This window comes from Arvicanthis niloticus, chromosome X (genome assembly GCF_011762505.2).
Source record: "Arvicanthis niloticus isolate mArvNil1 chromosome X, mArvNil1.pat.X, whole genome shotgun sequence".
In the NCBI taxonomy this organism is placed as follows: domain Eukaryota; kingdom Metazoa; phylum Chordata; class Mammalia; order Rodentia; family Muridae; genus Arvicanthis; species Arvicanthis niloticus.
Window position 1 is genome coordinate 107,332,503 of NC_047679.1, and position 72,089 is coordinate 107,404,591.

The 72,089-nt window shown below is 37.7% G+C and overlaps 1 pseudogene; it reads right to left on the reverse strand.

The window, feature by feature from the left end:
- Positions 1 to 22,140: 22,140 nt before the first annotated feature.
- On the reverse strand, positions 22,141 to 27,934 carry LOC117695119 (uncharacterized; annotated as a pseudogene).
- Between the last annotated feature and the right edge of the window lie 44,155 nt (positions 27,935 to 72,089).

The following is a 72,089-nucleotide window of genomic DNA, read 5'->3' on the forward strand; positions in this document are numbered from 1 at the left end:
AGTGACTTTGGCGTGCTTTTTGCCTTTTGCACCTGCGCAGTCAGTTGTTTACTAGTGGGAGGACAGGATGCCCGAGCCATCTTGTAATGGCGAATGTTGACACGCTCACTGCGGCTCCCAACAGGCTTTCTCTTTCATGCCTTCCTGCCCTGGGAATATGTTGAGGCTATTTTGAGCCATGTGGGAATGTATGTAACAAGATAAGCTGTGTTTTTAGAAAGAACAAAGTTGTAATGGTGAGACAATTGCTATATAATGAAAGATTTATAACACTAATATATTTTGTTACTATTTTATTTGTTACTTTAAAATCTCTCCATTAGTTTCCATTTCAAATATGGAACCAAAAGGTATGTATTCCTCTTAATATACATAGTATGGCCTATCTATTTTTCTTTCCTTATTTTCTTTTTAGTTTTCAACTTTGAAATCTTGATGTCCTCTCAAATTCTTCACTTTTTGATCCATGTTATACTAGCATGTACACTTGTAATAGTACACTCATCTTGGTCATATCAAGACCCTTATTCCCTTTACTTTCTGTATCGGGACAGAAACCTCTGCTCACACCAGTCTATCATTATCATTTGCTTTTCCTGCTTTATTTTATATCAACTAGCTCTTCACTAGTACCACAAGTAGAAATGAGCAAGTACACTGCAAGTGCTCCATAACTTTTGAGGAAGAAAAGGGGTATGGCAGTGATAGCATGAGACCAAAAGATTGGGAGCTGAAGGGATTGCAACCCCATAAGAAGAACAACTGTATCACTTAACCAGACACCTCAGAACTCCCAGGGACTAAATCACCAACCAAAGAGCATACATAGGCTGGTCCATGGCTCCTGCTACATATATAGCAGAAGACTGTCTCATCTGGCATCATTGGGAGGGGAAGCTCTTGGTCCTATGGAGGCTTGATGCCTCAGAGGAGGATGCTAGAGGGATATAATGGTTTGTGTATGCTTGGCCCAGGGAGTGGCATGGTTGGAAGGTGTGGCCTTGTTAGAGTAGGTGTGGTCTTGTGGGTGTGGGTTTTAATATATTTTGTCCTAGCTGCCTGGGAACCAGTGTTCTGCAAGCAGCCTCAAGATGAAGATGTAGAACTCTCAGCTCCTCCCGTACCATGCCTGCCTGGATGCTGCCATGTTCCTGCCTTGATGATACTAGACTGAACCTCTGAACCTGTAAGCCAGCCCCAATTAAATGTTGTTCTTTATAAGACTTGTGTTGGTCATGGTGTCAGTTCACAGCAGTAAAACCCTAAGACAAGGGATGAGGCAGGAGTGGGTAAGTGGGTGGGGGAGTACCCTCTTAGAGGCAAAAAGGAGGGAAGGTATGTGTGATTCATGGAGGGGAGACTGGGAAGAGGGATAAAATTTGAAATGTAAATAAATAAAATGATTAATAAGTTAAAAAAAAGAATTGGGTATACTATGACCAGATTAACCTTCTGTAGCACCATGCTCATCATGTTGGCCCACTGCACAAGAATTAAAACAGCCACTTTCTTTTTTGTAATTAGTTATTTTATTTATTTACGTTTCAAATGTTATTTCCCTTCCCAGTATCCACTCCACAAACTCCCTATCCCCTCTGCCTCCCCATCCTCTGCTTCTTTATTGTTGTTGTTTTCTTTTCTTTCCTTTATTTATATTTCTAATGTTATCCCCCCTTCCCAGTTTCCCCTTCAACCCCCCCATTCCACCCCCTCCCCCTGCCTCCACAAGGGTGCTCTCCTACCCATCCTAACATTTCCCTACACTGAGGCATCAAGCTTTCATGGGACCAAGGGCCTCCCTTCCTAATGATGCCAGACAAGGACATCCTCTGGTATATGTGCAGCTAGAGCCATGGGTCCCTCCAGGTGTACTCTTTGGTTGGTGGTTTAGTCTCTGGGAGCTCTGGGGATCAAGTTGGTTGATACTACTGTTCTTCCTATGGGGTTGCAAACCCCTTAAGCTCCTTCAGCTCCTTTCAACATGCTACATAAAGCCTATTTTTGTTCAGAAAAGGAAAATGAGGTTGTTTTGTTTGATGGGGTGATGGGAGAGGTACTGCTGTTTCTTAGAATTGAAACTGCTGAGAACAAAGGTAGACTTGAGAGTAAAGGGAGGGCTTTAGAGTTGATTTTTGTTAGATACGGGCCAATATATGATAATGAACATGTTGTAAATCCTTCCTGTAAAGGATGTACTAATATGGCTGTGTGTAGCATTAAGAAATATAGAGTAGCCTTCTATTGTAGTTTGATTCATATAATTAACTTGTACTACAGAATGATTTCAGAAGTTTAGGGGAAAGAAATACATGTATTTACAAATGTTTTAAGAGTATAAGTATTCATCTGTCTTGGTCTAGGTAGCATCTATTAGATCAGCTTACATTGATAAAGAGGAAATTTTAGACTTTTCATCAAGATCTTTGATTAAAGGAAAATATAATGATTCTGTGTAACCATGGGCTGAACCATTAACCCTCTGGATACACTAAGCAACTACTTATAGTATAATAGTCATTTCAGCACATAACCTCAAAGGAGAACTCAAGGTTTTCTCTCTATCTTCTCTCTGCTAAGCCTAGGACACAAAGGCTGAAAGTCAAAATGACCTTGAATAATCCAATCAATCTTGTTGGAAGATACAAGTCCTGATGGAATAAAAGGTGTGTCTGTGAAACTGGTCTTTCTACTGAGTCCTATTTAGAAAGTACCTATTCCTATCCAAGTGTCCAATTGGAGGAGCCTTGGTACCTAGAATGCAACAGGATTTTAGTAGGTCATGTGACAAAGAAGCCTAACAAGGATAATTGTGGCCATTCCTACTCTAGATTGCATGAGGAATGCTGTGTTTTCACTGAATTTTGTCTTTCTGTGTTGAATCTTTCCAGATTAGTGAAGGCTTTCAAGGTCAAAAACAGCACTGAGTCCCAGGCAGGGAAAATCAAGAAGATAGAGTTTTGTATAGACTATAAAGATGGCCAAAGGAGTCTTCTCAAAAGAATGTTGTTTGGCTTGACAAATTAGAGGAATGTCTGAGACAAGGATCAAAAGGACCTAAAAGTAATAATTTAAACCAACAGACAATAGCTTCATGGTTCACATACATTTTAGAGCCAGACTACCTCTGTTCACCAAACACCTTTGTTTATTCCAAGTGATTTGGCCTTTAGCAACTTTGTTGGCATCTCTGAGACTCTGTTTTCTCATTCAGAAGCTGAGGAGACTAGCAGCTCAGGTGGCAAGCCTGTTTGGGTACAAAATGAAGAAAATTTTCCTAGATGTTGTAGAACTATGTTGTTGCAGATGCTAACTTGTATTACAGAACATGTCTGCCCTGCTAAAAATTTTCCACAGTCAATAGAGCAGGAAAGGCTGTGTTCACAAGGTTTGAAGCGTTAATTACATAAAGACTGGAAAAGCAACCAGCAGATGTTTCCTCCTCATTTTCTTAATTCCATCCTTTGCAATGTTGCACTGCAACCTATAACACCTACGTTCCCTCACATGCAACAATCCAGCTATATCAATACCTATCTCCCAAGATGCTAGAGTACTTGCAGTTGATGTCATGCAATTTAACATTTAATTGTTTCTTAATCCTCTCACAATATCTAAATCATTTCGAAGAATTACAACACTAAATGTTACTGCTAAAATTAAAATATCATCTGGTTTACAGGAGGTGCTCAATATATCTATATGGCAAATTAAATCACGGGATTGATATTTTGGAAAAAAACGGTTAGAAAAGTATGTAAACTTTGATGTAAACGATGATGAGTCATTAAAACATACAGTTGTCACTGAAATTTAGTCATTTGTAGAATGTGGGTTCCATGGTGAACCATCCTGGATTTAAATATCTGCTCTGTCTGATTCTGGATATCCATGTGGTAAAAAGAGAGAACTGACTATTGCTGACCTCTAAATGCATGCCTTAGCAACACATGCCCACATACATACACACACAAATAAAGACAGACAAATAAATGTAGAAAATAATTATTTTATATTTCCTGCCCAATAGAACTATGGTCTTAGACAACTCACTTAACTTTCCTGAGCATTGGTGTTTTTCACCTCTATAATGAATACGAAAACTATCAATTTCACAAAATGATTAATAATACTAAATAATTTGGCAAAATGCTGGTCGATTTGGCTTATATCTTACAAGCATCACTCCTAGTAGTAATAGAAATTTTTTTGTATCAGATCAACTGAACATTTCCCAAAATGGAAATAAAGCACATACTCTGATAAAAGGAATCCCTAGGAAAGGAACAAAAGTAACAAAATGCATGGGAAAGGGAAAGACAAGGGAGAAGGTATCTGGAGGATGTGTAGTGGTTTTACCACAATCTATATAATGAAAGGACAGACACTTTACACTAGGATCATTCAAAACAAATGTCTCCAGCTTTGAAGATTTGTCTTTGGCTGCTTCCTCCACTGCCTGGAGTACCCTCAGATTCATATAAGTTGTACTCTTAAGAAGGAGAAGTGCTAACTTTGCACTTCTGAAGGATTCCTATTTGGTTTATTAAGTAATTAAGCTCCTGATCCACAAAGGACAAGGCACTCAGGGGCACGCTGAAGCCAGTTAAAGCCCGAATGGCTGGCCTCTAGCTATGAATGTGTACATAGGAACAAGTCTTTCCTTTTTGAGGCTACCTTCTCAACAATCTACTAATTAGACTTGGAAGGAAAAAAAAGTAGATGGTGGAGAAGGCAGGAAATGCCAACCTGAAACTAGGGTAAAAGGTCTGGGAAGCAATGGAAAATCCGATAAAGCTTAGGCTGCCCTTCAGTGACTGTTAATGAGGCGCCAGGCAAGAACAAAGCACTATACATAACCCCCTGCACAAGCCACAAGCCAATTTGTAATGTTCTATAATATGGGTTATCCACAGTCAATTTCTAACCTTAGGATGGCCTATCCTTAGAATGATTCTTACAGACGCAGATTATTGATACTCACAAACGAATCATTCTAACGTGAAGATTCATCAAATTTAACACATAAGACAAGGCCCTCAAAAATAAATCAGTTGTACTTATAATAAAGCAAATAATTTTAGGTTCTTTTCCATGTTATTTAAAACAGTATTTTAGGAAATACTGATCTTTGCCAACAAGGTGAAAGCTCCTCACTCGTTTCTCTACTTCCCACTAGTGCCAAAAATGGTGCCTGCAAAAATTAAGTATTAAATACCTGTTGATTGAATTGCACCTCCAAAATGGCTAAGGACAAGAGAAGAACCACTCTGAACCTCAGTTTGCATTTGAAAAATAAAAAATGCTAATAGACCCAATATCATAGAACTTTGACTTCTAATCAAGTTAACACTTAATTCATAGAGAGACATGCCATTATTAAGTGATTACCAAATTTTATGACTTTTTTCTATGGTGTTTGATTGAAATTAAATGAGATACAGCATATAGATCATGGGTCACAGCTAGTATCTAATTAAAATTCAAACATACTTAGATATGCCTGGAAGAATCCATGAAGGAACCAAAATTATCCCATTTCTATGTGTTCTGAGAGGGTTCCTGGGAGACAATCATGGTAAAGAAAGATAAAAGGTTCTTTGACTTTGATAAGGTACTGCAAAGAGTGGAACAACATAATCTCAGGGATACTACTAAGCACATTTATGTATTTGTCACTTGAATTTGATTCTTAAGCCAGTCCTCCAGGCTTTATTCTTGAATAGGAAGGACTGGAATAGTCAAAGACATTAAAAATATTACAACATAATGTAAAGATGCTGATTTAAGTAACCTTAGAGCTAAATTAAGACAATAAATTTAAAGGTGAACAGAGCTATGTAAACACACCAAAAGCAATTTGAAAATATGTCTTACAACAGGAGGATGCATGTATAGAAAGACTAGCATGACTAACATGTATTTTGTCCAGTTTTATTTGTATTGAGGGTTACTGATATGCAGAGAGACTAGAATGATCTGTGTGATGAGATAGATATGTTTGAACTGCTGTTCCTGTCAATATAACTTGTCCAACAAAATGTGGAAAACTGTGACAACAAATAGACCATAACTATTTGTTTATAGTGTAAGAGCTGGACAAGATGGCAGACCATCAAATTTTCTCCTTCAGCTGAAAATGAGTGCCTCTCTGTACCTGGATGCAAATGAAGCAGAAAGTTCCCAGTGTCAGAGCTGATTTGCTGACTCTGTATTTTAGATATGGCTTCAATGAGTCTCTCTAAATGCTCATATGTTAGAAGGTTGGTCCACAGAGTGGTAGAATTAAGGGGACAGGTGGTAGAGTTCATGAAAAGTAGACAGAACTTAGTATAAGGCATTTAGATCCCTGACAGTATAGTTTCTCAGAAGGGCTGTTTTTATAGAAGAACAAGAGGAACTTTGCCTTGCCCATTGGCCTCCTGTCTGGTTATGTGACTTCTCCCTTCACCACGAGCACCTGTCACAAAACCATCTGATATGGTACTCCCATCAAAGCCAAACAGAAACTTATTTCATCTTCCTGGACTTCAAACATCTATAAGCCAAATAAAACTACCTGTTATTAATTACTCAGCCACAGGCACTTTCTTGGAGCATTAGAAAATACACTTAAAAAAGGATTTACAAATAACTTTGATAAAGTTGCCAAATTTATAATGCTAAATCCATTAGTAATAAGGACCACCTATACTTGAGTATTACACACTTTTTAAAACAGACATTCAAGGGCCTACAACTGATGATTGAATAAATAGTGAATAAGAAACACATCTCTTATGCAGATGATTTCAAATAAATTATGTTAGATACTAAACCCTTAAGATAGTCTCCATTCCTTAAGCATGAGCTGTGCATAATGATTTCTTGCCCAAGAAAACCCAGTTTTCAACTTGTAATTTTACATGAAGAAATTACATTTCTGTTATGATGGTGGAGAGACATCATCATCATCTCATCCAGGTGGTCAACTTCAATCTCAATTTATCAGTGATAAGTGATACCTACACCAATATGAACTGTCGATACTATGTGATGAGAATGATTTTTACATTCATAGTCTTCTCTATTGAAATCCGGGTCAGCCAATGAGAAAAATGCTGGACATTCCCAGCCAAAGGGCCATCTACCAAATGTCTGACTAATATTTCTCAGAACTATAAAGGTCATAAAAATGATGATGAAAATTCTTAGAAATAGTCACAACTGTGAGCAAGTTAAGAAAACATGTCCATTAATTGTGATATGGTATGTTAGATGAGGTCCTTAAACAAAAAGAACATTGAGAAAAATTGGAAATTTGAGTATTTAATGTAATTTAGTTCAAATGCCTTAACACTAATTCACTGTTTATGAAAAACAGTGGATGAGGAGATGGTTCCATAATTAAAAGCATGGGTTCACTTTCTAGCACCTACATGCTGGCTCACAATGATCTGCTGACTTCTGCAGACACTGCACACATGTGGTACACATGCACAGGCAAAATATTCATATGTATAAAATACAATATATAAACAAAACATGACTAATGAACTGTAATATTTTAAGATATAAACAGGGGAATCTGAGTATGAGATTTATATAAAAATCTCAACTAATAAGCACAGCTAAAAAGATCACTTAATATGAAGTCAAAAGACCATTAGAATGCTAGAAATTTATCAGCTGTCTTCATTGTAATTACAGATAAAAGAGAAATAGTGTTTTTTACTTTGATACAGATTACCAAATGTTCTTGTGCCTTGAGAAAGCCCTTGCTTTGTTGTCACTCCTCAGCAAAGTAGAATAAGCATGGGTAGGAGACATTAGAGGGTGGGGGAAGCATCCAAAGATAAATAATGTGTAAATAAAAGACAAGAGTCTCAGGTGAACATGTAGTCAATGTTCAACACAACATCAAAAGCAAGCAATCTTGTTCATGATGGTATAGTAGAAATCTACGTTGGGGAGGTGGATCAACAGGTAAAAGTGATTGCAACAAATACCTGAAAACCTGAATTTAATCCCTAAGACACACAACCCACAGTGAAAGGAGATAACCAAATTCTGAGCACTATCCTCTGACCTGCACACATAACAGGTGCCCACACTTACACATACACATGAAAATACAAACACAAATTTAAAAAACAAGATAGCAGAGACCTACTAAAAGTTTTCTAAACTATTTGAGAAATAGAGTAGGAGATGGAGATTCTCTAAGAGACAAGTAAAGAAAGAAACAGTTACAGTGGTTTGTGTATTATTTCTTGAGAGTTTAGGATCTTGAGAATTATATATACAGTGTGAAGTCTGTCATAGGTCCTTTAAAAGTTTGGTTTATTTCCAGTGTGCTGAAAGTTAATGCATTCCACTTCACAAGAGCCAACTGCTTTGTGGGCCATTTGTTAAATATAGAAAACCATTGTTAAAACTTGAATTATATATGCTTATAATTGAATTATATTAAAATGAAAGGTAATATAGCATATGCATCTCTTTCTAACCCTTGCACTATATTTTACTCTCTGCCCTTGAAATAAATTTATAGTATCTATATAGTTGAGATCTCACATAGCAGAGAGCTCTTATAAAGCTCTTCAAACTCTTCCTTTCCTGACATTACAACTATAGCATGATATCAGCCAAAGGTGGAATATTTATAACATGAAGATTAGAAACCACTAAAACTCAAATTATTTTATTGATCGTCTAGACATTGAAAGATAATGGATCAAGTAATGCTGATAAATTTAAAACTGTTATATCTATAATCATTACTTCTATATATGCATAAAACATAAATGACTTGTTTTACCATTAAAAACTATCATCTGATTTTTAAAAAGCTCACATTACTAATAAACTAATAAAGTTCTAATATGGATCTTCATTATTTATTATTATTATTATATTATTATAATATGGATCTTTCAGTACTCCTTTAATATAACTGGAAATGTCTATCACATTTGTGTTATTATGAAATTCAATATATATATGCATATGTACATGTATATGTATATATACACATATACATACATACATACATACATATATAATACCCATTTTAAAATAAGTATGATGCAGATATATACTCACAGACGTATACACTGTTCTCTTATTCTGAAGAATTAGCTGTTCAGTTTTTTACTAGCACACCACAGGCAATTTGTCCCTATGGTTTCAGGAATTCCATGAATATATCAGAAGTTAGTAGAGTTCTAGTTCATTGCTTAGGTTTTTCTAAGCTTCTGCGAGTGATGTTTTTTGAACTCCAGCCTGAGAGACAAAGATAAGAAAGTGGAGACTGTGTGAAGCAGCTGGGTAGGGGCTGAGGCATAAGCATGAGACATCTAGGAAAATGGAAGGAATGAAGACAAAACCTCATACATGTTAAGTAGTTTTAGCCAAATAGTTCCTCTATCTGTCTCCCTGCTTCCCCCAACTGGACCAATTGCAAGTATAGCTCTATTCATCCATCCTTGTCTTCTAAAGTAGGGCAATTGCATTCAATTTGAAGAAATTTCTGTTGGCAGCAAAAAAATTAGTATCTGAAATGGAAGGAACTCTTAAAACAGCATGTAAGTACAAGAAAAATACAAAGATAAATAATATATTGAGATACACACACACACACACACACACACAATATGCTCCCTTTTGGCTCTACAACAAATAATGAATAGAGGTCTTTGTCTATCATAAGAAGTATCTTAGAGAATCTACTACTCTATAATAACCAAATATCTTCTTTCAGAAAGGCACTTGTCAAATCAGAGACAGAACCATATAAAAATAGTCTTTCCTGAAGCTCCTGTCTTAATTGCTACAAAACAGTAACTATCAACACAACCCTGTCTGTGTGTATGAAAGTAAAACCTATAGAAACCCTTTGACCTTTTGTGATTTATTTTTAGAATTAAGGAGCAGCTTTCTCTTTAACTTTGATATTTTTACCTGTTATATGTGTGTTGTGATAGAAGAGAAAAGAAACAGGGTCAAAACTAAAAGTTGTAAAGTGACAAAGCTCAAGACAGTAGGATTCTGTAACCAACACAAAATGGTAAACACGATTACACTGCTCCCATCTCTTCCCAGCAATATATTCAGTAACCTCCAGCTGATAGCTTTAAGTTAGCTTTCACATAAGAATTTTTACAATGTAACAGCCCAAAATAGATGAGAACACACTACCACTCAACAGCAAATGAGTTTTTAGTGAGTAAAGGGTGTACACAGATATTTCTTTAAAGACAAAAATGTATATGTGCATGAAATGATGTTCAATGTCACCAGTTATTTAGGAAATAAAAGTCAAAACTACAATAAGATGTTGTATCAATACTGTTAGGATGGTCTGAAAAGTAACTTTATTCACCTAATGTAATTGTAGTTTCAGAAGCTTACTGCCTTTATCTGCTAACCCAGGTCTAGTTCTGGAAGCTTCTAGACTCCATACAATCTAATCTGGGTCTAGAATGTATTCAGCCTCTGAGACGTATTGCTGAAAAAGCTCACCCTTTCTATTTCTTCCTGAGCTCTGGCTGGCTGGTTCAACTCAGCAGCTCTGGCCCAACTCCTCTCCAAGCTGACTGATTCAGTATGGCTTCTTTCAACTTCTCACTGACTTGCTCTGCTTGACTTCAATCTAACTCTGGCAATCTGTTCTCCTGTTCTGACTTCCCCCACCCCTCTGGCTTTGTCTGTCTTCACCTGTATTTTGTTTGTTCTCTCTGCAACCTGTCTCTATAGAACTGTCCCTGTAAAAACTGCTGTTGAACTCCTCAATCTGAACTGCCATGAACGTTAACTCCACCAGACTGCCTCTCAACTCACGGATTCAAAAGAACTGACTCAATTGCACTCAACTGACTGAACAGAACTGACTAGAACTCAGAGATCTACATACCTGTCTCTGGAGTGTTGGGACTAAAGGCATATACCATCACACCTAGACCTGAAACTTGCTGTATATCAGGCTAGACTTGAACTCAGAGATCTGTTTGCCTCTGTCCCTTGGGATTAAAGGCGGGTCTATATTCTAGCCAGATCACACAGGCATAGAAGATCTTTGGATATGTTTTGCTGGATTAACATTCTTCTACAGTGGTCACTGCCAAAAAGAAAAGTTAATTGTTGTAAAGGAGACTAGACTTTTCATTGTTGTGACAAAACACTAGACAGAGCGCTTTCAAAAGAGGACAGATTTGTTTCTGCTTAAAGTTTCTAAGACTTCTATCTGTTGATGTGCATCAGGGTGAGGCAGAGCAGTAGAGTAGAGATGTCACTGAAGAGTAGAGTTTGTTCCCTCATTTTTCCAAGAAGAAGAGCTCAAGTCAAACCGTGTTTCAGAGAAGTGTAGTTCCCAGAGGTATACCTCAGGGGTTTAGACAGCACCTCCTCAAACTTCCAGTAACTTTTGAAAGTAAAACTAGGAAATGGAAACAAAATCCTCAGTATATGAGGCTGTGAGATATATTTAATATATTTAATATATTTAATATATTTAATATATTTAATGGCAAGGTTCTAGACAAATTGGAATCCTAAGATACTATTAATAGGAATATAAATTGGAGAATCTATTATTTAAGAAAAACAAAATAGAGTTCTCCTCAAACACCTAGAACTGGAAATTTCTATATGACCCAGCAAATACATTTCTGAGTGTACAGCAGAAGGAGACAGGGATCCCAAAGAGAGATCCTGCAATTTTTGGTTCATTGAAGCATTATTCCCAACAACCAAAAATCTGCAAAAAACTTAACTACCCATCTAGAGATGAATGGGAATAGACAATTTAGTCTATACATAAAATGGAATACTATTCAACCTTGAAAAGAGACAAAGTTTATTATTTGAGGCAACATGGACCCACTTGAACAACATTATGCTGAGATAGACCAGTTATAGAGGAACAACTACCACATACTCCCAACTTTATGTGAAATTAAAAGAATCAGATTCATAGAAGCAAAGAATAGAATGTCGGTCATCAGAGACTGAAACAAGGGGAGTTAGAGGTTGTTGTTTCATAGGTATAGCTTCAAGTGTGTAAGTGAATAATTCCTAACATTGCCTCTGTATTTCAAATAAGGTAAAAATAAGGTTCTGAGAAAGTAATAATTACAATTACTTCAATTTTAAAAACTAGTAGAAGAATCACTGGTAAGACTCAGCTGCTACCTTTGTTTTACAACACAAGAATCAAATTTCAGTTCCCATCAATTGCATTACCCAATATTTTACTGCATAACGTTCCCTCAAGAATGTTTGTGTTCTTGTTCCCATAAACCATGAGAAATAAACAAAGCACTAGCCTATTAAAGAATAAAGATCTGATGAGAGAAGGTGAAGAGTAGGCTTAGTGCTTAAGACCATTTGCTACTCTTGCAGAGGATATAAGCTTAGATCCTACATAGTGGCTCAAAACCATCTGTAACTGCAACTCCAGGGGATCCTATGCCTTCTTTGGGGATTATATATTGTCTTGCCTCTGTGAGCACCAGGCATGTGTGTAGTGTACATGCATATATGCAAGCAAAACACTTACATATATAAAATAATAATGTCTTTTGCCAAATTATAAAAAGAAATGATCTATTGAGAATTGACTTGAATTACCAATCAAATCTATATTAGAATTTGGATTTCAGCTCGAGTTCAGATATTGAAGGCCAACTATTGAAGGCCAACTGAGTAGCGTTCAGAAACATGGTGTCTCACTTTCTTTTCTCTGCTGCCATAATAAAATACACAGACAAATTTAAGTTAAAGGATAAAGAGTTTATGTTGGCTCACAGCTCCACATCATTGTGGAAACTGTATATTACAGTCCATAACTGTGACGAAGACACAGCAGCTGGAACAAAAGCTAGCCGGCCACACTGAATTCACGGTCAAGAAGCAGAAACCTTCAGAACACTTGTGCTCAGCTTTCTCTCTTCTTTTCATTCAGTCTAATACTCTGCCCATGGGATGGAGCCACCTACAGTGGATGAGTCTTTCCACTTCAATTAATATAAAGAAAATTCTCTAAAGACATGTACAGAGGCCCATCTTCTAGAGAATTCTAGATCTGACCATGTTTACAATTATCAATAACATATCAAGACCCAGAAGCTTCCTGTGATGCCTGGTCCTGGTAGTTAACTTGACCAGATTAAGAGTCATCTAGGGTAAAACACACCATGTGTTTATGGAAGTATTTTTAGAGGTGACTCACATCTATGACAGTGTCTGGAAAGGAAAGACCTAAATATTAGCAATGCCTTCAACAGGATGCCAGTTTGAAAAAGAAGCAATGTAGGGGGAAACCAGCTTGGGCATAGGCCTTCCTTCTTTATCATGAGCCAGTTTCTCTCAGTGTCAAATCAATAACAGTTTTTAATGCAGCTTTTAGGCTTTGAGCACTATGTTGGGATGGCTAAGATGATCAAGTACTTGGACTCAGGAGTTACCAGGTTCCCTACCTTTCCTATATGCAGATGGTCATTGTTTCACTATCCCTTCACCATTATTTAAACCTATTTACCAAAGTCACATTTTATAATATGTAGATATGACAGCTTAGGTATATTCTCGTGGCCATTACCTCTAAAGAAACCAAATAGACTACCCTTCATGGAAACCTTTCTATTTCAGCCTTAACATTTGAGACCATAAAGGAATCAGCAAAAAGAAGCTGGATTTTAAGAGTAGTATGCAGATGCTTCCAGGTAGACTAGAATTTATTGCAATATTTCCAAACAATACATTGATTCTCGACTCCTCACTTTTACCTGGAGAAGTGTTTTTATTATTCTTATTTTTGTAGCATGTAGCATTGGCTGGCTTAGAACTCATTATAGAGACTAGACTGGCCTTGAATTTGAGCAGTCCTTATATTTTGATATGTTATATTCAAGTATTCTTGTTTCTTCATTATTGGATCATGATATTAATAAAAATATAGACAGCCTTGTTTCTATGTGCTTTACTTTCCTAAGGTTATCCTGAAACACATCCTATTTTATTATCCAATTATTTTTAAGTAAATAATATAATAAAAATATATAAGTGGGGCTTAAGCTATAGATGATACCAAGCTACATCAAGGTTTGAACAAAGAGTAGTCTAACATGTACAACTAAACCACATGATAATGCAAATGCAATCAGATTAAAATAAAAAGAAAGGTAGAACATAGGACATCTTTTGTTGTAGTTGGGCTGGAGTTCTCTTGATTGATACTGTTGTGATAAGCCAAGAAATGCAGGATGCTACGAAAGGACTGTACTGTGTAACAAGATGGCAGAGGAGACGCACATTATGAGAAAAGGAAAAAAATGTAATTTAAGTCATAAATCATTGAATGACAGCTCTTTCTTTGGCAAAATGTAAGAAATAGATGACTCATCAGGTAAAGGCTCTTGCCACAAAACCTAAGAGCTAATCACATATGGTGGAAGGAGAAAAATTGCTCTGGCAAGTTGTCCTCTTCCACACACAAGCACACAAACATACACACACACACACACACACACACACACACACACACGGGGAGAGACAGAGAGACAGAGAGGCAGAGAAACTGAGATGTGGGGGGAAAGAAGAAATAAAATATAAGAAAAGAAATCTCACTGTATTTTAAAAATATACAAAATTGTTTTTATAAAGTATGTACCTGATAAAGAATTATAATCCAAAATAAAGAAATTATTTAAAACAAATATAAAAATAATCCAATTTAAAGCAGCCTTGTAACAGAAACTTTAATTAAAAAGGCATACAAATGACATATAGATGAAAATTGGTGCCTATCAGGAAAATGCAAACTAAAACAACACTGGACTATTATACCATACCTATTAGGATGGCTAACCTCCAGATTACTGGCAAGAGCAAATGCCGGCAGGGATATGAAACAGTAGGAACTCTCGTTCATTGCTTATTGCAACAGTTTTCAACCTATGGACCCCAATCCCACTGGGGGCCAAATGACCCTTTCACAGGGGTCACATATCAGATATCCTGCATATCCGATAATTTACATTATAATTCATAACACTAGCAAAATTACAGTTAGAAGTAGCAATAAAAATTTTACGGTTGGGGTCACAACATGAGGAACTATATTAAAGGGTCTCAGCATTAGGAAGGTTGAGAACCATTGGCTTATTAGAATGAAAAATGATAGAGCCACATTATACCAGTTTATTATACAAACTAATCATACCATTACCCTAAAAAAAATCTAGCCATCATATTCTTTGATACTTACTCAAATGTTCTGAAAACTTATGTCCTGAACAACACCTGTGCATGGATGCTTATAGCAGATTTATTTATAATTGTCAAAACATAGAAGCAACCAAGATGTCCTTTAGTAAGTAAATGGATAAATAATGGCACATCAAGATGTGGAAAATTATTCCATGCTAAAAATAAATGAGCATCAAGCCCTGAGAGATGTGAAGGAAACTTAAATAGCTGAGTGAAGTAAGGAAGTCTGTGATGTGGTTTCAATTATCTGACATATTGGAGACAGCACTGTGGGGAGGTTTAAAAATCAAAAAAAAAAAAAAAAAAAAAAAAAAAAGAAAAACCAGTCGCTTCCAATAGCAAGGGACATAAACACGCAAGGCTCAGAGGACATAATTTTTAGTTTTACAGAAGTATACTCTACATTCCCCATATTCTGATCCATATCCCACATACCCTTTCTCTACCACTCACCTTTCCACAAGTCTCCTCTACCCCTATAGACAGTTTCATGTTATAGATACACATAGGATTTTCTGTACCTATATAAAATCTCGGAGTCTTAAATGAGAAAAAATATATGATATTTGTCCTTTATGAGAATGGCTTCATTTATTTAAGATTATTATCCCTAGTTGTATGCATTTTTTTGCAAACAAACTAACTTTCTTTTCGTTATCCATTTTCTGTTGTTGAATGTTTAGGTTGGTTCCATAAATTAGCTATTAGAACTAACACTGAAGTAATTGTTAATGTGCAGATATCTATAATATGTTAACTTAAGGCCCTTCTGGCAAATACCTAGAAGTAGTTTTTTTGGGTCAGACTAACATCTAGTTACATTTTTAATGCCCATACTGACCAACAAAGTATTTTGATTAGTTTATATTCCCACCAGGAACAAATAAAAGATTCTCATTTCTCCACATCCTTGACAGCATTTGTTGTTTTGTTTTTCTTTTTTTCTTTTTTATGGTCCTCTTTTTGTTTATTTTTCTCACATATATTACATTCGACCACAGTTTCCCCTCCTTCCTTGTCCCCCAGACTTTCCTCCTATTGCCTGTCTCCCCCACATTCTCCTTCCTGCCTTCCTTCAAAAAAGAGTAAGCCTCCCAGGGACATCAACCAAACACTGATCAACAAGCTACAATAAGACCAGGCATGAACCATCACATCAAGGCTGGACAAGGCAGCCCTGTAGTAGGAAAAGGGTCTTACAAGTAGGCAAAAGAGTCAGAACAACCCCCTCTCCCACTGTTGGATTCCCACAAGAACACCAAGCTACTCAGCCATAACATATATCTAGAGGACCTAAGTCAGGCCCCTCCCTACAGGCTCCTACATCTCTCAAATTCTTGTGGTAAAAGAGATGGGACCTTAGTGAAGTTTTGATTTCTATGTCTATGATGACTGGTGAAGTTACTCATATATTTATTACATAGTTGTCTTTCATCTTTTGATAACTATTTGTTCATTTCTTTGGCCTCAGGAGAGTCTTAATAGCAATAGAACAGGTATTTTGATATCAGATAATGCCAGTAACATTTATCAAAATACATAGACTGTACATTAGCAAAACCTAGTATAAATTATGGGCTTTGGATACTAAAAGGGTCATCATTTCTAACAAGCATACTGTTCTTGTAGGGAATGTTGACAATGAAGAGGCTTGTACATGCTCAGTGGCAGAAAGTATATGAGAAATCTCTGAAGGCTTCTCTCAATTTTGCTGTGAAGTCAAAACTTTTCTAAAAAGTCAAGTTCATTAAAAGTTTCCCAGTTATGTTAAGAATGGCACACAGCGCTGAGAGCAGTGACTGGGTGAAAATTACTGTCACTAAGTTGTTTCAGTTGGCTATAAAGTTTCAGAATATATTTTTTCTTTTTTTCCTTTTTATTTATTCTTCTTTCATAATATTACATTCTGGCTGCAGTTTCCCCTCCCTCCCCCAGTCTCTGCCTCACCTCTCCTGATCCACCCCCCTCAAAAAAGAGCAGGCTTTCCAGGGAAATCCGAATATATTTTTAAATAAAATTTATTTTTGCCATACAAACTAAGAAGCTCGAGTTATATTTACTAAGGTGACAATAAGAAAAACTAGGTAGAATGCATTGGAGGTTTGACTGTTTATACTGGAATCTAAGAGGAAATGAAAAACAGAGAGAGAGGTGGGAGAGAGGAAAGAAGCCAACATTATATACTGGGGCTTTTATACTTTGGAGAGCACACCAGCGTATGAAACGCAGCTTAGTTTACATCCATTATAACCCCTCAGAGAATACCAAAAGTACTACAGTGATAGTGCCATTGGGACAATAGTATCTGGGGAAAGAAAGAAGCAAAAGGTGTAAGTTTCTGAGGGAAACTTTGGCATCTCTCCACCCCTGGTTATTATTCCCTTTCTAGGTGTGTAGAAATGAGAAGTTCACAAAAATACCTCAAGAAATGAATAGTCATTCATAGAACTAAACCCATCCAACAGCAAATGTATAGAGTTTTTTCTGACTTTCATTTGTTTCTTTCTTTTATAAAATTGTTCTTGGAGACAGGGTTTTCTCTGTGTAGCCTTGACTGTCCTGGAACTCACTATGTAGAACAGGCTGGCCTCACACTCACAGAGAGCTGCCTGCCTCTGCCACTTGAGTACTGAGAGTAAAGACATGTGCCATCACCACCAGGTTTCTGCCTTTAATTTCCATTCCCAGAAGAACTATAAGAAAGGTGGGTCATAAATACTCACATAGTCTCTAGAAGAGCAAAAATGTGCAGCTCTGCACAATGAGCGCTGCTCACTTAGTAACTACAAATTATTTACATATTATTGTTTACAAATTGCTAGGCTAGACAAAATGGCAGTTTCTAAGAAATAGAGCCACATCCACTTATTTAGTTCCTCTCCTTTTTCCAGGATCACTCCAAAGCCCTGTCAGCAATAGCTTACCCAGCACTCAGAAAACCTCCCCTCTGACCATACATCTGTCTTTGGTCGATAGTTTCTAAAACTACTCCAGAAAGAAGCTGTTTATGCTACACACCAAATGGTTAACAGTCATGGCAAGCACTGCCTTGGCTAATCAGGCCCAGCTCTGCATGTTACTTCTAGCTCTTTTCAGGAAGGCTTTTCAATGACAGATATTTAGAGTGCCTACTATGTACCTGTGGAATAAATACATTTTTCTATAGAGATACATGGATAAGACAAGAAGCTTGCATTCAAAAGGTTTTTTATATCTAAACAAAGAAGATACATAAGTGATACTATCCCATAGGATGGTTATGACTGGACTACAAAATGTCACCCACAGGCTCATGCATTGGAGACTTAGTCTCAAGCATTCACATATTTATTATCTAGTTGTCATCCATCCTTTGACAACTATTTGTTGATTTCTCCGGACACAGAAGAGTTTTAAGAGCAACAAAAATTTCCTGTATGGTGATGTTGGATAATGTTATTATACATGTATCAAAATCCTACTATTTTGGGAGGTTTTAGGAATGTTTGGGAGATAGCTAATGGATAGGGGAGTTATAACACTAGAGGGATGTCTTTAAGAACCCAGTCTCCCATGAAGAAAATTAAGCTCCCTGACATATGTTTCTGCTACCATGATGTTCTGTCCAAATGCATGGATCCAACCAAACATGGAGTCGATACTCTGTAACTGTGAGTCAAAACAAATCTGTTCTTCCTGGGGAACTAACTAATGCAATAATTAAGTGAAACCTAGGCCTTCATAGGAGCAGAGAAGGATGTAAGTATGTGGCATCTGAAACAATTAAGGCCAAGAGGTATCATGAAGAAAATCACCAGTTTATATTTACTGACTATTTACCATTTGCTCTGATTCCATAATAAGCCTTTTCCACAAACTTTCTCGTTTAATTATCATAATCAAATAAGTAGCCTCATCTCCATTTAAAGGTATGAAAAAGTAAATAGCATATCCAAAATCATGTAGCTATTTAAAACTTGGAATTAGTCTGCTTTAATCTACATGCTTGGGTCCCAGTTCTCAAGATGATAGTAATAAGAGGTAGGGCATTGGCAAGGCGATTTAATCTTGATTGCAGAGCCCTCATTATTAGAACTGGTGTGTTTAAAATAGAACCTAGTAAATCTAAGCCCCCCACAAGGCAAAGATGCTCTAGGAGTTGGACTCTCACAGACATTAAGTCCATAGACACATTGGTCTCAGGCTTCCTAACCTTCACAATCGTGCATTGAATGATGTACCCAGCCTATGATATTTTATCCTCAAAGCACTGTAGATATATTCCAGATCTTTCTGATTCCCCAGCCAAAGGTAAGGGTTTCTGTTTGGTTTTAGTTTTGTTGTTGTTGCAACTTTAGAGTTATTGGCTTTTTATCTTTCTATCTATCTATCTATCTTTCTTTCTTTCTTTCTTTCTTTCTTTCTTTCTTTCTTTGTTTTTCTCTTTCTCTTTCTTTCTCTTTCTTTCAGCATGGCCCAAACACTATTCTATACTAATGAAGAGAAAAAGCAAATTTGCCTCTCAGGAATTAAATTATATTGAAAGTTAAGTTCTCTTAGGGAGAAAACGACATGTAAGTTGGGATATAACAAGTGCTTAGAGCAAAAAGTAATAAAGAACATTTAGTAAAGACTTCTAGATATATCATTGTAGTGCAACAAAGTTAAATTTGTTAGTTTGATAAAATAATAGACCACAGGTCAGAAAAAAATAGACACCTAGCCAAAAACAAGCAAACAAAAAGCATTATAGGGTTATGCTAAATTGGAGGGATAGAAGAATGCAAATAAAACTTAAATAAAATATTGTTTTGGGAGTCTTGAGAAAAAGTAAGGGTATATGTAAATGGGTCAATATCATGCCTGGGATCAGAAATAGACCTGGTGTCCTGTCTCCTTGGAAACAAATGAATTAAGACAAATGTGCCTAAAATCCTTTATTTGAAACTCAACAACTGGATTGGAAATTAAGGCTGTTTTCAGGAAAGAATGAAATGTTCCATTATTACTAATATGATTCACAGGACAAAGTTTTGAAAACCTGAGATATTATTATCTTAGTATTATATTCTTTAATTGATTTCCAAAAAGAATCTTAGTTCATTTTTACAGGTTCACAAAGTTCATCCTCCAACTCTAATAATCTAAGTGTTAAGTAGCAGAGATACTGAAAGGTAAAAAGGCAGCTCTCTCTACACAGAAAGAGAGTAATTTAACATTCTTCTGTGATTTATAAAAGGGAATAAATAAGATGGGAGGGTACAAATGGACTAAGATGAAGCAGTACTGTGTAGAAATTAGAGTGAACCTGTTCAGAACATTGGACAACATCTATTAAATTAAAGGACACATTAGGATCACAACAGCAGTAAGAGTAGCAGAATGGGGATCTCTATTTATATCAAGTCTATACTGTAACAGGCTAGACAAAAAGTTTCAAGTGAGTTTGTATTTACACAGGCCATGAGGAAATTTTACATCATATATCATGAGTGTAGAAAAACCTACCAGCTGACTTACAATATATATGAGACTGGGAAAATCAAAAAATGCTATCTCAATCTACAAGGAAAACAAAAAGAAGAGAACTTATTCTGTCAAGAAGCAGCTATCAGAAATCAAGTTCTGTCTCTATTAGTGAACAATCACCAAACTCAAAAACACACACAAGAGAAGTCACAATGGCCTATGAATAAGCAGATGAGACATGCAAAATATAAAAAAATTAGAAATTCAAAGCTTAAGACACTATTTCCACCTGCCTTTATCTTCTTCATGAAGCAGGTAATTACTTGAGACTTTTATGACCTCCTTCTGAAGGTAGGACAGCCAGTTGCAGTAGCTAATGAAAATCAGGTTTCCCCAGCTGTGCAGTAGGAATACTGAGAGGATGATTAGACTGCCAACAGGATGCTCCAGGGTAAGTACACAGAGACAAGGATTATTTTAAACTTAACTATCAAAAATGAAGCTTTGTTATTTTAGCAACTATATGTTACTTTTTTTGTTTTTTGACAGAAAATACTTAATATAAAGAGATTTCAAAGAGAAATTACTCTTACTGACTCCTCCTTGTTTTAAATATTGCAATCCTTAATGCTTGCCCCCATTGATTCTGTGTCAGGAGTCAGAAGCATGGCAGTAGGGAGCCTGTGGCAGAGGTACTCACATTGTGGTAAACAGGAAACAGAAAGAAATGCATTCACTGACTTTCTTGTTCCTTCTGTGTTCTGTCTAGACTTGTGTCCTATGCAGAACATCCTCTCCAACCTTGGTAATTCTCTCTGGAATACCCTCTAAGGTATGGAGGTATGGGTTGCTTATCTTTTATTGCCACTCTATTTGAGATAAACCATCCAGTACCCTTTTTTCATTTATTTATTTATTTATTTATTCATTCATTCATTCATTCATTCACTTTACATCCTGATTGCAGCCCCCCAGCCTCCCCATCATATAAAGCCTCCCCACCCCTTCCTTTCACCCCTGGGAAGGGAGAGATTCCCCACTCTGCCCCCTCAAGTCACTGAAGATTAGGCACATCTTCTCCCATTGAGGTCAGAAGAAGCAGCCCAGTTAGGGGAACAGGATCCACAGGCAGGCACCAGAATCAAGGTAAGCCCCTGCTCCAGTTACTGGGGAACCCACATGAAGACCAAGCTGCACATCTGCTACATATGTGCGGAGGGGAGGGGTTTAAATCCAACTCTTGTATGCTCTTCAATTGGTAGGTCAGTCCCTGGGAGCCCTCAAGGTTGTTAACTGTTGGTCTTCTTGTGGAATCTTTATCCCATCCAGGTTCCTCAGTCCTTCTCTCAAGTCTTCCACAAGATTTCCCAAGCTCAGTATAGGGTTTGGCCATGAGACTTTGCATCTGTTTCAGTCAGTTGCTGGGTGGAGCTTCTCACAGGACAGTTATGCAAGGCTCCTGTCTGTGAATCCAGGCTGACAGATACAAACATAGCCTAAGGCTGCAAGGTAGTTGAAGGACAGAGACAGGCCTGTAATGTGTCCCTATTGATTCTCTGAGGACAGCTCAGCACAACCTCCCCCCCAAAAGGGTTTGCTACTGCATTCATTTATGTCTGCCTCCCACAGGGCACTTGTGTATCTGGGCGAGAAGTGACAAATATAGCTGTCTTCACATGTTGTATCATTGTGACAAGGCTTTGACCAACAAAGGGGCATCAAAGTCTCACAGTGTGCCCCTGTAAATCCACTACCCATGCTGTCTCAGTAGTAGCTGTTCCCTCCACCCACACATCAACCTCCATGAAAACATGGCTGGCTGGCACAGTCATCAAAATTGAGTTCACAGTAGTCTTCAAGGAATCTAGGTAAGCAAGCCCCAAGAGCGTACTGACATGTGGCACCATGTAGACATGGCTGGGATTCACGTTCATCAATTTTCAACTCACAATTCACATCAGAGTTCTCTTGAGGACAGACACATGTGTCTTCCTATCTCATCGGGGAATACCACACCACACATCCACTTCTTAGTCACAATGATTTAGAATGCCTTGGTATCCAAGCACACGGAAGCAGGAGTGGCCATTGATTCCATCCTGGCACACAGCACCATTATGACAAGGAGTGAAGCACACTCAGTGTGATCTGTCTCACAGAACCTTCCAGCATATGCAGCAGGACAGATACAGACAGGGTGCTCAGGGTCTTTATATAAGATATATAAGATATATGTTGGCAGGTGTTCCCTCCACAGGAATTAGTGGAAGACTCACAGGCCAGCCCCTTTATTCCAGGAAGACAAGGACACCAAAAGCCCCTTTCTCCCTGGTTATTCACACAAGTGGCAATTTCATGACAGGGACTGGAGAAGCAAAGGTATTTTAGATCTTCACAGTCTTTATCCAAATTATTAGCTATGGCTAAGCAACAATCGTTGTCTTCTGGAAAATCCTTTCATATAGAATTGTTTTGGCAAGATTTTCAGTGACACCTGGTATTGTTTTTATTACAAAATGAATCCTGGCACCTGAAGTCACTGCAGGACTCAGGTACATCCTTTCCCACTGAGACCAGTCAAGACAGCCCAGTTAGGCAAGCAGGATCCACAGGCAGGCAACCCAGAGACAGGGTAGGCCCCAGCTCCAGTTGTTGGGGGACCCACATGATGACCAACCTGCATATCTGCTACATATGTGTTGGGGCTTCATCAGGCACTCTTAAGAATATATAATATTTTTTAAAGATAACTGTATTCTTTTTTGAAAACTTCATGTTTTAATATGCATGAGAAATTCACCTATATCACTCCTGTTTCTCCATCTCACCCTTAAACTCCCCCCATGTTCCACTTCATAATTCGTGAGCTACTAACAGAAAGTGCAAGATTCCAGCTATTAGTCAATCCATGATGCTCCATGTCTCAACTGGTTTTCAGTAGACACTGAAATCCCAAAGAAGTAGGCTCCAATGCTAGTGAAGGAATGGACTTGCCATTGAGAGCAAGCAAACAAAGAGCAAATGCTTCCTTCTTCCGTGATCTTTATATAGACTGCCAGCAGAAGGTATGACCCAAAATAAAGGTGGATTTTCCCATCTCAAAAGGTCTGGACTAAAATTGTCTTTTCCCATTTCAAATGATTTAATTAAGAAAAATATCCCTCACAGGTGTGTACCAGGCCACTTGCGCTCTAGTTAATTCCAGATGTAATCATGTTGACAACCAAGAAGAGCTATCACAATTCCACCCTTGTCAACTTGACACGCATTCATATCTCCTTAGGACATGCTTAATTTTCTAATGAAAACAATAATCAGATTATAATTATGCCTAACACACTATAACTGTCTCATGTACAACCACAAACACATTATAAATTTTAGAATATTTGGCAATGTCCCTTGAGGGATATTTTTTATAAGCTCAAAACTAAAGTATAATAACTGCTGATATTCTCTTAATTGATGTTGCATTACATGATAAAGAAATCCAGGAAAGAAAACACAAATATCTGTACAAACACATCCTTAATAAAATATGACAAGAAGCCCTCGTGTCAATTATCCTCTTTGTTTCCTCTACTACCCATTTTGTATTTGTTCCACTGTCAACAAGCACTTCAGCGGGTTTTGGATATTTTCCTAAAAGAGTGGCCCATACCTTTATTCCTGATGCGTCTGTGCCATTTGTCATCTTGCCTGGATTAGAATGTTGTAGTTTCCCATTGACTTCATTCACAGGACATGATAGCAACAAGAGATTCCCTAAAGGATCTCCTGCACTCCAGATGTCATCTTTCTTACCTCCATTGTAGAGAAGCTACCCAATTTCCCCATGATTATTCTGGACGAATTACCCCCCTCTAAAGATAATTAAATCCCAAAGTGACCAGGGGAAGTATAAGCTTCAGGTAGAATGGAATGTTTGTTGTGGCTCTTGGTAAGAGCACTTCGCACTCTAGAAGCCAAACTTCTAGGGCAGAAGAGCTTAAGGTCACTGGAATGGGAAGCAAAAGTTTTCCTAGTGGGTTGTTAGAGGTGATAGTGAATGAAACTATTCCATTTTCTGTATTTTTATTCCTAGACCTGTGGATATAGGAGAAACCATACCATATAGTGGACACTGATTCAACACATATACTGCATTCTAGAGAACTCTGCCCCAGCCCATCAGGATGCTGCCACCTAAAAGGCATTGTAACTCTGTCTTCAAAAGGCCATTCCATCTTTCTATCAGGTCAGCTACTTCAGGATGATGAGGAACATGATAAGACTAGTGGATTCCATACTCATGGGCCCACAAATGTATTTCTCTGACTCTGTAATGAGTTCTTTGGTCAGAAGCAATATTGTGTAGAATACCGTGATGCCAGATAAGACATACTGTTGAGAGGCCAAATCGTTTAAGTTCAGACTCCTTTTTAGAGAATCTGACCTAAGTTTAAACTCAGGTAAACTAACAGGCTGGTACCTAGCATTAGTTTCCAAGTTCCCCCCCAACAAACCTGAGCCTACCTCTAGTCTCCAGGCTAATCTCCAACAAGACCAGCCATTCCAGATTACACCCTCAACAGTACTAGTGTCTCCAGGTTATTCTGCCAACAAACTTGTACCCCCAGATTACAAGCCCACCTCCTGCCTAGCAACCACCAATACAGAGGAGAGCAGAAATTAAGCTTATGATATGACTCCCAGCACCAGCCAATTATGTTAAAGACCACAATGGCTTTCCAATTAGATGCTTGCACACTTACCCCCTGCTTGCTGCTTACTATAAAGCCTTCCCTCAATAGACATTCAGGGCTCCCCCCACCCAAAACCATCCTGAGTGATGGTGGTGTGTTGAGGGGTTGAAAGCTATCTTGAATAGAATAAAGATGCAACCCTGCTGTGGGTTGCATCAGATTGGCTCCTGTCAGGCTTTTTTGGGACCACTATTTTCCTGGCACTTTGCTGTAAGTCCACAAATGGTGGCAATTCGTGTTCTAGACCCCATGTGTAAACCCCATCTCTGCCACCATGACCACTTTGTTCATGGTCCCATTGGGCCATGACAGAGATAGCTAGAGAAAGAGGTGAACAGGCCACAGAATGGATCATCCTATTTACATGATTATTAAACCCCTCTTCAGCTGAGTCATTTTCATGTGATTTACATGGGACACAAATATCTTCAGATTCTTTGCCCAGAGCTAGACACATCCTTTTTTTCCAAAATGTCTTTCTTACCAGTTTTCCAAACATGTTTTCTACAAATCGCTGACCATGCTGCCAATCCACTAGTTATAGCCCATGAATCAGTGAAAACTCGTACACCTGGCCATTTTTCCTTCCAAAAAAAAAAATGTGTACTGCCTGAAGTTCTGCATACTGTGAAGATTTCCCTTTGCTGGTGTCTTCCAGGAAAAGGGTTGTGAAGTGGAAATTTCTGTGTTTTTTTTTCTGGAAACTCAGTTATGTCATATGATGTTTTGCTGAAGCAGACATAGGTGAGAGGAGGCTTTGCTCACCTTGCATTATGTTGCTGATCTTCCCTTCTTGTATCTTTGTAGAGAGTAACTCGCCATTGAACTTCTCATGATACTCCTGTAGCTTCTTGCCACTTCTCTAGACTCTGGCCAATTGGTGGAGCCTCATAGTTTCTTCTGGATAGAACTGTCATTGCTGATTCATGAGTGGTGATTGCCAAGTAGACCGGACTACTGTTGATCATGAGTGTTAGTGTCTTGCTAGTGGACTAGATTACTGACAACTAAGATCCCAATCTTAGCCCCAAAAGAACTATTTCCAAACAAGTCCCTAAGCCCCGTTTCATATTAACCTTTCTTTCTCACTACCTCTGGTGAGTGGTTGGGTAGAAGGGAAGTTAAAGCATTTAAGAAGGGAAGTTGAAGCATTTCAGAACCCTTATTAAAGTAGGTTTTTGAAAAATCTAAGTCAACAGGGTTGTAATGCTATAGCTCTCCACTTCTGGGTAGTGCCTACATGAAGTGCAGGATCATCAGTAAACCTGGCCACCCTTGCCTTCTCTTCGTCAGTCAATCAATCATAAGGCACACCAAATGAGTCTATAGGTGCATGCTTGGAAGCAGATGGCATTGTATCAGGAGTAGTGACCATAAACATTTGGACAACTTCTTCATATAACTTACTTGTGTCTTCAGAACCTGATTGCGTCCAATAACATATATACCACTTCCATTTTATAATGGATTGCTGCTGTGCACGAGCTACTTTATGGTTTGGTGGGTCAGATAAAACGCAGCCCATGATGGCCAACTTAGGTCACAAGGTAACTTGGAGGCCCTTGGTCAAATGTTCAATTTCCACCAAGGCCTAAACAGCTGAAGAAATGCCATGCAGAGGAAGAATAGTTGTCTGCGTATGATGGTAGAGCCAGGAATAGCCATCACAATGTTTTGGTTTCTTTTGGTTTTATGACCCAATTAGTTTCATTACTGTTGCTTATAATAGCATGAATGGACCTCTATATATAGGAGTGGCTACACCATGGAAGACTTCTTTCCCTCCCATAACAAAACAAACAAACAAAAAGAAATATATAAGCTATACATGAAGACAAGTCATTAAAAGACATAAAATCCATATAGAAATGTGGTCCACGTGTAGAAATCTGAAGTAGTTAGGCTTTAAGCTTCAGTAAGGCAAATGTGTTCTTCAGTGATAATTTGTTTGTTGTTATTTATAAGGTGTGTACTTTTAATAAAACTGGTCTCAAGTTAGTGTGTATGAAATCCCTAGGTGCCTTGACACCTCTGTACATTTCCAGGGAGGCCAAAAGCAGTGAACAATGGAGGGTCTATACTTGTACTCTTCCTTGATTATCCATATCTCCTAGAAAGTGGCTAATGAAACCAGGATAGAGCCACTGAGCCGCACAGAATGTGTGAATTTATTGGAGTGATAATCTTGATCCTCATGGTGCTAGGAGCCAGAGCAGTGATCTCCTTCTTCATCCTGTCATTGATACCTGGTCCATACAGTGGTGCCACCAGACAACACTGTGTTGGCATAGTAATTTTTTTGCAAATATTGGCATCACACCATAATGGAATTAAAGGTAATTTCTTGGATGCTGCAAGACGGAATGTTGGAGGAGACTCTCTGGGCAGTGGACCTACTCGTTACCAATAGTGATGATCTGGCCATCAGGCTGCACATAGCTCCTTCCCAGGAAGGAGAAAGATACAGTGATGATTATATTTTGCTCAGAGTTCATGGTGACATACAGCAGTTTCTCTTTGATGTCATTCTCAATTTCCCACTGGACTATGTAAGGAAACTGTAGCTACACTCAGTCAGGATCTTCAGACATAGTCTGTTAGATCCAAGCAAGCCTAGAGTCTATCACAAGTTGGTGGTAAGACCTGAAGCATCCAGGATAGTACCTACTGAATGGCTAAGTACATGGCTGGGGTGTAGAAGGTCTAAACATGATCTGGGTCATGTTTTCCTGATTGGCTATGAGGTTCAGGTGATCTTTGGTGAATAACACCCGGGTGTTGGGGGGGGAACATGCACCGTATTGTAAAAGGTATGGTGCCTGTTCTTCTCTGTGTCATCCCCGTTGGTGACAATATTGTGCCCAATGGACTACTTCAGGGTTAGGATGCCTCTGTTGTTCTAGACCTCAGTACCCACATAGTTCTTCTGTCCCATGTCTAAAATCAGACCCTGATACAGAAGGCATCCAATGATGGAGGGGAAGATGGCATTATGATCATAAGAAGCTGCAAGTCAGTTTTGCACATGCTGGATCCATTGTTGTCCTAGTTGTTCATGGCCAACTGAGAGGTGGGCTAGGAACAGCAACAGAGATGCTGCAAGAGGCTCGTGTTCATGAGGTAGATATGGATTTCACAGTGTCTTTGGTAATATTATATTTGTCCCACACAATGACTTTAAAAGTTTCCTAAGCTAACTTTCTAAACTTTACAAATTGAAACTATCATGTTTTTTTTAAAAAAAAAAAATCAAATTACCTGTTTGCTTCTTTTGAAGAATCAAATGATTTAACAAGATTTGGACCATGTTCTCAAGTGGCAGAAGGAAGCTGCGGTGGGTGGGAGGTGATTCCCAGTCCCCATGGATTCTATATCATTTCTGAATGTTTCAGACCCATACACTTTCACTTATTTATATTACCACTCAGAATCCTGGAGGAGTTTGTAATTCCTGTCTAAAGTATCAAACTTCATGCTACTTTATTGAACAAACAAAATACATCCCATCTGTTCACTCATATACTCAAAAAATCATTTGGGTTTCTTTCTCTTTTTTTTTTGTCTCTCTTTTCAGAAAATAATACTATGTTTTAGTGAAACTGTTGCTTCCAGGCTGTGTAAAAGGACACGCTTGCCATCAACCAGACTTCCTTCTTCATTCTCTATATGGTCAGTGCAGTGTCTTCTATTTGGTTATCAGCATTTGTTTGTAAAGAAGGACACTGTGACCTCCCAGGCAGGAGGACCCTTTGAGTGAAGAAAGCCGTTAGCAAATCAATCCTAAAGTGATTTATTTCCAAGCAGTAGATAGCAAGGAGGCAGTGTATATTTATCATTTGGACAAGGCCTTAATAAAGATAAATTCAGAGTTTGAGTTCCTCTAAGAAAGTGGCTTTAACTTCCGACATATGCCAAAATGCACTTCACAGCTAATTAGGTGGTATTCACACATGCCTTGCAAGTGGGCTAGAGCTAGGCAGTAGGATAGGAGTGTTTTCTACATTTAGATATGCCATTGATGATCTGAAAAATCAAGGAACTTTGAGACTAAAAGTAATGTCAAGAGGTAAACTCAAGGAGATCCTCAGAGCCAATAATTAATGTATGTTCATTAAAAAAAATCTATGGCAAGACTTTGCTCAGTCACATTATAGAGGGCATATAAAGAGAAGGCTAGTCTTACCTCCATGTAATTAATAAAATCATTGTTGCTGAACTACATTTTAATTGTATCCCTGTCACACAGACATGGTAACAAAAATATAAAGTAAAATATTAGGACTGACTCTTTTATCAAACATATTTCAGATACTCTCTTGAAAATCTGAACCTAAGCCAGAGTAAGACAAGCAAGGTACATAGGGCTTAAAACTTAGGGAGGTCCTTATATATGGTCAGCAAGAGAATTAGTACCTCATAAAATTTTGTTCCTTTGAGGTCTACATTGCTTCACCTTAGTCCCTGACCTATTAATAATGTTTCTGTTCTTGAACTATAATGTCTAAAGTCTAGCTGAATGAGCATAAAGAACAAAAAAAATGATACTTATAAAATCATGTGCAGATGTGAACAATCACTATTTATTAGAACATATGGTGATGATACCATAAATTTTTATATGCATCACTATAAGAAAAGGCAGGAGCCAGTGTAAATTAATAGCATGTCTGACTATCCATGTGATGCTACCAAGAAGAGAGTTTACAGTTGAAGGCGGTTGTACTAGTGAATTGAACCTAAGTGATTGAACCTAGTGATTGAACCTAAGGGCTAGTAGAAAAAAACTGATTTGTTCTAATATGCTATTGCTGAAATCTTGATAACATGACTCATTTGCTTGTGTATTACTTTTGTATCATTGTAACAAAATCTCCAACATAAACTACTTATAGAGTAAAGTTTTACATCGGCTCACCACATCATAGTTTGAAAAGCAGAGCAAAGATATTGATGGTGGGGGGTTGTGGAAGAAATTGCTTGCATCATGGTAGCTGGAATTAGGACCAGGCTACAACTTTCAAAGGTCCATTCCTAACAGCCTACTTCTGCCAGCTAGAGCCTGATGCATAAAGATTCCATAGCCTCTAAAAACAATAGACAGTCTTAGAAAAAAAGAGCTCAAGACATAAAACTGCAGGGAATATTTTATATTCATATCATAATTGTTTGTGAAATACTTCTTTGTATAGAATCCAAAAGATATCCTTAGCCTTCACTCATTCCAATATAAATTCCAAGTTGAAATGATTCCAGTTAGGAGTTTCCTCATGCAGGCATATTGTGGTAGGAGACATTCAGGTCCGCTTATTTTGCTCCATGTGACTAGCATAGATTACAAAGTAAGTCCTGTTTTAAACTCTATACATATCATCTCTTCCTCTAAGTTCCATATCCCACAGCATGACTACATATATCAGAACTGAGAAAAGAATGGGCTAAAACGATGCCAAGTTAAGAGCAATCATTCTCATTTGCTTTAATTGGTACCCAACTTGAGATTTTCCAAATGGAAGATCATTGAGTGTTTCCAGGTGAAAGAAAAAAGCCACCCCATCAATAAAATTGATCAAATTGACTCATGAAATGTTGTGGGCACAAGAAAAATTCACTCTTGTTAAACAGAGAGGGTCTTGGAAAATGCATTCCAAACATCGGTGTTAACATTTTCTTTGAAAGAGTCACAGCACATAGAGAGGAAATTCTTTGATAAAATGTGGTTTCTAGTTGCTGAGTTTCACTTAGCTCAGTTCTCTGGCATTTTCTCTTAAGTCTGCCTAGACTTAGAGAGGGAATTTCAGTGGACCATTTTCAAACAAGTAATTATACTAAGCAGAGTCCTGAAACTAGCATAAGTCATGTTGCCCTTCTGAAGTTTATGCTTAACTCAGAATTAGATGAAGTCACTCATCAATTATTCAAGCAGTTATTAATTACCAGTAAGTGTTCAAGGCTTTATTCTTGGTGCTGGAGGGAGGCAGGGTGAAAGTGACAGATGCCAAAGAAATTTAGAGTCTGTTATGGGAACTGTCTTGTATGGAGGCTAAGATATGCATATGAATAGTAATATGGGGTACAAAAGGTTATACCTCATATGAGAGAAACAAAAAATAGTACATTCAAAGTATGTTCTGTTGATGAATACATGGGTATCACCTGGGAGCTTGTTAGAAATATAGATTCTCACCCCCTAGCCCTGACCAATTGATCCAAACTCTGTAGCCTTAAAAAGTTCCATAGGTTAGACTTAGATTCATTACATTTTGAAAAGCCCCATAAGTGTAGTTAGTTCAAAGAAAGGAGAAATCCTTCCAATTCATGGGGAAAAAAAGCCTGAAGGAACATGACACTTGGGGTGTACTTTAAGAATGAATGTAGCACAAATTTTGAGAGAGCTATCAAAAGATTGTCCACTGATTTTCCACACATGTGACTTGGCCTTATTTCCCAGCCTTCCTTGCAATTGTGTGAGAATGTGACTAACTTCCAGTGTGATATGAGCGGAGCAGCATGTTCTACTTCCAAAAGAATGAATTTGTCTTACTCATTCTCCCATCTTTCTAGAGTTGGAGCCACAGGGTGAAGTGACACAACTCTGTTTGCACAAATGATGATCCTACCCTCCAGGATGGTGCAACAATAATCTATCCATTTGACAACATATAAGGACCCTAATGTCCTGTATAGTCATGTAAAACAGAAACAGTGGTATTCTGAGATATTCAAAACAAAAGTATTACATGAGAGGGAAATTAACTTCTCACGTTGTAAGCTACTTTATGTTCTCTTTGTTAAAAGTGAGTATGTTTATCTTAACAAACGTAGACATTTGCAGTTCAAATACAGAGAGAAGGTTAAAAAGGATAAAGCAGTCCCAAAGGTACATGTACCTGTGTGTGGAATGTTTAAGATATCAATGATAATGTATCTGGCTGATGCATATGGTATATGGATTTGTAATATTAAACCAAATTAGAAAAAAAAGTGAAGTAAAATATATCAGATTACATTTGATGGTAACAGGAAGCCATTACCAATCTAAGAAGCATTGTACCAATGATACAATGCTTGAGGGACATATTCTGGAAAGTGTGTTTAGGGAAAAAAGGGAAGAAAACTTCCTTATATTTTACAGTAGAAGAGGTGAATATGAACCTCAGAGAGAGAGAGAGAGCCAGGCATGGTGGTCCATGTCTGTAAGCACTGGGAAGGCCAAAGAAAGAGTATGGCTGTGAATGCATATGAAGTAATCCTGGGCTACATAGTAAGACCCTGTCAAAAATAAAATAAAACAATAAAGTCTTCATGCAGACATGGCAATGCAAGTGCTAAAATTCTCGACTGAGGTACCTGTTCCAAACATCTAGTAAGGAATTTGTACTCTTGGAATCAAAAATAATGATGGAGTTCCCAGTGCAGAGTAAAATTAGTTACCACATAGAATTATAGTAAATCATCTGCAGAGCTCTTTGAATGTAGACCTTGGACAATAAGAAACAATGTCACTATGAGAAAAGTATCCTCATCAACAAAATCCACCATGGAAAATATGAAAATATATCTATCGTTTTTAGCATTTCCTAGAAATTAAACTAAAATTGGATTTTAAATCAAATACAGTCTTCTCAATGAGCAGCTGCATTGTCTTTGACTGTCTACAATAAACATCTGACCTTTATTGTTTTGACCCAGACTCTATTATATCCCAAGGGCAGTATACTATTCACTGGAATTAAATTTCTTCATATTTATCTATTTTGCCTTGATTCTCCCCTCACCCCCCCCCCTCTGTGTGTGTTAGAGAACAATGTGAAGAGTCAGTTTTCTCCTTCTACCATTTGGGTTCCAGAGACTGAACTTGGGTCATTAGCCTTTAAATATCCTAACAACCAACTCTCAGTGTAAGGTGTTACATTCTTTCTTTAATAAGTCATTTGTTTATATTTAAAATGTTAAAGAACTTGTATTTTTTTTCTCTTCAGAAAATTTAGGTATTACCATATAAGATTTTTTTAATAGTTCATCTATACTAGAAAATAAATAAGTTTCATGCAAATATATTTCAAGCTAGTGACTAGATAGAATTCCAAGACTCTAATGAGATCCAACTAAAGCATTCCTGAGGGTGTGAGCACACAAATATTGAACTTGAAAATTACAAGCTTCAAGAGTGTAGACAGTGCACTAAAGAAGTTGATTGAAATCAATTACCCTCTTGAAAATTAGGTGTTCAGAGAACAATTAGGAAGAGTCCAATCCATATTCATTAATACAAAGTGGATCCCCAAATGACAGAGATATCTGCTGTGATTAACAAAGTTTTTCTCTTTTTAAGAACAGCTTCATAAAAGAAACAAGCATATAAGAGAAGGTTTTGTATTGCACAGTACGCAAATTATGATCTTACTTTATATTATAAAGAAGTTATAAAATAGTTCATGTTGAAATATATTTATTAGCACAGTCATGTACAATATAATGGTATTTTGATCACTGGCAGACCTCTCAGACAAATGGAAATACCATATAGCCCAGGTGTTCAATAGTCTCTACAATGAGATTTGTATGTATATCCTGAAATATTTGTGTGATGATGATGAAATTGCCTCATAATGCATTTTTCAAAACATGATCCCATTATTAAGCAAAACTGTGGACCACAAGTTAAGAAATTCAATTCTAGTATGAACACAGACTAAACAAAATTTCATTTTCTCCATCCCATGACCCATTAGATAACTCAATATTTATCTTGTTCCTTTTAGGTTACAATAACAAAATACCACAGACTAAGATTCATATGAGCAATAGAAAATTATTTCTCATAATTATGGAGGCTGGGAAGTTCAAGATCGATATGCCAGTAGGTGTACTACTTTCTTGTAAGGGCCTATTTCTGACATCACCTTTATAAGGACATTAATCTTAGTTAATTAGTTAATCATGCTGGGCATCAAAACCAGGGTATAATAGTACCAGGTAGGCATTCTTCTACCTTACTAATCCCACTCATGCATGTTGCATCCTCATGACATAACTACCATACATAGTCCTCACTCCTTACAACATTATATAGTAGGGAGATAGGAATTTGACATACAAATTTATAAAGGAGAGATACAAATACTCAGTCCATAGAAATAATTAATAATATGTATATTAAATATTATAATATGTATATTCCACATACTAGATCACAGGCTAAATATAAGCAGAAGAGGATGTCTGCTGCTACCTTTGAGTGAGCAAGACAAAAAGTCCTGCCTTACTAGTCTGGCATTTAGCTAGTGTCAAAATTCACTGGCAACCGTAGGACATGAATTGCAGTTCTAATCAAATGCCTATCATCCACTTGCTGTGGATTTTTTTAAGTGAATAATCAACATCTTTGTAAAACGGTGATGAGAGGATGTGTCAATCTCACAAAGTTGTTTAATTATCAAATATATTTGCATGTGTAAAACTTGACTGTTCCTATACTGTGTAAATGGTAAGGATCTTTCCAGTTTTCCTATGCTCCAGGTATTATCAGAAGTTACCATGTGTAGCTATTCTATACAAGTAAGTTTTGTTCTTTTTCCACTGTATAAATAAGCAAATGAATCCTTGGAAACTTGCCCAAGAATTCACAGCTAGTAAATTACAGAGGTAGAATGAGATATCAAGCACGTTGATTCCAGAACTCTAAACCACTGCCCTCTACTGGCTTGCATATTAATATTTACAGTTGCATACATAGTATTTTATCTCCTCTTAGCTGTGGTTCCACTTGTGGAAACCTATATGCTATAGGTTACCATGTAGGTTTACATATTTCCTCATTCAATCAAAACCATAATCTTATGAGGTCAGGAAATTATTCTGCTTTCATGGAGGAGAAACTAGATTCACGAGGAATCAATCAACAAAAGTTAATCCACTAATAATCATTATATGTTTCTCCCAATATGAAGAGGCTACCTTACCGGTTTTGGTCCCTTAGGTACATGGATGTTAGAAGATACTCCTTTTGTCACCTGTTGTAAAAATTCGAGTCCATGGAAATACTCATCTTGAATCGGGTTGTTGTTCTTATTTTATTTTGTTTTGTTTTTATTTTAGTTCTTTGAGAATTTTATACCATGATTTATGATTATTTTTACACTCCTCTCTAACCCAGATCCAACTCTGTTTCATACTCACCTAACTTTTCCCAAACAGACAACAACAAAATGCAGTCCAATTTGTGCTACTCTTATTTTCTATCCATATATTCTTGGATATGTGGACTTCATTGGAGTGTGATCAGCCAACCTAACAAGGACTACAATCATAAAGGAAACTGATTCTTCCTATCTCAGCCACTACCAGTAGTCAATAGTTTCTCAGATAGAGATGGGGCTTCATGCCTACCTCTCCTCTCCATACTGGAGTTTAGTCTGGCTTGATCTTGCATGGGTCTTCTAAATCCAGCTACTTTTAAGTGGGTTTAAGATTGGTTTTGAGACTATTGTGAAGGGTGTCATTTCCCTTATTTCTTTCTCAGCCTGTTTATCCTTCGAGTACAGGAAGGCTACTGATTTGTTTGAGTTGACTTTATATCCAGCCACTTTGCTGAAGTTGTTTATTAGGTTTAAGAGTTCTCTGGTGGAGATTTTAGGGTCATTTAAGTATACTATTATATCATATGCAATAGTGATATTTTAATTTCTTCCTTTCCTATTTGTATCCCTTTGACTTCCTTTTGTTGTCTAATTGCTCTAGCTAGGACTTCCAGTACTATATTGAATAGGTAGAGAGACAGTGGGCAGCCTTGTCTACTCCCTGATTTTAGTGGGATTGCTTCAAGTTTCTCTCCATTTAGTTTGATATTGGCTACTGGCTTGCTGTATATTGCTTTTACTATGGTTATGTATGGGCCTTGAATTCCTAATCGTTCCAAGACTTTTACCATGAAGGGATGTTGAATTTTGTCAAATGCTTTCTCAGCATCTAGTGAGATGATCATGTGGGTTTTTTCTTTGTGTTTGTTTATATAGTGGATCCCATTGATGTATTTTCATATATCATCTCTGCATTCCTGGGATAAAGTGTACTTGATCATGATGGATGATTGTTTTGATGTGTTCTTGGATTCAATTTTCAAGAATTTTACTGAGTATTTTTCATTGATATTCATAAGGGAGATTGGTCTGAAGTTCTCTTTCTTTGTTGGGTCTTTGTGAGGTTTAGGTATGAGTGTGATTGTAGCTTCATAGAACAAATTGGTTAGTGTTTCTTCTGTTTCTATTCTGTGGAATAGTTTGAAGAGAATTGGTATTAGGTCCTCTTTGAAGGTCTGATAGAATTCTGCACTAAAAGCATCTGATCCTGGGCTTTTTATGGTGGCTTTTAATGAATGCTGCTATTTCTTTAGAAGTTATGGGACTGTTTAGATGGTTTATCTGATCCTGATTTAACATTGGTAACTGGTATTTGTCTAGAAAATTGTCCATTTCCTACAAATTTTCCAATTTTGTTGAATATAGGCTTTTGTAGTAGGATCTGATAATTTTTTGAATTTCCTCAGTTTCTGTTGTTATATCTCTCTTTTCATTTCTGATTTTGTTAATTTGGATACTATCTCTGGTTAGTCTGGCTAAGGGTTTATCTATCCTGTTGATTTTCTCAAAGAACCAGCTCCTGGTTTTGTTGATTCTTTGTATAGTTCTTTTTGTTCCTACTTGGTTGATTTCAGCCCTGAGTTTGATTATTTCCTGGTATCAACTTGTCTTGCCTTTATTTGCTTCTTTTAGTTCTAAAGCTTTCCGGTGTGCTGTCAAGCTGCTAGTGTATGCTCTCTCCAGTTTCTTTTTGTAGGCACTCAGAGCTATGAGTTTTCCTCTTAGCACTGCTTTCATTGTATCCCATGAGTTTTGGTATGATGTGCCTTCATTTTCATTAAATTCTAAAAAGTCTTTAATTACTTTCTTTATTCCTTCCTTGACCAAGTTATCATTGAGAAGAGCATTGTTTAGATTCCACATGTATGTTGGCTTTCCATTGTTTTTGTTGCTATTGAAGACCTGCCTTATCCAATGGTGATCTGATAGGATTATTTCAATCTTGTATCTTTCAAGGCCTGCTTTGTGACCAATTATTTAGTCTATTTTGGAGAAGGTATCATGAAAAAGAAGACCAAAGTGTGGGTGCTTCGGTCCTTCTTAGAAGGAGTAACAAAATACTCACTGGAGCAAATATGGAGACAAAGTGTGTGACAGAAACTGAAGGAGGGGCCGTCCAGAGACTGTTCCACCTGGGTATCCATCCCTTGTGCATTCATTCACCAAATGTAGACACTGATGTGGATGCCAGGAAGTGCATGCTGACAGGAGCCTGATATAGCTGTCTCTTTAGAGGTCTGCCAGAGCCTGAAATATACAGAGGCAGATGCTCACACCTAACCATTGAGCTGATCATGGAGTTTCCAATGGAGGAGTGAGAGAGAAGACTGAAGGAGATGAAAGGGTTTGTGGCCTCTTTCCTCCCCACGAGGAGAGCAACAGTACCAACCAACCAGAGCTCCCAGGGTCTAAACCACCAGCCTGGGAGAACATAGGGAGGGGCCCATGGCTCCAGCTGTATATGTAGGGAAGGATAGCTTTGTAAGGCATAGGTGGAAGAGGAAGTCCTTGGTGAAGGCTGGTTGCCCCAGTGTGGGGGAATTTTCGGGTGGGGAAGTGGGAGTGGGTGGGTGGATGGGTAGGGGTACATCGTCATAGAAGCAGAAGGAGGGGGATGGGATTGGGGGGGTTCTGGTGGGGAGGGAATGGGAAAAGGGCATAACATCTGAAATGTAAATAAAATAGCCAATAAAAAATATTATTTAAAAAGATTGGTTTTGAAAACCAGGTAGTGATACATGCTTTTAATTCCAGCATTCATGAGGCAGAGGCAGGCAGAACTCTTCTTAGTCTGAGGTCAGTCTGGCCTACAGAGGTAGTTTCAGGAGTGCCAGAGCTAGACAGAGAAGCTTTGTCTCAATTAAACCAAACCAAATCAACAACAACAACAATATATTGGGTTCTAAGATGTTATTGCACTAAAAATCATGTTAGATGTCAAGCTGAGATCTAGTCAGCTACCTGATGGAAGCTCTGAGCATTCAAATGAATTCACTAATGACAATCAAAGTAGGTTAAATTCCTAAGTCATTTTGATAGACTGAACCTCATACAACCTTCAGTGGTAAATCCATACCCAAGTACTATTCAGTATTATAATATATACCATTTACAAAAGCATGCACACAGTTTTTTTTTTTTTTTTAACTGCAGTGAGCAATCTTTAATTCAGAATTTTTCTCAGTGAATGAATGAATGAAGGTCAGGATTATATGACTTCTCTTCAGAAGATTTCAAGTCAACCCTTTAACTCACTCATCTGCCCACCCAGTGTTCTCCTGAAAGGCAAGTAAAATACACATACAAGGTTGAGAAATAGAATCTTGCTTGGGGCATGCTTTCGTCCTCCTTCTGGCTCTCTGCTCTCCAGATGCCCAGTGTCCTCATGCTGTCTGTCATTCCTGCATACCATCTGGTGTTCTTCTCCCTGTTGTAGCTCATGACTCTCACCTATACTTATCCGTTTAAGTGACCCCTTCACTTAGGATATCACATGGGATTGCAAGTTGCTCAGAGAAAATAATTACTCCTGATCTGCAATGGCTGACAACCAGTTTTGTTATTCAGCCCCATGCTCATACCACCCTAGCTAACAGGAGGCAGCACAGAACAGCATTACATATTGGTCTAAAATCTGCCAGATAAAGAGTCAGGATCACACAGTCCTAATTCAAAGTCTCAACAAAGTTGGTCTTTGTTATCAACTATTTTTTTTCTCTTTGAGTATCAGAGTCTGAATTGTGATGAGAAACTGTTGTTTAACAGCATTTTCCTGAATGCACACATGATCTGTTTCTGTCTGCCTCTACATAAAGAGGATTTTAGATTTTCATATTTCTCCTATGGAAAATAACTGGCTTTACTTATTTTTATACACAATATATTGCTCTTCAGGAGGAACTAACTCCTTCAAAAAAATTGAATCAACTCTATGATTTGAGGAATGAATGGAAAAAATTAAACACTCAGAGAGTGTTTCCAATAAAATTCCAATATTGTGAATCCTGAATGTCAAAACAAGAGAGTTTGGAGCTTGACTCTTTAGTACAATTGGGAACTATGGAAGTTTCTAAGCAAACACTGACAAGATTGTAATAGTAAATGTTTGTATGATAATTCTAGACCAAGATCCTTATCGTCATCCCTATGACGTAAATACCTATGAGCTAGGTATTTACATCTACATTTAAAAATACTGAAATACAGATGAAGAATTTGTCTAAATCATGTTGCTACATAGTAAAAAATCTGGAGATTTCATTGCTACTGAATTTCAAAGCCGTGATTTTCCTACAAGATGCTAAACAGAAAGAGACTGTGTGTCTCTCACATTCAAGATGTATCAGAAAGAAAACAAAATGTTTCCATCCTTTGCAAGTCTTGACCACACATAAAATCCCAACTATCATATACCACACATTTCATGGGGAAATTAACTCCACCTCAGTCAAGTACCTGCCTTACATAATGGCTCTTAGAGCAGCCCTTGGTGTCTTACCATTCTGATGGAACTTTCCCCCCATACCTTCCAGAAGCAGCATTTGATGTATGAATGACTGGGGAATGGGGAACAGACAGGTTACTTACAGGATTAAAAGGATTTAGGAAGTCTGAGGAGATAGCTTAGTCTGTAAAGTGTCTGCTATATAAGCATGAAGGACAAGCTTGGATCTCCAGCACCAACATGAAAATCAGACACATTTTCATGTGCCAGTAACCTCAGCACCTGGGAGGGAGAGACAGCAGGATCCATGGAACTTCCTAGCTACCCAATCTAGTTGAATTATTCATCTCCACATTCATTGTGAGACTGTGTCTCAAAAGATAAGGAGGAAAGCAATGGAAGACATCTGATGTCAACTTCTAGGCTTTATACATGAACACATAGATAAGCATACCATATGTGTTCTCAGGTGTTGCACATCCATACACACATGGAGGAGTCAGGACAGGATGCTACTGAAAAAGAAAGACTACCAAAGATTACTTTTTACTTCATGGTTTTGTCAAATATTTTTATTAGAAGTTCCTTTCAGAACAAAAAAGAAAGGTGAGTACCGCTATCCACATCTGTATTTGTACTCCAGAAGCTGATACAAGCAGATTGCAAGTCCAGGGCTAGCCTTGCTTACACAGTGGGTTTTCAAACAACCTGACATATATATCCTATCTCAATCGTACAATCAACTCTCAAAAACAAGCTCAGAAATGTTCTTTCTAACATTTGTATTAAAGACAAAGAGTGTCATCTATTTTAATACTAACACTAGGTTCCCAAAGCGGTGTATTCTTAAAAGTTTTCCGTCAACTTATGGTATTATAACCTTTTCTGCCATTATTTCTTCCCTAGACTTTATCTTGACTGTTAAGTAGTAATTCACAAACTTCTGAATAGATCAGGGCCAACTGTTGCTTATTTCTTGATTCTTATGCCTTTCTGGAGGAAGACAATGACTACCTCTCTAATACTAAATGTGCCTCATATATCCAGTGAAGCTAGGCATTTACCTCTTCAGAAATGTCTCTTAAAGCCTCAGTGGGCACAAAACACCAGAGTAGAGTCTTGGTAACTGTAAGGGGATAGAAGAGCTTGAAGGGAGGGAAAGAAAAAAGGAGGAGGAGAGACAGACAGACACAGAAAACCGAAAGAGGGGAGTTGAGAGAATATTACTAGCACCCAAAATCTCATCTCATTAATCAAAGAGAGACCATGGACCTTGGATTCAAAGATACAATAATGATTATAGGCTGTTAGGATTAGAATCAATAGGTACATCTTATACTTCTGCAGAATATGAGAAATACTTACACTCCCATTGTTTTAAATAGGGGAAAATGGCCTCTTATTATCTACTGAGTAGAAACTGCAAGAGGCTGGTGAGTAGAGCTGAAGGGTACAAACCCCAAATAACCTCATTTTGGTGCCCATATTCTTCATTATGTATTGAGCTCAGCACTTCCTCCCAATTCCAAAAGGGAACCTGTTGATGACAGGAAGTATCTTTATATCCCCAGTGTCTATTACAATGCCTGACCCATTGTAGAAACTCTATACAGGGAGCAAACCAGCAGGAGTATAAATAAAATGAGCACTTCTCTTTCACTCACTCTAGAGACTGATTTGTTTTCCTAATGGATCTTCAATGATCAATAGTTGCAAACACTGTACTGTTGAATCCTCTCAATCAATGGTCTATGATATGTTAACAAAGCATAAAGGCACCTGGAAAGCACCTTCGATTTTAATACATTCTTTTGTAGTCTAAAAAAATAACTACCCCAATAATGTAGCTGATCTTTGAGGGGAGTTTGACATGCCTGAGCTTTTTAAGCAAGACCACCTGCAGCAGCAATCTTTTTTAGTCTTTCTTCCATAAAGCAGCTTCCCTGATTTAAATATATCCTGGGTAGGAGAAAATGTTTCCTCGAAGCAATTGTTGCGTGAACCCACAGCTGCTGCCTATTGTCAGGCCCCAACTCCAAGTAATCAGGCTTTCTTTGTATCAACTGAAGAATGAGGAAGTCAGAGCCACCATGCCTAACTACTTTACACCTGTGTTTGCAAAGGTAGCAAAGCACTGAGCATACTGTGACTAAGTCTGGGAAAAGTCTCGTCTCCAAGCAAAATGACTTTTAGTGATTTGCTTAAGACTACCACCTCTCATCTCTGATATATATATATATATTTCTCTAATTTTTAACCAACTAGGGAACCGAGACATAGATGTGCTAATTAGCTTGTTGCAAGATTTTCACAATTAATGTTAGCTCAACTTAATGTGGTTTTTTTCCATTTTCACTTGAATATCAACTCACCACTCTCAACACCATAAATATACGGATATAAATAAATTTTCATAATTTGTTGATTTTTAAAACAAAAGAATCTTAAAAATAATTATGCTGAAAACAGATTCTTTTCTCATCTAATACATCCTGAACACAGTTTCCCCTGCCTCCACTCCTTTCAGCTCCCTCCACTTCTCTTCTCCCCCAAATCCACTCCCCCTCCACTTCCTCTTCAGAGAAGAGAACACCTCCAAGAATGGACAGCCAAATAGAACAAAACACGACACAACAAGACAAGGCAAAAGTCCTCATACTGAGGCAAGGTAACCCAATAGGAAGGAAACACATACCTGCTCAGGCTGTTAGGAGTTTCTCTCCCCAAAACACCAAGCCACACCAGGCCACATGCTTGCTGCTTCAATCTCTGTGAACCCATATGAGCCCACCTAATTGATTCTGTGGGACATGCTCTCCTGGTGACTGTCCTCTCTCCCCTCTGACTTCTACAAACTTTCCTCTGCCTCTTCAGCAGGTTTTCTGATCACCAATAAGAGGGACCTGATGGACATCTCCAATTTAGACTCTCCACATGTAAGGCTGTGGGTATCTTCACCAACCTACCTTCATCTGCTGCTGGAGGAAGTCTTTCTGATGCCAACTGGACAAGGCACTGATCTGTGAGTATAGCAGGATATCATTAGGCATCAGGAAGAATTTCATTGTGTTTGTTTTTTTTGTTTTGGTTTGGGTTTTAGTTTTGTTTTGTTTTTTTTTTTACCAGTAGTGTTTGGTTTTACTCTAGGTCTCTAGCAAATCTAGTCTCTGGTTCTTGGGTACCCAAGCAGTGTCAGGCATGGGTTCCTTCTCATGGAGTGAGTCTTAAGTCAAATCAGACATAGGTTGGCTACTCCCACAAGCTCTGTGCCAACAATGCCCTAGGATATTTTGCAGGAAGAACAGATTGTAGTTCATAGATTTTGTAGCTAGGTTGGTATTTAAGTTTCTCTTTGGGTAGGCTTCAGAGAACCTTCCCACAGCAAAGAGTCTAGACCATAGGAGAGGAAGTCCACGCAGGTACAATCTAGACTTCTCCATGTTCAATTAATCATGTAGATGTCATCCTTGGCAATGGGGCCCCACTGTCAGTTTGCAGAGAGCAACCCTTAGTCTTACCATCACCCTGAGTAGTTTGGGAATTTCCATGGCCCCCCTTCGCCAACGACTCAATTGAATGCAACACAGTCCTGGTACTAGAAACCTTGCCTTGCTATAAGACATGTCTAGTTGAGACTCCATGTCTCTCATTACTAGGAGTCCTAATAAAGATCACAGTCATAGATTTCAGAAAATTTCTACTGCACTAACTTTCTACATTATTCCACAAATGTTGTCTCTCCCCCCAACTTTAGCTGTCTCTGCCCATACTCTCTCCTTCCACCCCTTACTCCCTACCTGATCCCTCCTACACCAGTCACCACATGCCCTAGTCTGAACACAGTGTACTTTATTCCCCCTTCCCAGGGAAGTCCATGTATCTTCCCCAGAGCCCTCTTCTTTACCTAACCTCTCTAGGTCCATGAATTATACTTTATTATTTACTTAACAACTAATATCCTCTTATAAATGAGTAAATGACATGTTTCTGGATCTGACTTACCTTACTCAGGATATTTTTTTTTTTACTTCCACCCATTTGACTAAAATTTTCATGATGTCATTTTTATAACAGCTGAGTAATAATCCATTGTGTAAATGAACTACATTTTCTTTATCCATTCTTCTATTTAGGGACATCTTGGTTGTTTTCAGATTCTGACTATCATGAATAAAACCATTATGATATTAGTTGGAAAAGTGTCCTTGTGGTAGGATGGGACATCTTTTAAATGTATGCTTAAGAGTTGCTATAGCAGTATCTTAAAGTAGACTGATTCCCAATTTTCTGAGGAACTGTCATATTGATTTTAACAAGTTTGTACTCCCACCAGCAAAGGAGAAGTGTTCTCTTGCTCCATAACTTCACTAGTATGAGCTGTCACTTGTTTTATTAATCTTAGCCATTTTGGTATAAGATGAAATCTTAATGTAGGTGTGATTTACATTTCCCTGATGGCTAAGGATTTTAAACATTTCTTTAAATGTTTTTCACCCATTTAAATTTCCTCTTGAGACTTCTCTATTTAGATCTGTACCCCATTTTTAATTGGATTGTTTGATTTGTTGATATCTAATTTCTTGGTTGAATACAATTTTTGGTTGTATACAAGACACACACACATCACTGTAAGGGATAGACAGTACATTATAATGAAAGGGTAAAAAAAGGGAATTCAAAGCAGACGGGTTTCTATTCTCCTCACTCTTTCTCAATAGTGCTCAAAGCACTTGCTAGAGCAATAACACAAGAAAGGGAAATTACAGAGTTACAAATAACAAAAGAAGTCAAATTATCACTATTTGCAAATAATATGATATTACACATAGGAAATCCCAAAATTTCCATCAGAAAGCTTCAAGAAACAATGACAATTTAAGAATTTGGTATGATAAAAAAAAATAAACCTACAGAAAAATCAATAGCCTTTCTACATACCAGCAACATACCTGCTGAGAAAGAAATCATTGACACTTTCACATTCGCAATAGCTTTAAAGAAAATAAAATTTCGAGAAAAAAATAAATTTCTCTGAAAAGATAGAGACAGCACTAGAAAATGGAAAGAGTACACATTTGCATGGATTGGTAGAATGTCAATAATGTAAAAATAATCATTCTACCAAAATCAATCTATAGATTCAATGAGATCCCAATCAAGAGCCCCACAACATATGTCACAAAAGTAGAAAAAGATCTTAAAATGCATATGGAATCACAAAAGACAGAATGCATATGAAAATTAAAAAATTAATTATATCCAAAACATAAGCACTTCCAGGTTAGAGGGAAAAATGAAGCTAGAACACAAGTTATGCAAAGTAGGGCCAAGGAAAACACCATCAAAGTAATCCTGGGGTGGGGAGCAGTTCTGGAGAGATTAGCATTCTTGATTTCAAAATATATTACAAAGCTCTAGTAGTAAAACTAGTAAGGTAAGTGGCACAAAAAATAAACATAAAGACAAGTAGAACAAAACAGAAAACACAAGCATGAAAGCATGTCACTACTGCCTTTTGACACTTGATAAAGATGCCAAAATCAAACATTAGAGAAAAGATAGCATCTTTGACAAGTACTATATGAGAAAACTATATGTTTGCATGTAAAAGGATGAAATTAGACCCATATCCATCAACCTGCACAGAAGTTAGTTAATTTTGTCTGAAGGGTCAAAGACCTAAATGTGAAACTTGATATACTGAAACAGCTATAAGAAAACATCAAATAAACACTAAAATGTTTATGTACAGCTAAGAAACAAGCTGGTAGAAATGAAGTCCACAGAGTGGACTAGAATTGTACAACAGACAAAGGATTAATGTCTAAAATAAATACAGAACTCAAAAAACCAGAGTTGCGAAAACAAATGACACATTTAAGAATGTTCTGTGGCTCTAAAGAGAAAATTCTCAAAAGAAGAAATAAAAATGACGAGGAAATATTTCAAAAAAATGTTCGTCATCCTTAGCCATAAGGGAAACACAAATCAAAAGAACATTGAGATTTCATCTTACCCTAGTCAGACTGAGACTGGCTAAGATAAATAAAACAAGTGGCTACAAATGCTGGAGGAGATCCAGGGGAAAGGGAACCCTCATTCACTGTAGGTGGGATTGCAAACTGGTGCAATAACTCTGGAAATGTGTGTGGTAAATTCTCTAAATGCTAAAAATGAATCTCCCATATGATCCAGTGCTACCAATCCTTGGCATGTACCAAAAGCACTACAGATACTTGCACAGCCATGTCCATTATTCTTCTATTGACAATGGCCAGGAAATGGAAACAACCGATGAATGGATAATGAAATCTAACACATATAGACAGTGAAATTATTCAACTTCAAAATAAAGGAAATTGTAAAATTTTGCAGTAAATGGGTGAAACTAGAAAAAAAAATATTGATTGACATAACCCAGACTCACAAAAACAAAGAAAACAGAGAATGTTTTATCTGAGGCTCCTAGCTCCAAATCTTCAGATGTGAGTATATAACCCAGAGTTACTACAGAAATCAGAAAAGGAAAATGGGACTATGAGGGCACAATAGAAAGGGAATAGCTGATTAGAGGTGCTCTGAAGGGGAAGTGGGAAAATAGTGGGGTTAATATGGGAGCAGGAAGAGAATCAATACACAGAGAGGAGGGGGCAGGACAATAAACATACTACGTTTGAAAAGTCAGAAGAAATAATAGGAGATATATATATATATATATATATATATATATATATATATATATATATATTTTAAATAAAATGACGTTATGTCACTTGGGGTGATAATGCATATATGTTTCCCCAAGAGACATAGACTGTGTAACAAAACTTCCAGTACTAAGCATGAGACAGAAATCATAGGATCTTTATTTATAATATATATAAATGCATGTACACCCAGTTTAAATTAAATGATGTTATGCCACTTGGGGTGATAATGCGAATGTTTCCCCAAGAGACATAGACTGTGTAACAAAACTTCCAGTACTAAGCATGAGACACCTAATGAGTTGTTAGTCTGTTAAATCCAAGATAATCCCTAAACAATACAGGCTATTGCTGATGCCCTTGGTGGTTCCCTCCTAATGCTTACAGTTGGAAGTAAGTCCCTATTGTTGATGATATCATTCAATTTTGACACGAGGCTCTGATGATTCACACTGGACCTGACATAAAAGACTCCTCACTGGGTGTTATCGTTCATTGTGATGGAAGGTGCTATGCAAGCTGTAAGGTGAGTGAAGCAATGGACAGCCCTATGCAGCTGTGATACCTATGGACCACAATGATGACTATAATAGGAAAATAACCTTAAAGATACAGTAACTACATTCATACTTTGACAATATCCAGCTGCTGTCTAATTGGATGTAAGACCCTCAACAGGGAGGAAATCATGCCTGCTACTGGAAACCTACCCAACTACACATGTCTACTAAGATTGTACAGAAGAACCTATTATGGCCATTTTAGAAAAACAGTATAATTCCTAACTGTATTCTAAACATTTAACCTGATACTCACAGGTGAATATATAAATATCAATTCTCATCAAGGAAGCTTCCTTTGAAGAGACCATTCCTGTAAATTACATTCAATCAAAATGCAGAGAACAAGTAATTGAGGGGTGCGAAGCTCCAGTTTCTACAGCTACAATCCTACTCCACACCTAAGACTCGGGGACTATCTCAGAAGAAGGACCAAAAAAATAGGAAGTCAGGAAGTCTGCTACGAGAGTGTGTCTCCTAAAAGTGACAGAGAAGCTACATCATGTAACTGCAACAATGTGGCTATAGATGTGAACAGAGAATCCCAAGCGAAGTAGTAGGATTGAGTGATAAACACTTAAAAATTGTTCCCATCAGAGAAATGCAGATTGGCACGACTTTGAAATTTCATCTCACCCCAGTTCAAATGGCTATCATCAAGAAATAAAATGCTGATTATTACTAGAAGCAACTACGGAAATCAGAGTGGAAATTCCTCATGAAGGCAGAAATAGAATTTTCATATGACCAGCTATTCAATTCCTAGGGACATACCCAAAGGACAAAGGTCTACTTGTTCATCCACATCCATTGTTGTATTCACAGTAACTATAAGATAAAATCAGGTCAGATATCCTTCATTGGATATATAATAGGTTTACTCATCTTTAAAGAAAAATAAAATAATACAAATTTCAGGTAAATAGATGGAACTCAAAAAATTATATTGAGTGAGCTAGCCCAGGCATGGGAAAGCAAGTGCATACTGGCCTTTATATGTGAAGCCTAGATTCAAATATTTAAGTTGCAATTCCTATAGAAGCCAGGACTAGAAAAAGACCACTGTGAGCTGAATGACTGGCTCCTGGGAAGAGGGAAGTTTAGAATATGGATTGATTATATGACAACAGAAAAAGATGGAAAGGTTAAAACAGGTAAACAGAGGGTAGATAATGAAGATGATGGGGTACAGAGAGGTTAACACATAGGGGTACCAAAAATTCACATGAAAACTAACTATCTTATAACTAAACTTTAAAATGTCATTTGTTTGTTTTCTTAAATATTTGTATAGGAAGCCCTGCAAGGCTGGAAAGTGCTGCTTCTGGAACCCACTGCCAGGCGCAGGATACGTCTCTGTTATTGAATAGGCAGACCTCAGATACCTCTAAAACAAAGTCTTTTGATGTGGTTCTTAGCTGCCCATTGAAACTAAATGATAAGACGAAACTGCTCAAGATAGCACAGACATCACACACGTTGGATGCATAATCTACAAAGACAGCAAGCTATGCCTAAGCTAAAGTCTTACTCCCTACCTGTCTGGCAAGGAGCTATACAGGCAGCTGAAGGAGAAAAGACATCACCTCTGTGAACTGTGAGACCAACTTGCCAAGTAAGACACACTTTCACAACAGTAGCACTACAGTTACGGGGATAACCAACTACTCTATGATTGGATTTGAATCCTGATTCAGTGGAGGGAATCCATATCTTGTATAATAAAGCTTGTCAAAACCCATAATGATGGAGCCCATTGCTCCTAGCAGGGAGCTGAATACTGTTGTTTAGCTAAATAGAAGCAAAGTAATGCCTAAACATGATATTTTACCCATAGGCAAATGTTTCTCTCAGCCCTAATCAGAGAAGCCTCCCATTGCCTGGAATGTTAATACCATTTCAGTCATCACAAGGATGGCCCTAGTTAAACTACATGGGTCACAAAACCAAACCAAAAGTCATTACTCTTGGAAAGGGACTGGTAGGGAAAATAAGAAAGTAATGGTAATAATAGGGAGATAGAGAGGGAGCCAATAACAAGAACGGCTTATACACATGTATGCAACTGTTGAAGAACACAATTTTGAACAAAGTAAATAGAAAAAAAGTGATGTAAACTAGAAGAATGGGTGCCTAAAAGGAAACATGTACACGAATCAAAATTCTGCATATTAATGAACGGTAGCAAACTTGTGAACTATCTGACATAAGAGAAAGAAACACAATTACTAGAATCCCAATCCAATGGTCAAGGGGACAACAAAAATCCAATGCAATATTTAACATGATAAAGTAATTCAGTCTGGTAAATGGCAATAAAATCAAAAAGAATCAACTTCTTGGAAGTGACCAGTGAACTCTATGTACAATAGGCTGTCATCATCTGGATTAATGTCACTGTATTTCAGGAGATATTCTGTGAGAACATAATTCTGGGAGACATGACAACATTGGCTCTTCTTCCTAAGACAGAACGGAAGGAGCCTCATTTTGTATTACCCTAATAAGTTTTCTGATTGATTAGATTTTCACATTTCATTAATCACTCTATTATTTTTATGAACCTTCATTGAGTGATTAGTGCAATAAGAAATCCAAGTGCCACCTACACCTTCAAAATATGCTTATAAACCTTGCCAAAAATCAATCTTACAAAGGCTTTGGTCTAATCATTGGGAAAAGTTTGGCTTTAGAATGAGGTTTCCTGAAGGGACTTGGTAGAGAGCGTCAGTCCCTACCCCAGTTCATCTAGCTGAATTCAAACCTAGTGCTCCATCCATCAAGAGTTCCAGTGTGTCATCCACTGAGTATGAAATAAAATGTTATTTTTATCTATTTTTCTTGACCTTTATTCATTTATTTTTAAAAAAGAATCAGGCAATTTAATATCATCTATGAAAAGCATGACTTTTATTTAAATAACCTGACCTTTATGCTTCTTGGACAGTAATGCTGGCTGGTATACATGTATACATGGTGTATTCTTATATGGCAACATAATAATATATGGCAGTTGAATATTAGTTCATTAACTATATGCATATTTATCTATTTATATACATATATTCACCTTTTTCTTCTCTTCCTTTTTTAAACAGTCCGGAAAACTTTGCTCAGAGTCATGTTGACAACCTTAATGAATGTATGCAAGAATGAAATCAAAGTACTTCCAATTAACAACCAAATTCAGCAGGGTCGTCCTGCTGTGGTAAGCAGCCATTTTCTTCAAGTACAAAAGCCAGTAAATTTTATTCAGTTGAGTTACACAATGTTATAAATTTCTTACAAGAGTCTGCCTCAGGAAAACCTCTGAATTAATATTAATATAGAAATCTATTAATATGCACCATTTATAATAATTTCATTAAATATACAGAGTGCATAAATGGTATTCCTGAACATTCTAAAGAGAAATGTATCCGTACATTTATCCTTGTGTCAGGCACTACCATATTGTAGCATAATTGTATTTATAGATTTTTTTCCCATGGAACCCAGTCTCACAGACACTTCAGTGCAGCCTCTCACCATCCTTTTGCAGCCTCCTGGTGGAGATGACATTTGCTCAGCTAGAGAATAGACACTTTCTAGCTGAGTTGCTCAGCACACTGATACCCCAAGGCCTGGCTGATTGGCTGTCAGAGGATTCCAGCTGTTAGCTGCTGTGATGTGTCTTTCATAGGAAAAGACATTTCCTGGAACATCAACAGCTTGTTAAGGATTTTGGAGTGCAGGGGAGAAATTTTGAAATTTGGGAGGAACTGAGTGGTTTGAACTTGGAGGAGGTGTGAAGATGAAACAGAGGAAGAGCTGAACGGGGGGGGGGGAGATAGCTTCCCCCATCTGTGTTTAAAAAGACTCATTTCCAGAGCTAATTTTACACTCTTTGATAAGCAACCTTCTCTAGATTAGAAGGTCAAGTGTTGGTAGGGAAAACAAAATCTGATGACTACCCACCCTAGGGATGCACAGATCATCTGAGAACTTAAAACTCATCAAATACGTTGGAAAACTGCTCATGAACTTGTCAGCAATTTCAGTTCAGTCTGCTTTTCTTTGTGCCTTGATTTCCTCTCCTGAAAACTGAGGGAACAGAATATTCTCAGGTATGCTTGTAAAACCCAGCAAGCAAAAAGCTGACCAATGATACCTGGATTCAAAAGGTCCCTTTGGGAAGTAAAGGAAGTAGGCAGAGCATACAGAAGGGAGGAGCACAGTGCTAACGAGGCCATGCTTGCCAATTTGAAGCCCATGTGGGCCAATTAGCTCTGCTTTCTTCCACAGTCATTGACTGACCTCTGAACTCTGGCCAGCCATCTCACAGATCTGTGCCATTGGTCACTAGGGTCATCTAGAGAGAGTGTGTGGTTAGCTTCATGAAAACTAACTAGGCGAGACATGTCTTGAAGTGTCCCCTATATGTATAAATGCTTTGGGGCACCAAGTACCATTTAATAACATGCTGAAACCCTGCTGCTACTTGTGGTTCTCATTCTTGTCCCCGTCATCCCTCCACAGTCTCATTGTCCACTTTCCTATTTCTCTCCCTATACACATAATAACTAGATAGACTGTCTTCACCTAAGAATTGTGTTGAATTTCTACAACCTGATATTTTGCACAATGCGAATACCTAGCAAGAGTTCAAAGTCATTAATTAGTGAATGGAGGTTTGTGAAGGCATTAAGTCCAGTGTTCCCCACCCCAATTTTACAAAAATTCTAAAAAAAAGAAAAAACTCAACATATCCTGAAATAAAATGCGCACAGTTCACACACACACACACACACACACACACACACACACACAAATTAATGGATAAAAGTTTTTTCAAAAATAAATATTGGTCACATGTATAGGGAAAGACAGAAATAGTAACAATTAGCCTTCCAAGGTAACATCTGTCTCTAAAGGTTGATTAACGTGGGCTTATTTAATTAAGTTAAGCAGACAAAGATAAGCCTTTTTAAATACAAAATAGAATCACCATCTTAGTTTATGATGGGAAATCACTATAACTTGAGAACAAACGTGCTTTAGAGGAGAAAGATGGGTAGTGTTTTGTCAGAAGCCATACTCATGGAATATACGAGGGAAGGAAGAGAGACATTTCAAATATCCACTCCAATAACAACTGAGACATACTCTTTTGGAGAGGGCAACTAAATCCAAAACCATATGAAAACCTGATACTGTAGGTGTGTGTGTGTGTGTGTGTGTGTGTGTGTGTGTGTGTGATATGACTGTTATGGAAATGACCAGTGACCAAGTCACACTGGGATTAAGTTAATGCCTGCTTCTTAAGACAGAACTCATGATACAACTCACAGACTGAATGAAGCTTAACAAGAAGGAAGACCCAAGTGTGGATGCTTCAATTTCACTTAGAAGGGGGAACAAAAAAATCAGTGGAGGCAGAGAGAGAGACCTGGCTGGGACTGGAGAGGAGGAAGGGAAAGGGGGCAAAATTAGGTATGGGGGGGACAGGAGAAGGGCCAGGAGAATGAATAGAAATATGCAGCAGCATGGAGGTGGGGACCAGGAAACCTCTAGAAAGCCCCAGAGACCTGGGATATGAGAGGCTCTCATGACTCAATGAGGATGACCTTAGTAAAATGTCCAACAGTGGGAAAATTGAACCTGAAGAAACTACTTCTAGTAGGTAGACATGGCCCCCAATTGAGGCATGGGGCCATCTACCCATTTCAATATTTCTGACCCAGAATTGTTCCTGTCTAAAGGAAATGCAAGGACAAAAATGGAGCTGAGACTAAAGGAAAGGCCATCCAGAGACCGTCCCAACTTGGGATCCATCCCATGCACAGGCACCAAACACCAACACTATTACTGATGCCATATGGTGCTTGCAGACAGGAGCCTAGCATGGCCATCCTATGAGGGGCTCTACCAGCAGCTGACTGAGACAGATGCAGATACTTACAGCTAACCATTGGACTGAACCCAGGGACCTCTATGGAAAAGTTACGGGAAGTTTGTTTCTTTTTAAATTTTAATCATGGTATGGAAGTAAGATAGCATTTCATGATCCAAATTGCATGCTTTATCATGTCAGCAATAACGCTCTCAGCCTCATTGCTCTTACAGACATGTGTAGGTATATAAAAGTAGCCAGATATAATATGGGGTACATGAAGCACACAACATAAAGAATGCTAAACGTTGTCACTGAAGAGTGAATTAGCTTCCAGCTAAAATATTCAGTATGATTTCATGATAAGTGAAATTCATTCAAAAGTGTTTATGGAGAACCTATTACATAGTAGGATGTAACAGAAAAAAGACTTTAAAGGGCCCTGATTTCATGAAATATAAATTCTATAAGTTCACAATAATTAAACAAGCAAAATTCACTTCAGGTGGGAATATATGCCATAGGATAAAATATCATGAACAAAGATTGGGCAGGGAGAAGTGGAAAGGGATGAATATTTTCTTTCTCATTTTTGTCAATTTCATACATGTGTTCAATGTGTTATAATCATACTGTGCCACTTCATTTCTTTTGTTTATATCCCTCTCTCACTCTTGATGACTCTTTCTTCCCAACTGTTCATCTTCTACTTTCATATCTTCTCTGTGTGTACACGGGGTCTGACGCAAGTATCCTCAGGTGCCATGTCTTCATGATTGCAATAGATGTGTTGTATCTAGAAGAAAGGTTTGCAAAGAGCTCTTTCCTCTCCTCCAGCTCTTGCAATCTTCTCACCCTGTCTTCCACCAACTTCCCTGAGCTTTGAAGGGGCTATTGTAGATGCCTCACTTAGGGCTGAGCACTCAACAATAACTTATTTTCAGTATTTTAAGCACTCATGTGTTTCTGAATTAACCTTTACCTACTACAAAAGAAACTCTGACTTGGGCTGAGAACAGCACTGGACCATTGGTATAAACATAAATATTGAAGAGCAGTTTGACTTCATGTCCATTTAGCAAAGCATCAGCAATATATTCTCCCCTAAAGCATGTATCTTCTCCAGGCAGAGGCTTTTAAAATCAGATTTACAGTCCTAGACATGAATTCTATCCGATGTCATGAGCTCAAAAGACACTAGAAAAGCAGCTGGTTATCCCCAAACAGCCTTGCAACTATTGCAATAGTGGGCATATCTTCACTTGCACATCAACATTTTACCACACATGGTTCACAACTGAGAATGGTCATTGATGGATTTTTCCCCTCAAACCCTCAATAGCACATCCCAGGATAATGGCTGTTAGCCATCAGGGAAGAATCTTCCTGTAAATTCTAGTTCATGTTTGTGCCCCGAATGCAAAGTATATGATAATTTCAACTATAAGGACTTACCATCTGTTCTGGTGGGCAAGTAACAGCAATGATAAAAACCTGTATTGTTTAAGAGGAAGTAGCAATTTCATATAATATTATGAAAGCCTTTTAGATAGATCTTCAATCATGAATAAGATTTGCCCAGAAGAAAATAAATGGAAGGGTAGAGTAGGACATGGGTAGACACATAGAAGCTACAAATGAATCCAAAAGGATAAATTCTGAGCAAGGTAAAAATATTGAGTTCATTTTAGAGCACAATGGGAGAGAAATCAAGAAATATAGGGATAGTGGCTCATGGAATTTGAACCCATTTCAGAAGGTAACTTGGAGTTATAGAATAGTTTTGAACATGAATAGACCCAATCACAATTACATAGAGGAACGTTAAATTTGTAGCATCCCATTCACTTTTTAGTAAACATTTTGCAGCATTCTATGTTCTTTGCAGAAAAGACTATAGTGGAGCAAAGGGAAAGATTGTTGTGGGGAAACAGAACTACTGAGTTATCTTTGCCACTGTTTAGGTTTATGCCAAAGAATAACCAATGTTGTGCAACTATTAAAAGAAAATGTATTGAGGAAATAGAACTAAAAGCCTTAGTAACTTGGTAGGTAGATGAAAAGTGCACTAATATTTCTTCTCTTTGGAATAGTATATATCTATTTGCCAATAGGAGAACAGTGAGACAGTTCCCCTATTTTATATGGGAAAAAACGGATTTTCTATAAACTAAGTCTTTTTCTTTTGCCTTATTTTGAAATTGGCTATGTCCTGCACTAAGTTATTTCACATTGTGTATAACAACGATTTTTCAGATCTTTCAGACTGTCCTTGACCTGAGAGAATTCATTTTACAAGAACTATTTGACTGCATTTTAAGGACAACTTTGCGCCATGGTGAACATGTGAACAATACCATCTAGCAACATCCAGGAAACGCAGGCTGATGAAGAACTTATTCCTACATATATAATTGGCACCATGGTATAAATTTTGTCAATGTTAATTGGGCCTTCAGGAACACGTACATGTATTAAAATGGCATCAGAAGAAGACATTCCTTGCAACTTATCAGACATAAATGACCAAGAAAAGAGGGAAAATCCTTCCCCTGAACCACCTAAAAAGGACATCTAACACTCTAAAGGTGATGGCCCCACAAACCTCTTTTCACACCACCCGGTATGCTAGTCAAGAAACTGAGAAAGAATTCTGGACCAATTCAGGGGCTTCAGCTTGGTTTGGTTCTCAAAGTTGATATTGCCTATCTGAATGGTCATATGTTCATCTTCCCATTTACCCATCTACATCCGCTGGCCATCTGTTGACCTTTTGCTTGCCTGATCCTGATCCTGCTTTGTGCTTTTAGAGCCTTCAAGGTTTCATATTTCACTCCTGCACCTCAGCTGTGACCCTGCAACTTGACTCCATTGAGGTGGTGCTAGAGACAGCAGTGGAAGAAGCAACAACAGAGATCCAACAGACCCCAGCAAGGTAGATGATACTTTTCTATTTTTCCATCCTTATGAATTTCTGCCTTTGGGGCTTCTTTGAACTTTCTTGAACTCTGCTTTAGCCTTTTTAGACTCTTAGAAACCTACACATTCACACATGCATGCGCACACACAAGCACACAAACACTGACACAAAGAGAGATTGTATGATATACAATGTGTCTATAATATGAGAGTTGCTATTAGTAATTAAGATCAAGAGTCGGGCGGTGGTGGTGCACGCCTTAAATCCCAGCACTTGGGAGGCAGAAGCAGGCGGATTTCTGAGTTCAAGACCAGCCTGGTCTACAGAGTGAGTTCCAGGACAGCCAGAGCTACACAGAGAAACCCTGTCTTGAAAAACCAAAAAAAAAAAAAAAAAGTAATTAAGATCAAAAAGACTAAAAGACCTTGCCCTTCTCATTAAAGTTGGTTTGTTTGTTTGTTTTACAAGAAGGACTTCATAGCAAATTGTTGCTATTGGAAGTACCCAATCTTGTAATTGTATTGTTATCCAATAAGTTCTGGCACTGTGGAAAGATACACTGGCATGCTTTTCTATTTCTGACATCAAGCACTCATTATACTTTGCTAGAGCAAGGCCTTTCCTCTGACCTTCTGTTTTTGTTTTGCTTTCTTTCTTAAGAAAGGTTCTTTCTATGTGGCCCTATGTAGATCAGGCTGGCCTCAAACTCAGTATCTCTGTGTTTCTAAACTGAAGAGTCTCTCCCAAATTAGACCAGCATATCCATATGTATGAAAAACTCACACTAGAATTAAAGACCAAATAGCACCAACACCATGAATTCTTTTAGCATAAGCTTGCCAAGTATCTAAACACTTGATATTATAGAAGAAAGTAGAGAGATAATGATTCAATAATTAAGATAGGCCTTTGGGGGAAATAGTATATACTTAGATTATACTGAGAATTCTTGTCTGGGAGAAGTAAGAGATTAGCATAGGATATGTATTTGGTACATCAATTTTACTTTTGCACTGAGTAGAGCAATGTTCTGATAGAACAGCACTCTTGGCATAGTTAATGGATGTGTGTAGAAGGAATATTAAGAAAACATATAACAGGAAGCAGGTACAGGACTTACCATTGACTATGTTGGGAACCTGATTCAGTTGCTCAATTGTATAAATAAATGTGAAAATAGCCCACTAAAAATAATCAGTGGAACACCTATTTTAAAGACTTTTCTGATTATCAGAATGCTTAGCTGTAGAAAATCTAAAAGCTAAGTAAGAATTACTGGCCTAAATATTATCTACAGGACATCAAAGCTCTAAAAATTAAAAATGCCAGGGCCATAGCTAATTTTTAAGGCCATGACACCCTACCATACTTTATACAAGTCATAAATAATGTCTCCATTCAGGACCCTCAACTTTCTAAACGTATATATGTTAGTGGCAAACACCAAGGTACCCCACAAGCTCACTCTCGTTAGCCACTGCACATACATGTTTACTCAGCATATCCCTAATACTTGGTTAAAGATACTGCCACCTTTCAGAGCTCTGAGTTGTAAGGGAGGTGGATTTGATCTTGCTAAGTGTCCAAGAAATGGGCAGGGGAAGTGAAGCAAAGTGAACCCAGTGATCAGCAGCAGCAGGAGCTACAAAGAAGGCATAAACCAACCTTCATGCCTCTCACTTTAACTAAAGAGATTGTAAAGCAAAGAGCCTTGGGAGGCACAGGACAAAAGGCAGTGCTTGAGCAGAGGGAGCACCATATCAATGTATGTTAAATGAAAAGTCAAACAAAATAAAACAAATCCAAACAAAAACAAACCCCAAGAGGCTAAGCAGACATATCCAGAGGCAAATCTTGCTTCTTTGGAAATAAAATTCTGCCTCTCTCCATATTTTGTAGGATCTATTATTTTTCTGCGAAATCCACAGCATCTCTCTTTGGTGCCTTGAGGAATGTGTTTCCCCTTTTGGGGCCGGGTGTTAGGACTTACTTGCACATGACAATAGCATCAACTGTAATATAAAGGTTGAGCTAGCTTACAGGACAGACCAATTAGTCTAGAACCTTCCCACACAAAATTGGTGCCTGCTGTAAAAATGAAAATGTGAGGTAAGCTTAATCTATTCAAATCTGCAGTCCCCTAACCATTTATAAAACTCAAGAATAACTTATCAAAGTTTAAATGGCCTTTTTAAAGACTCCAAACCAAAACAAATGTACTGAAGTACTTCATTAATTTATACTAATCTCTGTTCAACACATGTAGTTATTTCAAATCATTGATAATCTTTGTTAAGGTAAAGCAAATGCAAAGTATTCTCTGAAAAACTTGTGATTGGAGCTGAAATACCAAAAGCTTTAAGAACCCTTGCTCAAATTTTGAAGAGTTCTCTAGATTCAACCCTGGATATTCTCATAGGTTTGAGCAAAGGAGAATCTTTTACTTCAGTTAAACTCTGGTGCTCTAAGGAAAGTTTCACCTTGTGAAATACTACTTGAATCTGCTAGAAGAAAAAAACAAAAAGAATTTTCTTTTAGATCTCTACAGATGTGAAAGGATAAACAAGTAGCTTCTAAAGTGAAGTAGACACTCTGAATTGTTTATCTTCCCATTTGAGAACAAAGGAATTCTTGATTAGAACTTGCTTGTAAGTTGTTAAAGCATATTTCTAAAGAGAAGTAAGCAATGAGAGAAAAGGGAAGGTGAAATAAAGAGAGACTGTCTAAATTAAAGCTGAAAGAAGATGAAGGAGTCAAGACCTGGATATGAAGGATAAAAGCCATAGACCCTACTTGACAACAGATACTTACACTAAGATTAACAGACCCAGGATTTCCTATCACAAGAGAAGAAATCTAACTCATTAAATATCAGTGAGATTGTAAATTATGAGGTACAGTTAGTCCTCCACATCCATTTGTTCCACATTCTATCAATCACAGATCAGAAATATTTCATAAAATTTAGATCCATATTGAACTTATAAAGCCACCTTATTCTTGTCACCATTCTCTAAATAATACAGCCTAACAACTGTTTACATAGAATTCACATGCTATTAGTATAAGGAATCCAATCTGAAGATGATTTGAAGTATCTTGAAGGCTATGATCCCTTTATATGCAAGCAACATGACATTTTATACAAGGAACTTTTTCTTAGTATCACTACCCAGTCTTAGAACCAAACCCCATGCCAACTCTCTTGACACTGAGGAACAACTTCGTAAAGAAAAAGAAATACAGCCCATCAATAAAAATCAACAGTAACATTAGCTCCTCAAATAAAACTATAAAATGAGCAGCATGAACAATTCCAGTATAATAAGGCAAGTAAGGCAAAAGAATAAAATTTAATGGACTATTTTTCTTTACCACAGAGGAGAGAGAAAGTGATAATGTAGACAGGCACAATTTTTACTCGGATTGGAAGAAAACAAGCCAGGATGATTTTGCTTCTACATTTATTTTCCAACCTTCCATGCTTTTAGTGACCCCCAAAATGAGAGAAGAGGTGTATAGCAGAGAAAACACTTAACATTTCTAATAGAATGACCCAATAAGCAGAGTTGTGTGGTCTGACTCTCCAGAGACCCAGACTCTATAATTCTGTCCCTTCTTGACTGTGTGAGCACAGGCATGCCATTAAACCTTTCAGAACCCTAGTTACTTCATGTGTCAAATGAAAGCCTAGGTTCAGTTGTCTGATTATGTGCATGATGAATGATATGTTTCAAGTTGTCTCCAATGTCCCTACAATTAAAGTATCATATAAACCATAAAAACTTTTATACTTTATGATCGTGTGAGTTCATCTATGCATGGAAGAGGTTCCAACCTTCTCAGTATCATCAAAGTACATACCTATGCACCCACAGAGAGGGGAAATGCAATAGAAAGTAGGGATTTGTGTGAACTTAGAAGAAAACCAACAAAAATAAAATAGTTATTTTCAAATTAAATTGCCATCTAGGTACTTCTTATTTATTCTAACCAAGCTTATAATAGTGTTGAGTCGCAGCTTGAAAAGTCTGTTGTCAAAAGCTCCATGGGATTCCTGTCCACAAATTCTGCTTCAAAGTCATGCAAGGGAAATTTTCTTGTGCATCTTTACATTCCCATCAGATGTCACATGAAACAAGGATGAGAGCCACCACGTGGTGGAGAATGAGCCAAGAGGATTCAGTTCTATGCCAATGCATTGAAATTACATTGACGTGTAATGGATAGATAATTTTGTTACTGGCAAGCTGAATATTGTTTTTACAGGATAACCAACAAATTTAGACTCAGGAGTGAGTGACAAACATTTTGAAAAGCATATATTAGTAAATAATTTAGCTCATGCATGTTTTATACTGCCTCTGCCACATATTATTTTAGTTAGTTGCTTATCTGTTTGATTCATTGGGTTAGATTTGCTCTTCATAGTCTGTAAATTTCCGATACCAAAAAAAAAAGGCTGCAGGTTATGTTTCCTCTGCTGGTAGTAGCATGTCCATTCCTATGCAAGAAGCATTCTTTGTAGCTAAGCAATAGTAATAGCAAAAGCTCAAATCTACCAGGTGTTCATTGTAACCAAAGACAGCTAGAGCCCATCAAGCTACATTAGAAAAGGGCTGCAGCAGATTAGATAAAGCAAAGCAGTAATTGTTGATCGAGGCCCTGGGAGAATGGTCACAGCATTTCTTTAAGATGCTACTTTTTGATGTTGTTTACATCTATGATTTAAACCATGGCAGACTGATACCAGGGGCAGTGGTCCTCCCTATGCACTGTGAATATTCTAAACCCCCACCCACTGAGTGGCTTTGTCCATAATAAGAGGGAATGGAAATTTCAAAACCCACTGAGATGACTTTTCACCTATCAGACAGGCAATGGTGAAAATACACATTGTATTGATGAGGATATAAAGAGATGGTCCCTTATAATTTAAAGGGAATATAAATCCAATAGCATGTGTATGTATAAAACAAGTCTATCAAAATTGAAAACATACCTAGTTGGGACCAAGAAATTCCAAAGTCAATAATTTATTTTACTTAAATATCAATGTGTAGCAGATTACTAGTGTATAAAGACATTAACCAGAATATTTTTATAGCAGCAACAAACTAAACCTAACTTATTCATAGAAAACTTAGTTTTTTTAATTTTATGAATGTTATTATAAAATATTTGCAAATAAGTAAAAATATCACACACCAAAATTAACCAGGACCTTGTTTATAAACTTTTGTAGAAGCAAATAAAACTGTTCTTCTAGGATGGATCCTTGGTGGATTGTTTTCAGAATTCTACATGGATACTAAATCCAACATTACTCATTTTATGTAAAATTGTGTAGCATATATACATATTTCATTGAATCTGTGTGTGGAAGCCATGGATATGGAAAACCAGTCTTATCAATATGGATGCATTATAAGTAAAACATGGTCTTCCAAATACATAATTTAAGTGGAAGAATAAGGAATATAATCATTGTAAAGTAGACAGTTGGCTATCAATTGTCTAAAATTGAAGAATATATCTGCCTGATATGTGCAAGCACAATGATTCAGAGCATAGAAGCTGAAACTAGTCAGCTTGGATTGAAATCGTGGTTTCATTACTAAACAACTGCGGTCTCTTCGAGCCTTAATGTCCGTGTGAACAAACTGCAGGTAATAAAAATGCATTTCTTATTGGGCTCCTTTGAGTTTAAATGGTTATTCTATTTTTATATTTTGGCAAAGGGGTTGGAAAGATGGCTCTGCAGTTAACAGCACTGTTTCTCTTGCAGAGAACTGAGGTTTGGTTTCTAGTTCTCACATGGTAGTTCACAGCCATTCATAATACCAGTTTCAGGAGATCTGATGCCGCCTGACATCGGTGGACATCAGGCACATACATAGTGCATACATACACGTGCAGGCAAAATACTCATACACATAAAATAAATAAATTTACATTAAAATCTTAGAACCATGTCTGAAACAAAGTATATAATATTTAAATATTCATTAAATATGTAATAGCAAATACGACTCCTGAGAGGTTACATAAGAAGGTGTATCTGGCTAAAGGAAAAAAGTGAATACCTTTTTACTATTGGACCCAATTGTGTTTCCCAGTACCTAGTCTTCCCTGAGCTCATCTCCTTGCTACACATACTCAATTTTGGTTCATTATTTTTGCTTTTCATGACTTCCACTATTATTTCTCACAGATTTTGATACCCTTTACTTCCTAGCACCGCGGTCACTTCATTTGCATTAAGCTTTCTACACTCCATTACTTCACTGTTTCCCCTCTGCTGCTGAATCTGTCTTATGCTTCTGACCCCATAAAAATGCTACATCTCTGGCAGACCTCTAAGGAGACAGCTATATCAGGCTCCTGTCAGCATGCACTTCCCGCTATCCACATCAGTGTCTACCTTTGGTGACTGCACATGGGATGGATACCTAGGTGGAATGGTCTCCAGACGACCTCACCTTCAGTTTCTGTCCCACACTTTGTCTCTATAATTGCTCCCATGAGTATTTTGTTACTCCTTCTAAGGAGGGCCAAAGCACCCACACTTGGTCTTCCTTCCTCATGAGCTTCATATGATCTGTGAGTTGAATCTTGGGTATTTCAAGCTTCTGAGCTAATATCCAATTATCAGTGAGTGAATACCATGTGTGTTCTTTTGTGATTGGGTTACCATTCTTATGAAGATATTTTTGAGTTCCATCCATTTGCCTAAGAATTTCATGAATTCATTGTTTTTAATAGCTGAGTAATGCTGTGTTGTGTAAATGTACCACATTTCCTGTATCCATTCCTCTGTTGAAGGATATCTGGGTTCTTTCCAGCTCCTGGCTATTATAAATAAGGTTTCTATGAACATGGTGGAGCATATGTCCTTGTTATATGTTGGAGCATCTTCTGGGTATATGCCCAGGAGTGGTATAGCTGGGTCCTCAGGTAACGCTATGTTCAGTTTTCTGAGGAACTGCCAGATTGATTTCCAGAATGGTTGTACCCTCTTGCAATCTCACCAACAATGGAGGAGTGTTCTTCTTTCTCCACATCCTCGCCAGAATCTACTATCACCTGAGTTTTTGATCTTAGCCATTCTGACTGGTGTGAGGTGGAATCTCAGGTTTGACTCAGAGGCAGATACTCACAGCTAACCATTGATCTGATCAAGGGGTTTCAAATGGAGGAGTTAGAGAGAAGACTGAAGGAGCTGAAAGGGTTTGTGGTCCCTGAGGAGAGCAACAATATCAACCAACCAGAACTCCCCAAGGTCTAAACCACCAGCCTGGGAGCACATAGAAAGGGACCCATGACTCCAGCTGTATATGTAGGGGAGGATGGCCTTGTCAGCATAGGTGGGAAAGGAGATGCTTGGTCCCATGAAGGCTGGACACCCAGTGGGGATGAATTTGAGGGTGGGGAGGTGGCAGGGGGGTAGGTGGAAGCACATCGTCATAGAAGCAGGAGGAGGGGAGATGGGATAGGGAGTTCCTGGGCAGGGGGTGGGAGAAAGGGGTAAGGAGATAACATCTAAAATGTAAATAAAATAGCCAATAAAAATGCTACATCTTCAAATTTTCAAAGATATCCCATGACCTGAAACTCAAAAAGTTATAAAATAAGAATGCCATCTAGTCTTTCCTTTTTCTAATTTCATAATATAGAAACTTGATCTGTGGCTTTAGCTATCCCATCACCATCGCTCAATCTATGGCATCTATGAATTTATCCTTATATGTCCTTTCCCCATTATTTGCAATTAAAGATATATTGGCCTTGGGTAGCCGACCTCAACCTTTGATGTATATACTATACATATGTATCACCTGAAGAAGATGCTAAAATGTGTATCTTGAATCGATGGTGTGCAACTTTCCTGGGAAGATGTGAACATTTACCCAGATAAGGCACCAAGATCAGAGCAAAGAAATTCCACTCAAAACTAGTTTGATGAACCAATAAGTTTTATTGGACTTACTTATAGGATCATTGGTGAGAAAATCCAAAAAAGGGACACAGGAAAATTAAGAGAAATAATACCACCATACAACTTGTTAACAACTTTATTATAATCAGTTGTTCTCGATCTTCCTAATGCTGTGATACTTTAACACCTCAGGTTGTGGTGACCCCCAACTATAAAATTATCTCATTGTTAATTCATGACTATAATTTTGTTCCTTCTAGGAATAGTAATGTGACTATTTGGTAAGCAAGACATCTGATATAAAAACCCAGTGAAAGACTTGGAAAGGGTCATGATCCATGGGTTAAGAACTACTGACTTATATATTCTTCATGATGGAAGGACCATCACATACTTTATAGAGTATTTCTGCACTGCCTGTATAGTGTCCAGTGAGCATTCTATGGCCCCTCCTCCACCAGTGGAACCAGTCTTATGATGGTCTCCTTCAGGAAATCACAGCTGCTCTAATTTTAAGACAGATTTCCTAAATGGCCAAGATTCACAGGGACTATAACAACCAGCCTAGAATATGGCTGCTAATAACTCTATCTCTTTATTTTCTCTTCCTATGAAGTTTCCCACACTATATCAGGATTGTATTGACTGCATCATCAAGAAAATATACAGAAGACAAGGTGGATTTCATCTTAGACTACACTGGCTCAGTCTCTCTCTCTCTCTCTCTCTCTCTCTCTCTCTCTCTCTCTCTCTGTGTGTGTGTGTGTGTGTGTGTGTGTGTGTGTGTGTGTGTGTCTCAAGTTCAAATTACTGACGCTGAAGAAGTATTGAAAAGTCATTTAGGGAGCCTATGGGAAAGCTAAGATAGAGACAAATTGATGCTTCTAGCCAATATCTAATGGAAACTGAAACTTCTTACCAAAAATGACATGAGTGAGCTTGAAAGCTCCTTTAGCTCTTATCTAATCTTTCAGTTATTCCAGCTCTAGTCAAAATCTAGACCACAACCCCATGAGAGGACCACCCTGGAAAGCCCCTCCTGGATACCTGATCACATAAACTGTGAAATAATATCTGTTATTTTAACCTACCAAATTTTGCAGTAGTTTATGCTGCAGTAGATAGTATGGGCATTAGGTCCTAGATGGGACATTTCTAACAAGCTCTGAGGAAAGAGTGATGTTATGTTGCTAAACACCATGTCCATGTCAAGCCCTTTATCATTGTTATAGCCTTTTACCAAATCTCTCTACCAACACTGCTTTTTGGTTCCAAACCTATTAACCCCCATTTGCCAGTATACAATGTTTCCCCGTGACTGATTATGTAAAATTAAAGTTCACAACCTGTCTTTCAAGACCTCTTGGAACTTCCATATGCATGCTTTAGGGTAGTATTTTCCACTGCTCTTTTTTAGGCCTTTTCTGCTCTTGTCAATTCAATTCCCTTATTGTCCTCTGCACATTTAGAGGACATTTATCACATTTATTCCTACTTCTGGATCTGGATTTTTTATTAGCTTTATGTCCTTCTATTTGTTCCCAACACTCAATATGCATATAGCTTAAATATCTTAAATACCCTGTGGGTATCCAAACAAAATCAAGGCTTCAAGCCTGTACCACTCTCTCATATAACTCCTAGCACTTTGTATCTAATAGATTCATGAATCACTTTCTCAACTTCTATGCTCAATCTGATGCAAATTGAGGCCACCAATAATACCTTATGTGTTATAGTCATTTCAGGACACCAAAACCAGTGTTGGATACATGAAAAGGGAAGAAGGTGAATTTGTCTGTCACATTCAATGTGGCTGCATGCCTATCAGCCATTGTCAAAATGTATTCCTGAGCTTTAAAGCCATCCAGGGAGTCCCACAAAATCTACCTCACTTATCTCTTCCACATTCCTATATACTAAGTAAATATCTCATGTATTCTAGCCATGTCATAGACAGGTAATAAGATAACACACACAAAAGACTTTTTTATTATTGTGGTAGTGATTTTAAAAAGGGGAAATAATGCCACAGTTAATCCAAAAGCCATTGTTTTTGGGTTTGAAATCTCTCCTTTGATCAAGATATGCTGTGAACTTATTAGGGTTTCCCTAAGCACTGTGAACTATGCACAAGGACACATTAAAAAGACAGTGCATACAGTCCAACCTAAAAACCTAGTGGCCACTGAAGAAAGACCATCTGAATAAAGATAAATACCTTATGAAAGTTAATGAGCAAACCAAGCAACAAAGAGGTGGAGACAGATAGTCATACCACCCTGAAGTACGTTCTACTTATCAGACAAAATGACTGTTTTGCAAAAAAATAGACATTGTGCTGACCACTTTGAAAATTCCAAGTCCTACAACAAGCCCGAGAAAGATATTACCACCTATGAGACAAGGAAGCTGAGGCACAGAACATTTAAGTGATTTCTTCAAAACCATACAACTAGAAGTTGTTTAAGCTAGGTCTTAAATCCAACATAGTTTGCATCCAAAGAGTTCACTCTTGATCTCTACTCTCTCTCTAGCATCATTCTTATTTTGGTAGAGTATTATGGAGTGATCTATTTTAATTCATAGAAAATTATAAAGCAAAAACAACTTACTATTCAGTTTCCATCTATACCCAGATACTTCCTCCTGTCCTGTGCTTTCCCTAGGGCTATTCAACATGCATCATTAAGTAAGGAAGTAATCTTAGCCCTCTGCTCCCAACAAAGCATACTCATCCTATATTTCAGGCCCTTAATTCCACAGCCTGCAGGGTAGCAATGAATGTAATGAAATAATCAAATCCTGTTACTAGGTAACTAATGAGTTACCCCTCCCAGGTAATATAAAGCATTAGCTCTATTAAAACAGAAAGCCCCTAAAGAGGAAATATAATGACAGGAATGTGGGCACCTTGGCAGGCCCAAGAGGAAACAGGGTTGGAACCAAAAGACCTTTTGATGTCTCTCTATCATGCCTATTCTTCTTTATGGGTTTGATATATGCCCTTAACATATCGTTTCTTCCACTTTTTGTACTTAACAGCCAGCAGTAGAACAAAACGCAGCTTCTTTTTAAAAAAATTCTAATGGAGTTTCCAGTTCTCAATTAAAAGAACCATCTTTCCATCCATCTATTCATTCCTGCCAAGCATTTTTGTTTTGAAGCTGGAAGTTTCATTATCTGAAATTTGCAGGCAATTACTGGGTCTAGTAACTCCCAAGATGTGAATATCTCCCCCCCTCCACAGTTTGAAGTGAAAAGTGACTTAAGTAAGCCTCTCTCTCTCTCTCTCTCTCTCTCTCTCTCTCTCTCTCTCTCTCTCTCTCTCTCTGTGTGTGTGTGTGTGTGTGTGTGTGTGTGAGAGAGAGATGCACACACATGATAAACAAAGGGAGTGGTGATGGCAGGTGGGAACAGGGCATCCAGAACCATACCTGTCCATATGTTTGTCTCATTTGACATTATAAGCTCCAGAAATATTAATGAATATCCCTCCAAGTCTCACGAGAACCTTCTAGATTTACAGCTTTACCACAACCACTCATCCTCATTTTGGCATATAGTCAGACCAAAATTTGTCATAGTTTATAATGCTTGTTAATGAAGAACATCAAAAATTAATACTCATTAGGGTGCTCATTAATATGCACAGTACTCAACAGTTTGACTTAATTAAGTGAAGCAGCACTACATGATAGTATTGTGTTGCCCAGCAGAGAAAGAGGGCTGCTTATGTCCAGAAGGTGTTCCCTGGGGACAGTATTAGCAGCACCATAGGGTAGGGCCCATGTCAACTTCTTCAGGAAGCTTCCAGGCAGATTAGAAAACAGGAAGCTCTTAGACAGCAAGTGACTGTGGCACTTACTGGGATGTATGGTCCCACACTCCTATTTCCATGGACTACAGTTGTTATTTGGTCCATTTAACAGACTTGTAACAGGGTCAATGGTACAATCCAGTCTTGACCTAGAAAGACCACTAAAGAAGGGAGAAAGCTCAAAGTCTTAATCTCAAAACAAGTACTTTGGGGTACAGTGAGGATATAAAAAGAGAAGCACCAGGATGACAAATAATTATTTTATAAAAATATAAAAAACAGTGAGAAACCAGAGTCAAGTATCCGGACCTGGACATATTTCATAGAAAGAACACAGCTGGAATTGTTTATGTGAGAATTTTGCTGTTGCTGTCGATCTGAATTGATTATGACTGCTGTTAAGATGTTCACAAATATTTCAAACTTATTTGTTCCAGTGGGTCACTGTAAATTAACCATAATACTTGATCTGTGGACCTTGTGAACTGAATTTAGACAATTTTAAACTTGGATAGAAACATCAAAGGAGAAAATGACAGTAGGGCTGGGGAATTTGGACGCTGGGTCTACTACCTACTGTAAAGATGGATGAACTTGGGGAAGCTACTTAATCTTGCTAAGCCTCAATTTGCTCATCTGTACACTGTTGGACTGAACTGTAGGGAATGTAGTTCAAGATGCTCAAATATAGGCGATTTTGTCTAGTTTAATATAATATAAGGATTAAGAGGGACAATATATTTGAAAACAATTTTAAACCAAGGACTTTAGCCAGTAGTACATATGGCAATTCTCTTAGGTCAGCTCCACTTCATGCCCGCAGTTTTCCTAGACAGACATGCCATGATTCTGGAAATTCTAACACCCTAGGGGTCCAATGGCCTTTAGAGACAGTTCCTTAGGATTTCAATCCTGCCATACATTGACTGGACTCTGTAACCTTCTGGAACCTCCACACAGGTCTGCATGATTCCCCCACTCTCACATCTGTCTTACTGATAAAATTGGTACCACATGCAGAAGACTCTTATGTTCTCCAGCCAGCTTTAGGTGTAGCTTGGTCAGTGTTAACCACATCTACATAGGTCTCCGTGGGCCTTCTAGTCTGACTCTGGGGAAATCCTTGCCTGCCCTGGGTAGTTAGTGTTTTCATTATTATTATTATTATTATTATTATTATTATTATTATTATTATTATTTATTATCATGCCAATGTTGCCCCCTCCCAGTCCTCCCTCCCAGAGTTCTTTAACCCATACCCCCTCCCCTTCACCTCTGAGAGGGTACTCTTCCTCTCCCCTGGGCATCCCCCTTCACTGGGGCATCAAGTTTCTACAGGATTAGGTGCATCCTCTCTCAGACAAGCCAGACAAGGCAGTCCTCTGCTACACATGTGCTAGGTGTGTTGGACCAGCTCATGTATGCTCTTTGGTTGGTAGCTTAGTCTCTGGGAGCTCCCATGGGTCCAGTCTAGTTGACTCTATTGGTCTTCCTATGAGATTGCTAATGCAATTAGTTTTGAGAAAAAAAAAAAAAAAACCTACATTCTTACTTTAAGCTCTCTCCTTTCAAGTAAATTTGCCATACCACTAGGTGGAGCATTCACTGAGTAGGGTCCTGCCCTCAGAGCTCTTTTCCTATTGTTCTATAGCAAACCAAGTTTCCATTAATAGTGCTGATATTTTTAGCAATTACAAGTGTTTTCCTAGTGCCTACCACATCATGAGCTTTAAACTCCCTCATTTCTCTTCCAAAGGATACATTTTTCATATCTTTTTTGCTCCACTTATACTCTCCCATGGTAAATTTCAGTAAGTGACTCGAAATCATGCCACAATCTTGAATGGTACCATACCTTGAGATTTTCTCTGCCAAGCAAATTGTCCATTACTTTTGAATTCCCACTCAAGGTGTCTTAACACAGGAGAAACACAAGCAGATTCTTTGTTAAAATAGAACTCAAAATGGCCACTAGCTCACTCCCTCACAGAGAGCTTGTTTTCTTTTGAAACTTCATAAGCCAGACAAGCATACAGGGTCCACATTTATCCTGGTATTCTGATCCTCCAAATTTCCACCAGCATGGCCCACTAAACTCTGATTACAGCATGTTAGGACTGTTTTAGCCCCAAGTTCCAAACTCTTTCACATTCCCCTTTGAGTACTGTTCCTAAAGCCTAGGAATCAGATGGTCAGTTTATCACAGCAATAACACATTGGTATTAACTTTCTAAATTTGTCACTTTTCTTATTTCTGTGACATAACTAACAAAAGGGGTTTAAGAAAGAAAATGTTTATTGGGGCTTATAGCTTAAAGGTATAGTCTATAATGCTGGGGTAGGGGTATAAGCTAGCTGGTCCCATTCTGTTCACAGTCAGGAAGAAGAGGGAAATAAATGCTGGCACTTAGACTGCTTCTTATTCATTTAACCTAGGACCCTATCCCGTGGAATGGTGCTGCACACATTTAAGATGGGTCTTCTCAAATCAATGAACCAAAATTAGAAACTTCTTTATGGACTTAGCCAAAAGTTGTTCTTCTTGTTGATTCTATATCCTGTAGAGCTGATTATCAATATTAAGTATTGGAATATTTATAATCAGCCTGTATTGTTACTTCAATGTTTATACATATGGAATTTATTTTGCTTCATTTGTAGAAGCATCTAAACCAAATCAAAACTCTTTCCCAAACACTGGAAAATGCTATTCTAATTCAAGACCTAGGATAAGGATAGCAACAACCCAAAGATTATCATTATGAACCAATATAATTAACGCTGTTTAGGATTATTTTTAATGCACTACATTGCTTCAGTAGATATGAAACAGAAATTGTTAAAAGTAATTTCAAATATCTATACACACATGCACTCATGTTTCTCTCCATATCTTTTTCTAAGTAGACACAAAATATTCCTAAAAAGAAATGGTACTGATTTGTACACAAAAGGGCAACCATAAAACATATAAAAGACAACAAAAAAGTAACATATAAACACAACACCAAAATATCAATTGTGGTAATCCAAATATTATCACACCGAGAAGGCAGGACAGAGAAAGAGGTAAATCTAGTAGAGATTATGCTAGTACTAGTCATCAGAGCAGTCACTAGGCCAAGTAGGCAGGCTTGACACTGCAAAGAAACAATAGAGAAAGGCCAGAAAAGTAATAGTTTAGAAGATTAATGAACAAATAATAACCAAAAGCTCATAAATGCTTAAAGACTAGACAAGAACCTTATTGAACTCTCTATAAAAACTAGAAATATAGAGAAGTGTAAACACAAAATTTCAGACACCAAGCAATATAATAGGATAAAGTATAACTTCAAATTAAAATACTAGCTTTTCAGGAGAATGTAATAAAATGAGATAAAATATTTCTTCAACCGTTTGTGGCATTGCTAGTCTGGAACTCGCGAGAAATAGTTAAGCAAAACACCATTCCAATAAAGGGGATCTTGGGTGTTGATGGAGAATATATATATATTTGAGAAATATACAGAAAGCCCGAACACACACAATTCTCTGCCAATCATACTGTAAAGACTTGGAATCTCTCTGAGGAAACCGACTATGATATTAGGTTAGAATAATTTGCTTTATCATTCAAGGCAGATAAGAGCAAATGGTATATTGTATTGCACACACATCTCTAGTAGAAATAAAGCTGCGACCTTTGATACGTGCATTGTATTGTGTCTGTTCAGCAGGAAGTCTGGCATTTTTTTCTTCCCTTCCTGAGTCTGAGCTTCATTCTCAAACAAACCAACTGCAGAGTATTTCCATAATGATTTGAGACCATTCTTTAGCCTTTTCCTGCTCTGAAAATATTCCCTCCTTGGGTTCTTTGTTCAGAAACATATTAGTCTGCATTTATATTTGTTGGATGCTATTGTTTCTTTACTCATTGTTGCACTTCAAACTACAGCATTTGCCAAACTTGGTATTTTGATCACTGCATCATCTTCCAGCTCATTAATGTAAATAATAAAGAGCCTGGTTTCTGATGCCAGTCCCTTTCAGAACTGTATTAATAATTCATTTCCAGCTTGACAAAGTCCTTTCGGCAGCTGCTTTGTTTGAGGTTTTGCTCCTTATAGTGGCAATAGGTCAATTGTCTTATGGTGAGATTGAACTAGAGGGCCTGAGAAGGGCATTTGTATTCCCTGCATGTGACCATGAGGGATTAATAGTGTATGTTGGGGGGCAGTGGCATCAAGTCTTCTTCTAAGGATCCCTC